This window comes from Triticum urartu, chromosome 2A (assembly GCF_056163025.1).
Source record: "Triticum urartu cultivar PI428250 chromosome 2A, HENAU_Tu73, whole genome shotgun sequence".
NCBI classification, from domain to species: domain Eukaryota; kingdom Viridiplantae; phylum Streptophyta; class Magnoliopsida; order Poales; family Poaceae; genus Triticum; species Triticum urartu.
This window is the reverse complement of record NC_141874.1, coordinates 52,648,620-52,720,708: the sequence shown is the minus strand read 5'-3', so window position 1 is coordinate 52,720,708 and position 72,089 is coordinate 52,648,620. Positions and strand designations below refer to the sequence as shown.

Below are 72,089 nucleotides of genomic sequence, written 5' to 3'. Positions count from 1 at the left end.
AAAGTGATATTGGCCATATCATGTCACTGTTTGATTGCATGTGATGTTTATCATGTTTATACATCTTATTTGCTTAGAACGACGGTAGTAAATAATATGATCCCTCATTAAAATTTCAAGAAAGTGTTCCCCCTAACTGTGCACCGTTGCGACAGTTTGTTGTTTCGAAGCACCACGTGATGATCGGCTGTGATAGATTCTAACGTTCACATACAACGGGTGTAAGACAGATTTACACACGCGAAACACTTAGGTTGACTTGACGAGCCTAGCATGTGTACAGACATGGCCTCGGAACACAGAAGACCGAAAGGTCGAGCATGAGTCGTATAGAAGATACAATCAACATGAAGATGTTCACCGACGTTGACTAGTCCGTCTCACGTGATGATCGGACACGGCCTAGTTGACTCGGATCATGTAATCACTTAGATGACTAGAGGGATATCTATCTAAGTGGGAGTTCATAAGATGACCTTAATTATCCTGAACATAGTCAAAAGGTCTTCGCAAATTATGTCGTAGCTCGCGCTTCAGTTCTATTGTTTAGATATGTTCCTAGAGAAAATTTAGTTGAAAGTTGATAGTAGCAATTATGCGGACTAGGTCTGTAAACTGAGGATTGTCCTCATTGCTTAATAGAAGGCTTATGTCCTTAATGCACCGCTCAGTGTGCTGAACCTCGAACGTCGTCTGTGGATGTTGCGAACATCTGACATACATATTTTGATAACTACGTGATAGTTCAGTTAAACGGTTTAGAGTTGAGGCACCAAAGATGTTTTCGAAACATCGCAGAACATATGAGATGTTCCAAGGACTGAAATTGGGATTTCAGGTTCGTGCCCACGTCAAGAGGTATAAGACCTCCGACGATTTTCTTAACCTACAAACTAAGGGAGAAAAGCTCAATTGTTGAGCTTGTGCTCAGATTGTCTGAGTACAACAATCATTTGAATCGAGTGGGAGTTGATCTTCCAGATGAGATAATGATGTTTCTCCAAAGTCATTACCACCAAGCTGCTAGAGCTTCGTGATGAACTATAATATATCGGGGACATATATGATGATCCTTGAGATATTCGCGATGTTTGACACCACAAAAGTAGAAATCAAGAAGGAGCATCAATTGTTGATGGTTGGTGAAACCACTAGTTTCAAGAAGGGCAAGGGCAAGAAGGGATACTTCATGAAAGAGCAAATCAGCTGCTGCTCTAGTGAAGAAACCCAAGGTTGAACCCAAACCCGAGACTAAGTGCTTCTGTAATAAAGGGAACAACCACTAGAGCAGAATTACCCTAGATACTTGGTAGATTAGAAGGCTGGCAAGGTCGATAGAAGTATATTGGATATACATTGTGTTGATGTGTACTTTACTAGTACTCCTAGTAGCACCAGGGTATTAGATACCGGTTCGGTTACTAAGTGTTAGTAACTCGAAATAAAAGCTACGGAATAAACGGAGACTAGCTAAAGGTGAGCTGATGATATGTGTTGGAAGTGTTTCCAATGTTGATATGATCAAGCATCGCACGCTCCCTCTACCATCGAGATTGGTGTTAGACCTGAATAATTGTTATTTGGTGTTTTCATAGACATGATTGGATTATGACTATCGCGATACGGTTATTCATTTAAGGAGAATAATGGTTACTCTGTTTATTTGAATAATACCTTCAATGGTCCTGCACCTAAAATGAATGGTTCATTGAATCTCGATCGTAGTGATACACATGTTCATGCCAAAAGATATAAGATAGTAATGATAGTACCACCTACTTGTGGCACTGCCACTTAAGTCATATCGGTATAAAATGCATGAAGAAGCTCCATGTTGATGGATCTTTTGGCTCACTCGTTTTTGAAAAGTTTGAGACATGCGAACCATGTCTATTGGTGTATATGCATGAAGAAACTCCATGCAAATGGACCGTTTGGACTCAATTGATTTTGAATCACTTGAGACATGCAAACCATACCACATGGGCAAGATGACTAGAAGCCTCGTTTTCAGTAAAATGGAACTAGAAAGCAACTTGTTGGAGGTAATACATTTTGATGTGTGCAGTCCAATGAGTGCTGAGGCATGTAGTGGATATCGTTATGCTCTTGCTTCACAGATGATTTGAGTAGATGTTGAGTATATTTACTTGATGAATCATGAGTGTGAATTATTGAAAGGTTCAAGTAATTTCAGGGTGAAGTTGAAAGATCGTCATGACAAGAGGATAAAATATCTATGATATGATCATAGAGATGAATATCTGAATTACGAGTTTGGCACAGAATTAAGACATTGTGCAAATTGTTTCACAACTGATACAGTCTAGAACACCATAGTGTGATGGTGTGTCCGAACATCATAACTGCACCCTATTGGATATGGTGCATACCATGATGTCTCTTATCGAATTACCACGATAGTTTATGGGTTAGGCATTAGAGACAACCACATTCACTTTAAATAGGGCACCATGTAATTCCGATGAGATGACACTATATGAACTATGGTTTAGAGAAACCTAAGCTGTCATTTCTTAAAAGTTTGGGGCTGCGACGCTTATGTGAAAAAGTTTCAGGCTGATAAGCTCGAACCCAAAGCGGATAAATGCATCTTCATAGGACACCCAAAACAGTTGGGTATACCTCTTGTCTCAGATCCGAAAGCAATAGGGATTGTTTCTAGAATTGGGTCCTTTCTCGAGGAAAGGTTTGTCTCGAGAATTGAGTGGGAGGATGGTGGAGACTTGATGAGGTTATTGAACCGTCACTACAACTGGTGTGTAGGAGGGCACAGGAAGTTGTTCCTGTGGCACCTACACCAATTGAAGTAGAAGCTTATGATAGTGATCATGAAACTTCGGATCAAGTCACTACCGACTTCGTAGGGTGACAAGGATGCGTACTGCTTCAGAGTGGTACAGTAATCCTGTCTTAGAAGTCATGTTGCTAGACAACAATGAACCTACGAGCTATGGAGAAGCGGTGGTGGGCCTGGATTCCGATAAATGGCTCGAGGCCATATAATCCGAGAGAGGATCCATATATGAAAACAAAGTGTAGACTTTGGAAGAACTACTTGATGGTCGTAAGGCTGTTGAGTACAGATGGATTTTAAAAGGAAGAAGGACAATGATGGTAAATGTCACCATTAAGAAAGCTCGACTTGTCGTTAAGAAGTTTCCCGACAAGTTCAAGGAGTTGACTATGGTGAGACTTTCTCATTCGTAGCGATGCTAAGAGTATGTTGGAATTATATTAGCTATTACTGCATTATTTATGAAATCTTGCAGATAGGATGTCAAAACATTGTTTCCTCGACGATTTTTCTTGAGGAAAGGTTGTATGTAATACAACTGGAAGGTTTTGTCAATCCTGAAAGATGCTAATAAGTATGCAAAGCTCCAGCAATCCTTCTAAGGACTGGAGTAAGCATCTCGGAGTTGGAATGTATGCTTTGATGAGATGATCAAAGATTTTTGGTGTATACAAAGTTTATGAGAAACTTGTACTTCCAAAGAAGTGAGTGGGAGCACTATAGAATTTCTGATGAATATATGTTGTTGACATATTGTTGATCAGAAATGACGTAAAATTTCTGGAAAGCATATAGGGTTATTTGGAAAGCGTTTTTTCAATGGAAAGCCTGGATTAAGCTATTTGAACATTGAGCATCAAGATCTATAAGGATAGATCAAAACGCTTAATGGTACTTTCAAATGAGCACATTCCTTTACATGATCTTGAAGGTGTTCAAGATGGATCAGTCAAAGAAGGAGTTCTTGCCTGAGTTGTAAGGTATGAAGTTAAGACTTAAAGCTCGACCACGGCAGAATAGAGAGAAAGGACGAAGGTCGTCCCCTATGCTTAAGACATAGGCTCTACAGTATGCTATGCTGTGTACCGCACCTGAAGTGTGCCTTGCCATGAGTCAGTCAAGGGGTACAAGAGTGATCCAAGAATGGATCACAGGACAGCGGTCAAAGTTATCCTTAGTAACTAGTGGACTAAGGAATTTTCTCGATTATGGAGGTGGTAAAAGAGTTCGTCGTAAAGGGTTACGCCGATGCAAACTTTGACACTAATCCAGATTATTCTGAGTAGTAAACTGGATTCGTATAGTAGAACAGTTATTTGGAATAGCTCCAAATAGAACGTGGTAGCTGCATCTAGGAGATGACATAGAGATTTGTAAAGCACACACGGATCTGAAAGGTTCAGACCCGTTGACTATAACCTCTCTCACAAGCATAACATGATCAAACCCAGAACTCTTTGGGTGTTAGTCACATGGGGATGTGACCTTAAGTGTTAATCACATATCGATGTGAACTGGATTATTGACTCTAGTGCAAGTGGGAGACTGTTGGAAATATGCCCTAGAGGCAATAATAAATTAGTTATTATTATATTTCCTTGTTCATGATAATCGTTTATTATCCATGCTAGAATTGTATTGATAGGAAACTCAGATACATGTGTGGATACATAGACAACACCATGTCCCTAGTAAGCCTCTAGTTGACTAGCTCGTTGATCAATAGATGGTTACGGTTTCCTGACCATGGACATTGGATGTCGTTGATAACGGGATCACATCATTAGGAGAATGATGTGATGGACAAGACCCAATCCTAAGCATAGCACTAGATCGTGTAGTTCGTATGCTAAAGCTTTTCTAATGTCAAGTATCATTTCCTTAGACCATGAGATTGTGCAACTCCTGGATACCGTAGGAGTGCTTTGGGTGTGCCAAACATCACAACGTAACTGGGTGACTATAAAGGTGCACTACGGGTATCTTCGAAAGTGTCTGTTGGGTTGGCACGAATCGAGACTCGGATTTGTCACTCCGTGTAAGCGGAGAGGTATCTCTGGGCCCACTCGGTAGGACATCATCATAATGTGCACAATGTGATCAAGGAGTTGATCACGGGATGATGTGTTACGGAACGAGTAAAGAGACTTGCCGGTAACGAGATTGAACAAGGTATCGGGATACCGACGGTCGAATATCGGGCAAGTACAATACCGCTAGACAAAGGGAATTGTATACGGGATTGATCGAATCCTCGACATCGTGGTTCATCCGATGAGATCATCGTGGAACATGTGGGAGCCAACATGGGTATCCAGATCCCACTGTTGGTTATTGACTGGAGAACGTCTCGGTCATGTCTGCATGCTTCCCGAACCCGTAGGGTCTACACACTTAAGGTTCGGTGATGCTAGGATTATAGAGATATTAGTATGTGGTAACCCGAATGTTGCTCGAAGTCCCGGATGAGATCCCGGACGTCACGAGGAGTTCCGGAATGGTCCGGAGGTAAAGAATTATATATAGGAAGTGCTATTTCGGCCATCGGGGCAAGTTTCGGGGTCACCGGTATTGTACCGGGACCACCGGAAGGGTCCCGGGGGTCCACCGGGTGGGGCCACCTGCCCCGGGGGGGCACATGGGCTGTAGGGGTGTGCGCCTCGGCCTATATGGGCCAAGGGCACCTGCCCCAAGAGGCCCATGCGCCAAGAGATAAGGAAAGGAAGAGTCCTAAAGGGGGAAGGCACCTCCTAGGTGCCTTGGGGAGGAGGGACTCCTCCCTAGCCGCACCCTTCCTTGGAGGAAGGGCCAAGGCTGCGCCCCTCCTCTCCCTTGGCCCTATATATAGTGGGGGGAAGGGAGGGCAGCCCCACCTAAGCCCTGGCGCCTCCCTCTCCCTCCCGTGACACATCTCCCTCCTCCCGCAGCGCTTGGCGAAGCCCTGTTGGAATCCCGCTACTTCCACCACCACGCCGTCGTGCTGCTGGATATCCATCAACCTCTCCTCCCCCCTTTCTGGATCAAGAAGGAGGAGACATCGCTGCTCCGTACGTGTGTTGAACGCGGAGCTGCCGTCCGTTCGGCACTAGGATCTCCGGTGATTTGGATCACGACGAGTACGACTCCTTCAACCCCGTTCTCTTGAACGCTTCCGCTTAGCGATCTACAAGGGTATGTAGATCCACTCCTCCCTCGTTGCTAGATGACTCCATAGATTGATCTTGGTGACACGTAGGAAAATTTTGAATTATTGCTACGTTCCCCAACAAGGATTACCAAGATCCATGGTGATAAGCATACCCTCATCAAAACCATACATCTTGCAAAATGCTTCCCAATTTTTGCAACCAAAATGGGTTACGCTCTCAGAATTATATAGATTTACTTCAAAGTCCACATCGTGATGAGTCCTTAGGTGAATTTTCTTTGTTTCAGAAATTTCATGGTCTTCAAAATCCATCCTCTCCAAGACATAGCGTCTTGCATGGCATGGGATAAGCTATACTCGAATTGTAAAAGATGAAAATTACACGCTGAAATAGTTGAAGTCATGCTTAATTATGAAAATAACACTTGTCGTCATTGTGTACCGTTTCAACTTCGAAGGTCTCCTCAAGCTTAATGCTGAAGCGCCGGTCATCGTCCAGGTGAGGCATGTCGCACAGACCTCGATCGTCGTGGCACCAGTCGCACTCCGCCGGGAGACTTTCGTCGTCCGATGATGATGACGACATATCCTACGTTCATAATTCAAAACTACATCATTTAGGGTTTGTCGACACCGAGGCATCCTAAAAGCTAAGCTTTTATCATTTAGGGTTTGTCGACGATGAGGCACCCTAAAAGCCTAAGCTTTCATCATTTAGGTTCTTATCGACACCGAGGCACCCTAAAAGCCAAGGTTTTATCATTTAGGGTTTGTCGACGTTGAGGCACCCTAAAAGCCTAAGCTTTCATCATTTAGGTTTTGTCGACGCCGAGGCACCCTAAAAGCCTAAGTGTACATCATTTAGGTTCTCATCGACACCGACGCACCCTATAGAAGCGAAGTTAAGTTTTCATCATTTAGGGTTTATCGATGCCGAGGCACCCTAGGTTGGGCCTAATCACTTGGCACTAATCACTTGGCTCTATTGCCACCTATGTTGGGTTTATCATCTAGGGTTTATCGATGCTAACGAGAATTCTAAGTTGGGCCTAATCACTTGGCTCTATTGCTACCTATGGTTTAATGCAGCAAGAATGGCGGGGCAGTTGATCCTACTTAACTAAGTACTAAGATACCCCGGCCAATGCATTAGTCGCAAGTACCACATATGTCCTATTTTTAGCAAAGTCATGCTAAAATTCACGGAAAATTTCAGCATGACCTTTGCTGAAAATAGGACATATGGAGTGCCCGAATTTGCCGGAAGGGAAGTTAATCGACATTCTGGCAAACTCAAGGGCCTCTCGGGGTACCTGCAAATACATCACGACACAATGGTCGGAGACAAAACCCAGCCACAGACCATATGGTCCTCTGCTTTCATATGGAAAAAAATCAGCTCAACTTATGTGAGCTTCCATTCCAGATATAATAGGTCACCAAACAAAAAATCATCCAGATATAATGGTACAGCAAAGAAACAGCTTAATCCATGCCTCAGCTTATGAACAGTCATTACTTCAAATACAGAAGAAGGAACAATTTATTTGTGACATAGTTACGAATGATGACAGAATAAAGCAACACCCTGCACTAGCCTAAAAACAAGTGAAGTTTCACCCATATAAGAACAACTTTATAAAATCAGAGAAGTTGCTAAATTTTTTGTATCCTTCATATACACTGGAGTACAATGCTTTATAATGTTCCATCATCATTACAGAAAATTGACAATTGTCCATAATAGTTAACTGAAATTTTTGCCTCATAGCTTGGGTGGTTTAAGTACTAGGAGACTTTGTAATGTGCAGTACAGGTGCAGTAACAGGCAATAAAACTGTTACTCCAACTTAACGAAAACAGAAAACAGAAAACTGGAGTACTCAACTTGGTACAGGCAACTTAATTTACTTGAATTCAGGGTACATGCAACTTAACGAAACCCCCAACTTGGTAGAACTAATATAGCCCCTTAAAAATTGATTATGATCAAGTTAGGTCTACTTAACGAAACCCTCAACTTGGTAGAACTAATATAGCGCAATATGCAACAATTGATTATGATTATTCAGGAGTATTTCACTCGAAGACAAGTGAAGCTGCAACATTGTACTCCAGTCAAATCAGGGTATAGTAAGCTTGAATTTCAGGATACAGTAAGTTTGAATTTCAAGATAAAACACAAATAAAGTTCAGTATAAATCATCACAGGAGTCTTGCTTCAAAATGCGCATGCAGGATTCTATGTTCGCCTCTGTTTTCAAGTTGCTCGACTAGTTGCGACTAGTCATTGAGTCGCACTGGCAGGGTCGACTCAGCCCGGCGACTATTGAGCGACTAGTCTCGACTAGTCACGACTAGTCGTGTTTTATGGGTTGAGCGACTCAAATTTTTAGGCCCCATCTGTCATATGTTTTTACTGTATCAAACCACCCCCTGGAAACCTAGATCGAACATGTTACCCTCCCCCCGACCCAACCCTCTCCTAGGCAGCCGCCGCCGCCCATGGTTGCTGGCTTGCTGCTCCTACCCCGGTTGCTGCTGTTGCTGGTCTGCTCCTCCCCTCCTCCCCTGGTTGCTGCTACTAGTCCGTTCCTCCCCTCATCCCATGGTTGCTGCTGCTGTTGGTCTTCTCCTCCTCTCCTCCCTTGGTTGCTGCCCTCGACCTCCCCTGGTTGCTACTGTACAAATTTCTTACTAATTTGTTCCCTGGATAATTCCAATTCCTTGAGAACATGAATAAAATCAAAATTATCCAGAGGTATATCAACACCCATCATTGATGCTCTAAACATAATCTCCTTAGCTACTTAATTCCCCAACCCTAGCTACTTAATTCTCCAACCCCTTTTCTTGTCCACAATTCTCCAACCCCTAACCCTAGAACACATCAGAAGGAAATCAAGAGGGGGAAGAGGGGGAAGCGGCTCGGGTGCTCACTGCGGTGGTCGAGGGAGACTCGGGGTAGCCGGAGCTAGTCGAGGCGGCGCGAGGGCGGGAGGACGTCGAGGGCGCAGGCGCGGGCAGAGGGGGGACGGCGAGGGAGGCGGCGCTCGGCTCGAGGAGGAGCGGGGGCGGCGACGGAGAGGGAGGCGCGGGGGCGGCGGCGGCGTGGGGGCGGCGATGGAGACGGAGTCGCGGGGGCGGCGGCGGCGTGGGTCGGGGCAGCGGGGGGAATTAGCTAGGGGGTGAGGGAAAGGGATGAAGGGGATCTGGCGAGAGGGAGGGAATAAGCTAGGGGGAATCTTACTAATGGCGCACCTGCGGTCGGTGCGCCATTAGTAATCTTGTTTTTACATAGCAATGGCGCACCAGGTAGAGGTGCGCCATTAGTAATCTTTTTTTACATAGCAATGGCGCACCAGGCAGAGGTGCGCCATTAGTAATCTTTTTTATATATAGCAATGGTGCACCAGCCAGAGGTGCGCCATAAGTAATTTTTTTGTTGCATGTAATAATTTTTTAGAAAATGAATATGAATATGAAACAGTAATATTTTTTTATAAAAATAGTAATAATTGTTTTTAACAACAATTGTAGTTTACACTTTTTTATTATTAATTTTTTAAAATGAAGAGGGGAGAGGAGGCGCGGGTGGGATCGAGATCGAGATGGAGGGGGAATCGAGATCGAGATGGAGGGGGAACGAGATCGAGTGTCCTCATGAATATTCAATATTTTATCATATTGAATATGAAAAAATATCATCAAATTTGAAAAAATATTCATGAATTCAAAAAGTTCCCATGAAATTTAAAAATATTCATGATATCAAAAAGTGCCCATGAAATTTAAAAATATTAATGATATCAAAATATATACTAATGGCGCACTTCTACAGGGTGCGCCATTAGTAGTTTAGATTAGTAATGGCGCACTGTGAGGCGGTGCGCCATTAGTAGTTTTGCAAAAAAAAAGAATAAAAAAAATTCAGTACTGGCGCACTCCCTGTCTGCTGTGCCATTACTAGTTAGAACTAGTAATGGCGCACTTCGGTAGGATGCGCCATTAGTATGTATGTAAAAATGAAAAAAAAATTATCACTAGTGGCGCACCTGTTTTCTGGTGCGCCATTAGTGTCTTCCACACTAATGGCGCATCACCAACTGGTGCGCCATTAGTATATAGTAGTGGCGCACTACTTCCCTGTTGCGCCATTAGTGTCAATCCTATCTATAGCCCTTTTCCTAGTAGTGAATAAGTCTAGGTTTAGCATCTTTCTTTTCCATAAGATATTTAATAGCAGCATGATTAGTGTCAATAGTTACTTTAGAATCAACAATATAAGGTTTGAACTTATGACAAGAAAATACAACTGCTAAAAATTCTTTTTCAGTAGTAGCATAATTTCCCTGGGCATTGTCTAGAGTTTTAGTAGTATATTGGATAACATTTAGTTTCTTATCAAATCTTTGTCCTAGAATAGCCCCTACAGCATAATCTCTAGCATCACACATAATTTCAAAGGGTAAATTCCAATCAGGTGGCTGAACAATAGGTGCAAAAATCAAAGCTTTCTTAAGTACTTCGAATTCTTCTACATAATCATCATCAAAGACAAAAGGAATATCTTTTTGTAATAGATTAGTCCGAGGCCTGGACATTTTTGAAAAGTCCTTAATGAACCTCCTATAAAAACCGGCATGACCCAGAAAACTTCTTATACCTTTGATGTCCTTGGGACACGGCATCTTTTCAATAGCATCAACATTAGCTTTATCAACTTCAATACCTCTTTTAGAAATTTTATGCCCCAAGACAATACCTTCATTAACCTAAAGTGGCACTTCTCCCAGTTCAAGACAAGATTAGTTTCTTCACATCTCTGCAAAACTCGATCAAGGTTGCTCAAGCAATCATCAAAAGAGGATCCATAAACAGAGAAATCGTCCATGAAAACCTCACAAATCTTTTCACAAAAGTCAGAGAATATAGCCATCATGCATCTTTTAAAGGTAGCCATTGGTATCTGGTATACTAATGGCGCACCATCCAGTGCGCCATTAGTATATAACACCATGCGCCATTAGTATGCCTCCCAGGGGCCATATTTAACCATGTGCTTTGGCACACTAATGGCGCACTGTGGATGGATGCGCCATTAGTATACTTGGCATACTAATGGCACACGCTGTAGTGATGCGCCATTAGTATGAATATTAGGTTTTATTTTTTTTACTTTTCTGATTTTTGCACATGTTACAAAATATATTATTTGACAGAATATAGACAGTAGCACATAGCAATAGCAGATTCATCGAATACAATAGAAGATTAGTCTCCAAATACAATTCATCATATTAGTCTCTGAATTCAAAAGACCGAACAAAGATAAAACATTACAAGTCTCGAGACCGCGAGTATCGAGTTTGTCAGAAGTAATACTAATCCTAACAAGTCCTACTAATCATCATCATACAACTTCTACTCGTTATTCATAACAAGTCATACGATCATCATCTTGATAGTCATCGAACCAACCCTACTTAATTGTTCTTAGCACATGATCATCAGTATTAGGCAGGGCCTAAATACCCTATTTAAGCTAAAATAGCATAAAACAATATAGACCCTGACTCTCCATTATGGAGAATGGAGAACATCCTGTCTCCAATTCTTGCGCTTCGCTTCCTTTTGCTTCCAAGAAGCTCCTTACGACTGTCCATACATTTTTTCCATCCTTTGATTTTCATGTCTCCACTTCTTTTAGAAATCTCGTATGGACAGTTGAGATTCGTAGGACGACCTGGCTATATGTTCAAAACACTAACACTACCTTTCTGATACATCATATGAGCCACACAATTCTCTGGGATTATCTGTTGAAAAACATAGTAATAACTTCATAGTTAGCAATGATGTACTAGTTTTAGAAGTATGCAAAAGATGCACTATGTCATAATAGTAAAAATCTTACCAGGGTATCTCCATGGTAGTTACCGTAGTTGAACACATGCACTAGTGGCACGTATTTACCATAATGTTGAGGAGTTTGATTGTGGATAATGTAATTCTCAATGTCAGTACAAAATCCGACCAGATGATTTTTCTCCTTGTAAGTTGTTAATTCAGAGCCATCGGTGTAGTGGGTTTTGTCTACCATCTCCCGCACATTCTTTGAACAATAAAAATAAGCTGTCAACTATTTTGAAATAAACAATATAAATTAGCTAATAACTATGTTTGAGAAACTCACATAGCGGTAGAACTGGAGGCGTATCAACAAGGACCCAAATGTCCATATTGTCTTGGTTGATGTCAGGATTACCAAGATCCATGGTGATAAGCATACCCTCATCAAAACCATACATCTTGCAAAATGCTTCCCAATTTTTGCAACCAAAATGGGTTACGCTCTCAGAATTATATAGATTTACTTCAAATTCCACATCGTGATGAGTCCTTAGGTGAATTTTCTTTGTTTCAGAAATTTCATGGTCTTCAAAATCCATCCTCTCCAAGACATAGCGTCTTGCATGGCATGGGATAAGCTATACTCAAATTGTAAAATATGAAAATTACACGTTGAAATAGTTGAAGTCATGCTTAATTATGAAAATAACACTTGTCATCGTTGTGTACCGTTTCAACTTCGAAGGTCTCCTCAAGCTTAATGCTGAAGCGCCGGTCATCGTCCAGGTGAGGCATGTCGCACAGACCTCGATCGTCGTGGCACCAGTCGCACTCCGCCGGGAGACTTTCGTCGTCCGATGATGATGAAGACATATCCTACGTTCATAATTCAAAACTACATCATTTAGGGTTTGTCGACACCGAGGCATCCTAAAAGCTAAGCTTTTATCATCTAGGGTTTGTCGACGATGAGGCACCCTAAAAGCCTAAGCTTTCATCATTTAGGTTCTTATCGACACCGAGGCACCCTAAAAGCCAAGGTTTTATCATTTAGGGTTTGTCGACGTCGAGGCACCCTAAAAGCCTAAGCTTTCATCATTTAGGTTTTGTCGACGCCGAGGCACCCTAAAAGCCTAAGCGTACATCATTTAGGTTCTCATCGACACCGACGCACCCTATAGAAGCGAAGTTAAGTTTTCATCATTTAGGGTTTATCGATGCCGAGGCACCCTAGGTTGGGCCTAGTCACTTGGCACTAATCACTTGGCTCAATTGCCACCTATGTTGGGTTTATCATCTAGGGTTTATCGATGCTAACGAGAATTCTAAGTTGGGCCTAATCACTTGGCTCTATTGCCACCTATGGTTTAATGCAGCAAGAATGGCGGGGCAGTTGATCCTACTTAACTAAGTACTAAGATACCCCGGCCAATGCATTAGTCGCAAGTACCACATATGACCTATTTTTAGCAAAGTCATGCTAAAATTCACGGAAAATTTCAGCATGACCTTTGCTGAAAATAAGACATATGGAGTGCCCGAATTTGCCGGAACGGAAGTTAATCGACATTCTGGCAAACTCAAGGGCCTCTCGGGGTACCTGCAAATTCATCACGACACAATGGTCGGAGACAAAACCCAGCCACAGACCATATGGTCCTCTGCTTTCATATGGAAAAAAATCAGCTCAACTTATGTGAGCTTCCGTTCCAGATATAATAGGTCACCAAACAAAAAATCATCCGGATATAATGGTACAGCAAAGAAACAGCTTAATCCATGCCTCAGCTTATGAACAGTCATTACTTCAAATACAGAAGAAGGAACAATTTATTTGTGACATAGTTACGAATGATGACAGAATAAAGCAACACCCTGCACTAGCCTAAAAACAAGTGAAGTTTCACCCATATAAGAACAACTTTATAAAATCAGAGAAGTTGCTAAATTTTTTGTATCCTTCATATACACTGGAGTACAATGCTTTATAATGTTCCATCATCATTACAGAAAATTGACAATTGTCCATAATAGTTAACTGAAATTTTTGCCTCATAGCTTGGGTGGTTTAAGTACTAGGAGACTTTGTAATGTGCAGTACAGGTGCAGTAACAGGCAATAAAACTGTTACTTCAACTTAACGAAAACAGAAAACAGAAAACTGGAGTACTCAACTTGGTACAGGCAACTTAATTTACTTGAATTCAGGGTACATGCAACTTAACGAAACCCCCAACTTGGTAGAACTAATATAGCCCCTTAAAAATTGATTATGATCAAGTTAGGTCTACTTAACGAAACCCTCAACTTGGTAGAACTAATATAGCGCAATATGCAACAATTGATTATGATTATTCAGGAGTATTTCACTCGAAGACAAGTGAAGCTACAACATTGTACTCCAGTCAAATCAGGGTATAGTAAGCTTGAATTTCAGGATACAGTAAGTTTGAATGTCAAGATAAAACACAAATAAAGTTCAGTATAAATCATCACAGGAGTCTTGCTTCAAAATGCGCATGCAGGATTCTATGTTCGCCTCTGTTTTCAAGTTGCTCGACTAGTTGCGACTAGTCGTTGAGTCGCACTGGCAGGGTCGACTCAGCCCGGCGACTATTGAGCGACTAGTCTCGACTAGTCACGACTAGTCGTGTTTTCTGGGTTGAGCGACTCAATTTTTTAGGCCCCATCTGTCATATATTTTTACTGTATCAAACCACCCCCTGGAAACCTAGATCGAACATGTTACCCTCCCCCCGACCCAACCCTCTCCTAGGCAGCCGCCGCCACCGCCCATGGTTGCTGGCTTGCTGCTCCTCCCCCGGTTGCTGCTGTTGCTGGTCTGCTCCTCCCCTCCTCCCCTGGTTGCTGCTACTAGTCCGCTCCTCCCCTCATCCCATGGTTGTTGCTGCTGTTGGTCTGCTCCTCCTCTCCTCCCTTGGTTGCTGCCCTCGACCTCCCCTGGTTGCTACTGTACAAATTTCTTACTAATTTGTTCCCTGGATAATTCCAATTCCTTGAGAACATGAATAAAATCAAAATTATCCAGAGGTATATCAACACCCATCATTGATGCTCTAAACATAATCTCCTTAGCTACTTAATTCCCCAACCCTAGCTACTTAATTCTCCAACCCCTTTTCTTGTCCAAAATTCTCCAACCCCTAACCCTAGAACACATCAGAAGGAAATCAAGAGGGGGAAGAGGGGGAAGCGGCTCGGGTGCTCACTGCGGAGGTCGAGGGTGACTCGGGGTAGCCGGAGCTAGTCGAGGCAGCGCGAGGGCGGGAGGACGTCGAGGGCGCGGGCAGAGGGGGAAGACGAGGGAGGCGGCGCTCGGCTCGAGGAGGCGCGGGGGCGGCGACGGATACGGAGGCGCGGGGGCGGCGGCGGCGTGGGGGCGGCGATGGAGACGGAGTCGCGGGGGCGGCGGCGGCGTGGGTCGGGGCAGCGGGGGGAATTAGCTAGGGGGCGAGGGAGAGCGATGAAGGGGATCTGGCGAGAGGGAGGGAATAAGCTAGGGGGAATCTTACTAATGGCGCACCAGGCAGAGGTGCGCCATTAGTAATCTTTTTTTTTACATAGCAATGGCGCACCAGGCAGAGGTGCGCCATTAGTAATCTTTTTTTTTACATAGCAATGGCGCACCAGGCAGAGGTGCGCCATTAGTAATCTTTTTTTACATAGCAATGGCGCACCAGGCAGAGGTGCGCCATTAGTAATCTTTTTTTTACATAGCAATGGCGCACCAGGCAGAGGTGCGCCATTAGTAATCTTTTTTTACATAGCAATGGCGCACCAGGCAGAGGGGCGCCATTAGTAATCTTTTTTTATATATAGCAATGGCGCACCAGCCAGAGGTGCGCCATAAGTAATTTCTTTGTTGCATGTAATAATTTTTTAGAAAATGAATATGAATATGAAACAGTAATATTTTTTTATAAAAACAGTAATAATTGTTGTTTAACAACAATTGTAGTTTACACTTTTTTATTATTAATTTTTTAAAATGAAGAGGGGAGAGGAGGCGCAGGTGGGATCGAGATCGAGATGGAGGGGGAATCGAGATCGAGATGGAGGGGGATCGAGATCGAGTGTCCTCATGAATATTCAATATTTTATCATATTGAATATGAAAAAATATCATCAAATTTGAAAAAATATTCATGAATTCAAAAAGTTCCCATGAAATTTAAAAATATTCATGATATCAAAAAGTGCCCATGAAATTTAAAAATATTCATGATATCAAAATATATACTAATGGCGCACTTCTACAGGGTGCGCCATTAGTAGTTTAAACTAGTAATGGCGCACTGTGAGGCGGTGTGCCATTAGTAGTTTTGCAAAAAATAGAATAAAAAAAATTCAGTACTGGCGCACTCCCTGTCTGGTGCGCCATTACTAGTTAGAACTAGTAATGGCGCACTTCGGTAGGATGCGCCATTAGTATGTATGTAAAAATGAAAAAAAATATCACTAGTGGCGCACCTGTTTTCTGGTGCGCCATTAGTGTCTTCCACACTAATGGCGCATCACCAACTGGTGCGCCATTAGTATATAGTAGTGGCGCACTACTTCCCTGGTGCGCCATTAGTGTCAATCCTATCTATAGCCCTTTTCCTAGTAGTGAATAAGTCTAGGTTTAGCATCTTTCTTTTCCATAAGATATTTAATAGCAGCATGATTAGTGTCAATAGTTACTTTAGAATCAACAATATAAGGTTTGAACTTATGACAAGCAAATACAACTGCTAAAAATTCTTTTTCAGTAGTAGCATAATTTCTCTGGGCATTGTCTAGAGTTTTAGTAGTATATTGGATAACATTTAGTTTCTTATCAACTCTTTGTCCTAGAATAGCCCCTACAGCATAATCTCTAGCATCACACATAATTTCAAAGGGTAAATTCCAATCAGCTGGCTGAACAATAGGTGCAAAAATCAAAGCTTTCTTAAGTACTTCGAATTCTTCTACACAATCATCATCAAAGACAAAAGGAATATCTTTTTGTAATAGATTAGTCTGAGGCCTGGACATTTTTGAAAAGTCCTTAATGAACCTCCTATAAAAACCGGCATGACCCAGAAAACTTCTTATACCTTTGATGTCCTTGGGACACGGCATCTTTTCAATAGCATCAACATTAGCTTTATCAACTTCAATACCTCTTTTAGAAACTTTATGCCCCAAGACAATACCTTCATTAACCTAAAGTGGCACTTCTCCCAGTTCAAGACAAGATTAGTTTCTTCACATCTCTGCAAAACTCGATCAAGGTTGCTCAAGCAATCATCAAAAGAGGATCCATAAACGGAGAAATCGTCCATGAAAACCTCACAAATCTTTTCATAAAAGTCAGAGAATATAGCCATCATGCATCTTTTAAAGGTAGCAGGTGCATTACATAAACCAAAAGGCATACGTCTATAAGCAAAAGTACCGAAACAGCAAGTAAAAGTGGTCTTTGCTTGATCATCAGCTGACACAGTTATTTGAGAAAAGCCAGAGTAACCATCTAGAAAGCAAAAGTGTGTATGTTTGGATAATCTTTCTAGCATTTTATCAATAAAAGGCAAAGGGTGATGATCTTTTTTAGTAGCTTTATTTAATTTGTGAAAATCAATTACCATCCTATAACCTGTAATAATTCTTTGTGGAATCGATTCATCTTTATCATTAGGAATGACAGTAATACCTCCCTTCTTAGGGACACAATGGACAGGACTTACCCACTGACTATCAGCAACGGGATAAATTATACCTGCCTCAAGGAGCTTTAATATTTCCTTTCTTAGCACTTCTTTCATCTTAGGATTCAGCCATCGTTGGTGATCAATAACTGGTTTGGCGTCTTTCTCCAAATTTATTTTGTGTTGACATAGAGTGGGACTAATGCCCTTAAGATCATCAAGAGTATATCCAATAGCAGCGCGGTGCTTCTTCGGAGTTTTCAATAATTTTTCTTCCTCCTTCTCTGAAAGGTTAGCTCAAACAGGCAAGTTGTGTTTTAGAATAGGTCCCTGTTTAAATAATACTTCATCTATTTCCCTTCTTTCATTCATAAACATATCATTTTCATGGTCTAGCAAATATTGTTCTTAAGGATCAGTAGGAGGCACGGCAATAGAAGCAAGACCAATAATTTCATATTTACTAGGAAATTCTTCATCACGAGGTTGACTACGAAATTTAGCAAAATTAAACTCATGAGACATATCCCCTAAACCAACGGAAACAATATCCTTATTGCAGTCTATCTTAACATTAACAGTATTCAAGAAGGGTCTACCAAATATAATGGGACAAAAGCTATCTTGTGGGGAATCAAGAACAAGAAAATCAGCAGGATATTTAACCTTCCCACACAAGACTTCAACATCTCTAACAATCCCAATTGGTGAAATAGTATCTCTATTGGCAAGCTTAATGGTAACATCGATATCTTCTATCTCAGCAGGTGCAATATCATGCATAATTTCTTTGTATAAGGAATGGGGTATTGCACTTGCACTAGCACCCATATCACATAAGACATGATAACAATGATCTCCTATTTTAACAGAAATAACAGGCATGCCTACAACAGGTCTATGTTTATTTTTAGTATCAGGTCTAGCAATTCTAGCAGTCTCATCACAAAAGTAAATAACATGCCCATAAATATTATCAGCCAAGAGATCTTTAACCATAGCAATATTAGGTTCAACTTTAACTTTCTTAGGGGGTTAGTGTGTTATAATATTACTTTTGTTGACTATTGTTGAAACTTTAGCATGATCTTTTATTCTAACAGGGAAAGGTGGTTTCTCAACATAACCAGTAGGAACAACAAGATCATTATAAGTGATAGTCTTTTCTTCAACTTTAATAGGTGCAACTACTTTTACTTCAATGGGAGGATTATATTTAAACCACTTCTCCTTAGGGAGATCAACATGAGTAGCAAAGGATTCACAAAAGGAAGCTACTATCTCAGAGTCAAGTCCATATTTAGTGCAAAATTCACGAAATGCATCGGTATCCATAAAAGATTTAACACAATCAAACTTAGGTGTTATACTTGACTCCTTACCTTCGTCGAGGTCCCAATCTTCAGAGTTGCGTTTAATTCTTTCCAACAAATCCCAATTCAATAGTCTTCATCATAAAAGATCCAGTACAAGAAGTATCGAGCATGGAGCGATTACTGAGAGAAAGTCGAGCATAAAATTTTTGAATAATCATTTCTCTTGAGAGCTCATGATTGGGGCATGAATATAACATTGAATTAATCCTCCTCCAAGCTTGAGCGATGCTTTCTCCTTCGCGAGGCCAAAAATTATATATATATAATTACGATCACGATGAACAAGATGCATAGGATAAAACTTTTGATGAAATTCCAATTTCAATCGCATGTAGTCCCATGATTCCATATCATCACATAGCCTATACCATGTCAATGCATCTCCCTTCAAAGATAAAGGGAAGACCTTCTTCTTGATAACATCCTCGGACATACCTACAAGCTTAAATAATCCACAAACTTCATCCACATAGATTAAGTGTAAATCGGGATGCAATGTTCCATCTCCTGCAAAAGGATTAGCTAGCAGTTTCTCTATCATACCCGAAGGAATTTCAAAGTAAACATTTTCAGTAGGTTCAGTAGGTTGAGGAGCAACAATTTTCTCTACTGGTCAGGGTGAAGATACCCCGAACAACCCCTCAAAGGATTATGTTCCATATTAACAAGTGACAGTAAATTTCAGCACACTATATAAATTTTTCCTTAACAAATTCCACCTAGCAAAGGCGCTTCACTCCCCGGCAACAGCGCCAGAAAAGAGTCTTGATGACCCACAAGTGTAGGGGATCTATCGTAGCTTTTCGATAAGTAAGAGTGTCGAACCCAACGAGGAGCAGAAGGAAATGATAAGCAGTTTTCAGTAAGGTATTCTCTGCAAGCATTGAAATTATCGATAACATATAGTTTTGTGATAAGGTAATTTGTAACGAGTAGCAAGTAAAAAAAGTAAATAAGGTTCATCAAGATGGCCCAATCCTTTTTGTATCAAAGGCAAGCCTGGACAAACTCTTATATGAAGGAAAGCGCTCCCGAGGACACATGGGAATTATCGTCAAGCTAGTTTACATCACGTTCATATGATTCGCGTTCGGTACTTTGATAATTTGATATGCGGGTGGACCGGTGCTTGGATACTGTCCTTACTTGGACAAGCATCCCACTTATGATTAACCCCTATTGCAAGCATCTGCAACTACAACAAAAGTATTAAGGTAAACCTAACCATAGCATGAAACATATGGATCCAAATCAGCCCCTTACGAAGCAACGCATAAACTAGGGTTTAAGCTCCTGTCACTATAGCAACTCATCATCTACGTATTACTTCCAAATGCCTCCCTCTAGGCCCAAACAATGGTGAAGTGTCATGTAGTCGACGTTCACATGACACCCTAGAGGGATGGCAACATACATCTCATCAAAATATCGAACGAATACCGAATTCACATGACTACTATTAGCAGGACTTCTCCCATGTCCCCAGGAACAAACGTAACTACTCACAAAGCATATTCATGTTCATAATCAGAGGGGTATTAATATGCATAATGGATCTGAACATATGATCTTCCACCAATTAAACCAACTAGCATCAACTACAAGGAGTAATCAACACTACTAGCAACCCACAGGTACCAATCTGAGGTTTGGATACAAAGATTGGATACAAGAGATGAACTAGGGTTTGAGATGAGATGGTGCTGGTGAAGATGTTGATGGAGATTGACCCCCTCCCTATGAGAGGGTCGTTGGTGATGACGATGGTGATGATTTCCCCCTCCAGGAGGGAAGTTTCCCCGGCAGAACAGCTCCGCTGGAGCAGTAGATTGGTTCCGCCTCGTGGCGGCGGAGTTTCGTCCCGTCAGCTTGCTTATTATTTTTCCTCGGACGAAATACCTTATATAGAAGAAGATGGGAATCGGAGGGCCACCAGGGAGCCCACGAGGTAGGGGGCGCGCCCCCACCCTCATGGCCAGGGTGTGGCCCCCTCTGGAACTTTCTTCGCTCAATATTTTTTATATATTCTGGAAATAACTTCCGTGAAGTTTCAGGACTTTTGGAGCTGTGTAGAATAGGTCTCTAATATTTGCTCCTTTTCCAGCCCAGAATCCCAGCTGCCGGCATTCTCCCTCTTCATGTAAACCTTGTAAAAAAGAGAGAATAGGCATAAGTATTGTGACATAATGTGTAATAACAGCCCATAATGCAATAAATATCGATATAAAAGCATGATGCAAAATGGACGTATCAAAGAGTGACAGAAGCTTCAGCCTAGCATAGAAATTGATGCATACAAGATTGAAGGGGGACCAATATATATTCATGCTATGGTTGGGTTTTACCTTAATGAACGTTAGTAGTTGAGGACGCTTGCTAATATTTCCAATCATAAGTGCATAGAATTCCAAGTCAGGGATGACATGCTAGCAGTGGCCCACTACCTCTTGAGCACTGCGTTGGTTTTCCCTGAAGAGGAAGGGATGATGCAGTAAAGTAGTGTAAGTATTTCCCTCAGTTTTTAAGAACCAAGGTATCAATCCAGTAGGAGGCTACGTGCGAGTCCCTCGCAACCAATGCAAATATGGGTTGTCAATCCCTATAGGGCCACTTACGAGAGTGAGATCTGATAGATATGATAAGATAATATTTTTGGTATTTTTATGATAAAGATGCAAAGTAAAATAAAGGCAAATTAAATAGCAAAGGAAATAACTAAGTAGTAGGAGATTAATATGATAAAGATAGACCCAGGGGCCATAGGTTTCACTAGTGGCTTCTCTCGAGAGCATAAGTATTCTACGGTGGGTGAACAAATTACTGTTGAGCAATTGACAGAATTGAGCATAGTTGTGAGAATATCTAGGTATGATCATGTATATAGGCATCACATCTGAGACAAGTAGACCAACTCCTGCCTGCATCTACTACTATTACTCCACTCATCGACCGCTATCCAGCATGCATCTAGAGTATTAAGTTAAAAACAGAGTAACGCTTTAAGAAAGATGACATGATGTAGAGGGATAGACTCATGCAATATGAATAAAACCCCATCTTGTTATCCTCGATGGCAACAATACAATACGTGCCTTGCTGCCCTTACTATCACCGGGAAAGGACACCGCAAGATTGAACCCAAAGCTAAGCACTTCTCCCATTGCAAGAAAGATCAATCTAGTAGGCCAAACCAAACTAATAATTCGAAGAGACTTGCAAAGATAACCAATCATACATAAAAGAATTCAGAGAGATTCAAATATTATTCATAGATAGACTTGATCATAAACCCACAATTCATCGGTCTCAACAAACACACCGCAAAAAGAAGATTACATCGAATAGATCTCCACAAGAGAGGGGGAGACCATTGTATTGAGATCCAAAAAGAGAGAAGAATCCATCTAGCTACTAACTATGGACCCGTAGGTCTGAGGTAAACTACTCACACTTCATCGGAGAGGCTATGGTGTTGATGTAGAAGCCCTCCGTGATCGATGCCCCCTCCGGTGGAGCTCCGAAACAGGCCCCAAGATGGGATCTCGTGGATACAGAAAGTTACGGCGGTGGAATTAGGGTTTTGGCTCCGTATTTGATCGTTTGGGGGTATGTAGGTATATATAGGAGGAAGGAGTACGTCGGTGGAGCAACAGGGGGCCCACGAGGGTGCAGGGCGCGCCTGGTGGGGGTGGGCGCGCCCCCCTACCTCGTGCCCTCCTGTTTTCTTTCTTGACGTAGGGTCCAAGTCTCCCGGATCATAATCTTCCTAAAAATCATGTTCCCGAAGGTTTCATTCCGTTTGGACTCCGTTTGATATTCCTTTTCTTCGAAACCCTAAAACAGGCAAAAACAGCAATTCTGGGTTGGGCCTCCGGTTAATAGGTTAGTCCCAAAAATAATATAAAAGTGGATAATAAAGCCCAATAATGTCCAAAACAGTAGATAATATAGCATGGAGCAATCAAAAATTATAGATACGTTGGAGACGTATCAAGCATCCCCAAGCTTAATTCCTGCTCGTCCTCGAGTAGGTAAATGATAAAAACAGAATTTTTGATGTGGAGTGCTACTTGGCATAATTTTAATGTAATTCTTCTTAATTGTGGTATGAATATTCAGATCCGAAAGATTCAAGACAAAAGTTCATATTGACATAAAAATAATAATACTTCAATCATACTAACAAAGTAATTATGTCTTCTCAAAATAGCATGGCTAAAGAAAGTTATCCCTACAAAATCATATAGTCTGGCTATGCTCTATCTTCACCACACAAAATATTTAAATCATGCACAACCCCAATGACAAGCCAAGCAATTGTTTCATACTTTTGACATTCTCAAAAAAATTTCAATTTTCACGCAATACATGAGCGTGAGCCATGGATATAGCACTATAGGTGGAATAGAATGGTGGTTGTGGAGAAGACAAAAAGGGAGAAGATAGTCTCACATCAACTAGGCGTATCAACGGGCTATGGAGATGCCCATCAATAGCTATCAATGTGAGTGAGTAGGGATTGCCATGCAACGGATGCAGTAGAGCTATAAGTATATGAAAGCTCAAAAAGAAACTAAGTGGGTGTGCATCCAACTTGCTTGCTCATGAAGACCTAGGGCAATTTGAGAAAGCCCATCATTGGAATATACAAGCCAAGTTCTATAATGAAAGATTCCCACTAGTATATGAAAGTGATAACTTGAGAGACTCTCTACTATGAAGATCATGGTGCTACTTTGAAGCACAAGTGTGGTAAAAGGATAGTAACATTGTCCCTTCTCTCTTTTTCTCTCATTTTTTTATTTGGGCCTTTTCTCTTTTTTTATGGCCTCTTTTCTTTCTTTCTTTTTTATTTGGGCTTCTTTGGCCTCTTTTATTTATTTTTCGTCCGGAGTCTCATCCCGACTTGTGGGGGAATCATAGTCTCCATCATCCTTTCCTCACTGGGACAATGCTCTAATAATGATGATCATCACACTTTTATTTTTCTTACAACTCAACAATTACAACTCGATACTTACAACAAAATATGACTATATGTGAATGCCTCCGATGGTGTACCGGGATATGCAGTGACTCATGAGTGACATGTATGAAAGAATTATGAATGGTGGCTTTGCCACAAATACGATGTCAACTACATGATCATGCTAAGCAATATAACAATGATGGAGTGTGTCATAATAAATGGAACGGTGGAAAGTTGCATGGCAATATATCTCGGAATGGCTATGGAAATGCCATAATACGTAGGTATGGTGGCTGTTTTGAGGAAGGTAAATGGTGGGTGTATGATACCGGCGAAAGGTGTGCGGTATTAGAGAGGCTAGCAAAGGTGGAAGGTTGAGAGTGCGTATAATCCATGGACTCAACATTAGTCATAAAGAACTCATATACTTATTGCAAAAATCTACAAGTTATCAAAGCAAAGTATTACGCACATGCTCCTAGGGGGATAGATTGGTAGGAAAAGACCATCGCTCGTCCCCGACCGCCACTCATAAGGAAGACAATCAATAAATAAATCATGCTCCGACTTCATCACATAACGGTTCACCATACGTGCATGCTACGGGAATCACAAACTTCAACACAAGCATTTCTCAAATTCACAACTACTCAACTAGCATGACTTTAATATCACCATCTCTATATCTCAAAACAATTATCTAGTATCAATCTTATCCTAGTATTCAACACACTCATAAGAAAGTTTTATTATTAATCTTGTATACCAAGCATATTAAGATTTTAAGCATATTACCATGCTATTAAGAATCTCAAAATAATCTAAGTGAAGCATGAGAGATCAATAGTTTCTATAAAACAAATCCACCGTTCTCTAAAAGATATAAGTGAAGTACTAGAGCAAAATTATATAACTCAAAAGATATAAGCGAAGCACATAGAGTATTCTAACAAATTCCAAATCATGTATGGCTCTCTAAAAAGGTGTGTACAGCAAGGATGATTGTGGTAAACTAACAAGCAAAGACTCAAATCATACAAGACACTCCAAGCAAAACACATATCATGTGGTAAATAAAAATATAGCTCCAAGTAAAGTCACCGATAGAAGTAGACAAAAGAGGGGATGCCTTCCGGGGCATCCCCAAGATTTGGCTTTTAGGTGTCCTTAGATTATCTTGGGGGTGCCATGGGCATCCCCAAGCTTAGGCTCTTGCCACTCCTTGTTCCATAATCCATCAAATCTTTACCGAAAACTTGAAAACGTCACAACACAAAACTTAAAGTAGAAAATCTCGTGAGCTCCGTTAGCAAAAGAAAATAAAAGATAACTTCAAGGTACTATAATGAACTCATTATTTATTTATATTGGTATTATACATACTGTATTCCAACTTCTCTATGCTTTATAAACTATTTTACTAGCCATAGATTCATCAAAATAAGCAAACAACACACGAAAAACAGAATGTGTCAAAAACAGAACAATCTGTAGTAATCTGTAGCTAGCGCAAGATCTGGAACCCCAAAAATTCTAAAATAAATTTATGGACGTTAGGAATTTATCTATTAATCATATTCAAAAATAATTAACTAAATAGCACTCTCCAAATAAAAATGACAGCAGTTCTCGTGAGTGCTAAAGTTTCTGTTTTTACAGCAAGTTCAACAAGACTTTCCCCAAGTCTTCCCAACGGTTCTACTTGGCACAAACATTAATTAAACACAAAAAACACAACCAAAAAAGAGGCTAGATAAATTATTTATTGAATAACAGCAAGGATAAATATTGGTTTGTCTCCCAACAAGCGCTTTTCTTTAAATCCTTAAAGCTAGGAATTGATAATTTTAATGATGCTCACATGAAAGACAAGAATTGAAGCACAAATAGAGCATCATAAAACACGTGACAAACATATCTAAGTCTAACATACTTCCTATGCATAGGCATCTTATAGGCAAATGAATTATCAAGGCAAGCAAAAACTAGCATATGCAAGGAAGCGGAAAGAAACAATAGCAATCTCAACATAACGAGAGGTAATTTAGTAACATGAAAATTTCTACCACCATATTTTCCTATCTCATAATAATTGCATGTGGGATCATAAGCAAATTCAACAAAATATCTATCACACAAAATATTTTCAACACGATCCATATGCATGCAAAGTTGACACTCTTCCAAAATAGTGGGATCTAAAGTTGACACTCTTCCAAACCCACTTTCAATAATATTAGGAACACTATTATCAATCTCATATTCATCATGGGGCTTAAATAAATTTTCAAGATCATAAGAAGAATCACCCCAATCATGATCATTGCAACAAGTAGAGGACATAGAAAAACTAGCATCCCCAATCTTAGGGTTTTGCATATTATTAGCACAATTGACATCAAGAGAGTTTATAGTAAAATCATTGCAATCATGCTTTTTATTCAAAGATCTATTGTGAATCACTCCATAAGGTACTTCATCACAATTTTCAGATTCACAAATTTCAAGCAAAACTTCATAAAGATAATCTAGTGCACAAAACTCACTAGCAATTGGTTCATCATAATTGGATCTCTTAAAAAGATTGGCAAGTGGATGAGGATCCATAGATCTTAGGTTCTCTGTTTAGTAATAAATAAACAACTAATCCAACCAAATGAGTAAACGAGACAAGTAAGACATCAAAGCAAACGAAAAGACGGACAGAAGAACGGCGAATAAAACGGCAAGGGTGAAGAGGGCGAGAGGAAAACGAGAGGCAAATGGCAAATAATGTAATGTGGGAGATAAGGGTATGTGATGGGTACTTGGTATGTTGACTTTTGCGTAGACCTCCCCGGCAACGGCGCCAGAAATCCTTCTTGCTACCTCTTGAGCACTGCGTTGGTTTTCCCCGAAGAGGAAGGGATGATGCAGCAAAGTAGCGTAAGTATTTCCCTTAGTTTTTGAGAACCAAGGTATCAATCCAGTAGGAGGCTACGCGCGAGTCCCTCGCACCTGCACAAAACAAATAAATCCTCGCAACCAATGCAAATAGGGGTTGTCAATCCCTATAGGGCCACTTACGAGAGTGAGATCTGATAGATATGATAAGATAATATTTTTTGTATTTTTATGATAAAGATGCAAAGTAAAATAAAGGCAAAGGAAATAGCAAAGGAAATAACTGAGTAGTAGGAGATTAATATGATAAAGATAGACCCGGGGGCCATAGGTTTCACTAGTGGCTTCTCTCGAGAGCATAAGTATTCTACGGTGGGTGAACATATTACTATTGAGCAATTGACAGAATTGAGCATAGTTATGAGAATATCTAGGTATGATCATGTATATAGGCATCACGTCCGAGACAAGTAGACCGACTCCTGCCTGCATCTACTACTATTACTCCACTCATCGACCGCTATCCAGCATGCATCTAGAGTATTAAGTTAAAAACAGAGTAACGCTTTAAGCAAGATGACATGATGTAGAGGGATAGACTCATGCAATATGAAGAAAACCCCATCTTGTTATCCTCGATGGCAACAATACAATACGTGCCTTGCTGCCCTTACTGTCACCGGGAAAGGACACCGCAAGATTGAACCCAAAGCTAAGCACTTCTCCCATTGCAAGAAAGATCAATCTAGTAGGCCAAACCAAACTGATAATTTGAAGAGACTTGCAAAGATAACCAATCATACATAAAAGAATTCAGAGAAGATTCAAATATTATTCATAGATAGACTTGATCATAAACCCATAATTCATCGGTCTCAACAAACACACCGCAAAAAGAAGATTACATCGAATAGATCTCCACAAGAGAGGGGGGGACATTGTATTGAGATCCAAAACGAGAGAAGACGCCATCTAGCTACTAACTATGGACCCATAGGTATGAGGTAAACTACTCACACTTCATCGGAGAGGCTATGGTGTTGATGTAGAAGCCCTCCGTGATCGATGCCCCCTCCGGCAGAGCTCCGGAACAGGCCCCAAGATGGGATCTCGTGGATACAGAAAGTTACGGTGGTGGAATTAGGGTTTTGGCTCCGTATCTGATCGTTTGGGGGTACGTAGGTATATATAGGAGGAAGGAGTACGTCGGTGGAGCAACATGGGACCCACGAGGGTGGAGGGCGCGCCTGGTGGGGTTGGGCGCTCCCCCTACCTCGTGCCCTCCTGTTTTCTTTCTTGATGTAGGGTCCAAGTCTACCGGATCATAATCTTCCTAAAAATCATGTTCCCGAAGGTTTCATTCCGTTTGGACTCCGTTTGATATTCCTTTTCTTCGAAACCCTAAAACGGGCAAAAAACTGCAATTCTGGGCTGGGCCTCCGGTTAATAGGTTAGTCCCAAAAATAATATAAAAGTGGATAATAAAGCCCAATAATGTCCAAAACAGTAGATAATATAGCATGGAGCAATCAAAAATTATAGATACGTTGGAGACGTATCATGGCCTCCCCCACATAAAACTCGCTATCAGTCTAGTAAAGTAGTCAATTTCTTAGGGACAATTTCGCAACTCCTACCACCACTTTTCCACACTCGCTATACTAACTTTATTGCTTCTTTATCTAAACAGCCCCTAGCTTTTATTTACGTGCTCTTTATTATCCTGCAAACCTATCCAAAAACATCTACAAAGTACTTCTAGTTTCATACTTGTTTTAGGTAAAGCGAACGTCAAGTATGCATAGAGTTGTATCGGTGGTCAATAGAACTTGAGGGAATATTCGTTCTACCTTTAGCTCCTCGTTGGGTTCGACACTCTTACTTATCGAAAGAGGCTACAATTGATCCCCTATACTTGTGGGTTATCAGGCACCTCCCTCTCTCGCATAGGAAGCCGCGCTCGGCGCCCTCCTCGGGCAGGGCTCGGGGGCTCCCTTGTGGAGGGCCTCAGAACTTGCCAACGTCACGAGGGAGGCGCTCGGGCACCGCTTGGAGGCGTGTTTCGCGACACTTCTCCCTCAGGAGGACACTGGGCAAGGAGCGCCTGGCGCTCAGGAGTTCATCACCAACATATCTCAGGAGCTTCAAGAAGCAAGAGAAATACGCGGCGACCGCCGCCCACCTGGCATTGCTCCCCACCCAGGCGAGGGTGGTGAGCTGCGCGTCTGCATCGACATACCAGGGCTCAACAGAGCCGCGTCTCAGGAGCCCTTCTGGCCTTCGCGCGTAGGACGCTACGAGGGCCCACCGCACAGCTATGTTCACATGCCTTTTGGCCTGCCGAGCATGGCGTATGCCTATCAATGCAACCTGCGGCACGCCCTGGCGACTCAGGAGGCCAGGCACCACGCCATCCTGGCAGAGATGGCGACGGTCCTCAAGGAACCGCCTGGACCCCCAGGGCCTCGGTGGCTCATGAGGGGAAACCCCTTCACCGCGTACCTTCAGCTGCCTCAACACCCCTTCATCAACGGAGCCAGGTGACATTTTCCAAGTTCATTTAGCTAGGAGCGCCCAGGGGCTGCATTATTCCCAGGCCACGTGGGTCCGTCCCTGTGGCATGTATCCCTTCTTTTTTATGTCTTTAGCTTACCTAGACTGGGGGCGCCCCTTGAGCTGCATCATCCCCAAGCCGCTCGGGCCAGACCCAGTGGCGCGTATCGTTCATGCATTTACCTGAGCTAGTTTGCTTTCCATGCTTAATCTATCTATGATTATCACCTGCTTGATTGTCGCCCACTGCGGGAGCCGCGCGCCGGTCGTCTTTATTTAGGACCCTTTGGGTGAGAGGGTTAGGCACGGCGTTTGTGCTCGGGTCCATCCCTGCAACGTCGATAAATTTAACGGCTGAGCTCTGTCTGGCGGGCCGGCCCCGTTCACGTCACCTCTTGGGGCCATTGGTGCTTGGCTTTTTCACGCGATAAGCTCAGGAGATTCATTCAGCGCAGGTTGCCTGACCACCTCGCAGGACCAACACAGCGAACAAGAATCAAGACCAGGTGCAACCTGCCCTGAGGTAGGGCCTCGTGAGTCTCACGCTGGCTCACGAGTGCCCAGACACACCTCGTCTAGCCCTGCCATGCAAGCCACGTGTCAGGGCGGGGCTGTACACGCCCCGGGGGCTCTCCGCAGTAGGGAGTCCCCTCCCACGTACCAGTGGAAGCACCATGCTCCGTGCTGGCAGTCGACACTGTCGAGGAGCGGCTATGCCCGTGCAAGTGCGGAAGCGCCATGGTCCGTCCTGGTGATAAACAACTGAGGGCGGCCTCATGGCCGTATCAACCTCGGGGAGCCTCCGGGCTTGGTGTCTGGCCTCAACACAACACCTCCCCTCGGGAGAGCCGCGTGAGGGGGCTGGGCACGGGAGTTGCACTCGGGTCACGCCCAAGCGTACGCCACCCCGCCAGGTCCCTCGGACCTGGTCGTCACGCGCCCTCCCAAGCGGAGCTAAGGTATGAAGGTCATTTGAACGTCAAGGGGGACTCCTGGGCATCGCGACTAAGGAGCCTAACTAATCAGGTAGCCCCTCACTCCTTGGCCCGTCCTGGTGATCCGGTCGGACCAATGGAGGTTGAGGTATGCGCGGGGTCGGGCCCTGCCGATGTAGAACACAAGACCTACCATTGCATCTCCTTTTCGCAAGCTATTTGCGCGTCAAGGGGGACTCCTGAGCATCGCAACTCAGGAGCCTAACTGACCACATAGCCCCTCAGTCCTTGGACCGTCCTGGTGATCCAGTCGGCCCAACGGCGGCTGAGGTATGTGCGAGGTCGGGCTCTGCCAACGTAGAACGTAAAGCAAATGGGAAGGAAATCGCAAAATCTCAAAGCAAATATTACAAGACATATTGTTCTCCGAATATCAAACACAAGTTTAAACGCCTCCACGAGGCACGCTACATGATGCAGGAGTTTCAACAGGAAAGGAGCCGCAAGCCAGTCATCCCTCGATACCGCCGGCACCTGCAAGAGGTGCCCCCTCCTGGGTGGCGTGGCCTACACCTACACCACCGGTCGAAGGCGCGGGGGCGAAGGCGTCGAACTTCTCCAGCAGGGCTTCCACCTGACCTTTCACGGCTGCGGTGGCGGCTGAGCAGTGTTCATCAGCCACGGGCTCCAGCAGCTCATCAAAGCGGGTGGCAGGATCGCGAAGATGGAGGTAGGTGAAGACGCGCGTCAGCGCTGCTAAAGAAAGGACGTGAGACTCTGCCTCTTCCATGGGGCCGATGCCGTGCACGACTTCCTCAAGCGCTTCGACCAAGTAGGGAAGCAACTGGGTGGGGCCGTCCTCATTGGTGGCCAACGGCTTCTCCAAACCCTTCTCATAGAGTGACTTCAGGGCCTCACGAGACCTCTTCTCCAGAAGCGCGAAGGCCGCACGGTCCTCGGCTAGAACCTTCGCCTTGGCATCGAGTTCGGCCTTTTCAGCCTGCACCTTTTGCTCCAGCTCCTCTAGCCGGCCGCACTCAGTGGCCTGCGCCTGCACCAGCTGCTCCAGTTCGGGGTCACGACCCTTGACGGCGTCCTCCCGGGCCTTCATCCTCTCTTCCTCCGCCTTACAGCCACGGGCAACTTCAGCACACTCATCATGCAGGATCTTCAGCTCGGCCTCCATCACCTGGCAGCGACCTTGGGCGGCCTCGGCGTCCTTCAGCGCCGCCTCACGAGCAGCTGCTACCTGAGCTGCGGCTCGCTTCTCCCCCTCAGAGGTCGCCGTGACCTGGCTCAGCGCCGCCCGAACGAACATGTCAGAATGGAGCCAACCGAAGACCAACTCTAGGCGACTAGCCGCCAGGAGGGGTTCGGCGCTATGGAGATCTTCTCGCAGCCGGGCCATCTCAGAAAGGGCCCGCTCCAGGACGTCAGGACAAGCGGAGGAACCTGGGGTCAACAACATGGCAGAAGGAGGAAGAGGCGTCGTCGTCACCATGGCCTCTGAGGCAGGAAGCTCCTGAGCCTCTCGGACCTCAGCACCCGAGCCGGGCACTGGCACCTCCTGAGTCAGCGGCGTTTCGGGGGCTGACTCCTCCCGAGGATGCTCCACCCAGCCTCGCGAGGATGATCGGGCTGGAGAAGCACGAGCACCATCCCCATCTTTGCTCATGGAGAGGGGTGTGGTCGCAGGAGGTGACCCGGACTCAAGCAGCACCACCTCGCTCTCCCTTCTCCTCTTCGCCGCAGGCGTCAGCCTGGTTACACAACAAGGAAAAAGAGTCGGAAACAAGCATCAACAACAAGAACAAGGCAAGACGGGGACACTTACTGATCCGCCGTGACATAGTCCCTCCACTTCGGGAGCTTGAAGTCGGAAAGCTTCGCAACCCGAGGCAGAGGCGCGCCAGCTCCGAAAGCAGAAGCAGGAGCGGCAGCTGGGCCGAAAGCAGCTCCAGGCGGCGTCAGAGCAGAAGCAGCGTCCCGGGGGATCAACGCCGATCGGTCCCTCGTCGGGATGACGGGCGGCTCTCCCTTCTCCGGGCGGGCGTTAGCCTCATCGTCGTCAAGAAGGGTGCGAAGGATGTCAGCTTTGCTCAAGGGGGAGGTCTCCCCCGTCCCTTCAGGGGTCTCCTCCGAGTCTTCCTCCTCCTCCTCTTCCTCCCCGCGGGACTCACCAGAAGACAGGTCCACCGGCGTCAGCGCCGAAGGGCCCCGGTGGGCGCCGGCGGCACCAGTCCGCGCCCATCAAAGGTCGGCCTAGAGGCCACGACCAGTGCCCCGTCCTTGCAGCAGAACAAGGGAGTGAAGACATTCGGCGGGTACTCCTGGTCGTCCCCGACCAGGATGCGGAGAGCCACAGCCAGCTCATCATCGGACAAGGCTTTCGGGCTTAGGTGAACCTTGTCCTCCTCGTTCCCAAGCTCCCATAGGGGGCGCATATGCACCTGGAGTGGGGCTACGCGCAGCATCAGGAATTCCCTCAGGAGCATGGCCCCTGTCACCTTCGCCACCTTCGCGTTGCCCGGCTTTAGGTCGGCGTTCATCTGCTCCAGCACCAACATCGCCCGCTTGTCAGTGAGCTTCGCACGAGACCACCCCTTGTCGGACTGGGGCATCTCCGTCGGCAGCGTCAAGCGTGGGTGGACGCACTTGGCGTCCATCATGGCCTACTTGCTCCAGAAGCCGTCTGCCTTCTTCCCGGTCTTCGAGATTGAGTTGGCCTTGCCGGCCGTGATGAAATTGGCACACCCAGAGGTATGGGCATCGTTGATGCGGAAGAAGAAGTGGCGCAGCAGAGCCACGGACGGCATCACGCCGAGGTACGCCTCGCAGTAGTAGGCGAAGATCGACAAGAGAAGGATAGAGTTGGGATGAAGATGCAGCGCCTGCAGTCCGTAGTGGTCCAGGACCTCGAAGAAGAAGTCAGAAAAGGGGGGAACCAGCCCCGCGATGATGTTGCTCATAAAGAAGGGGAATAAGGTGCTTCCCTCGGGCTCCGGCACGTCGGAGCCGGCCCGGAGCCCGGTCTTCCCCTTCTCGTTGCTTTCCCCCGCCGTCGGCAAGCGTGTGGCGGCGAGGTTCTTTTCCGAGACATTAGGCGCGTCGAGGGCTGGCTCATACCAAGCGACGACGAGGCGGGCTTGACCCTTCGGGGCGCCATTGGTCACTGATGCGGGAAAGGACGGGAGTAGATCTGGAGATTTCGGAAGCAGGGAGCAAGAAGGGGATCTGGGGCAAGGAAAAAGGAAGCAGTGAAGGCAAGCGCTGTCTACACCGGCCTTTTGATAGTCGAGCAGTTGCCGAGGCTGCATGGGGAAGCGGAGACGCCCACGTCCAATCAACCGCCACGCGTCGACCAAGGCCGCAGGCTATTGGGGCCCGCGGTGCTCCGCACTTGACCGTTGGCTTTGCCTCGAAGCCAAGCCCGAGTGCGCCTTGGGCCCGGGAGCTACTGTCGGTGTTCTAGGAACGGGGGTCCCAGACTTGCCTGCCTGCGGCCCACGGTGTGGTACTACAAGTGGGCCCGTACGACCCATCTTCACCAACAAGCACCCAAGACCCTCGCGAGGGGCCAAGCCTCGCGAGGCGGATGACACACAACCTCCTCGGGAGCGCCCTCACAAGGCTGGCTCGAGAGGGGCGGAGAGTTCAAGGCAAGGCAAACCTCACGAGGTTTCAATGACGTGAGCCATGACGATCAAGATCAGGAGGGCGCCAGCGCGCACAGTGTCCTTGTTTCCTCTTTGCTGCTAAGGAAGCAAGCGCAGGCGTGGAGTACCGAGGTGTCAAGCAAAGGTTTCCATATCAGTGCAATGAGACCAAGACCAGCAAGACGGCAAGACGGAGGTCACCATGGAGCCCAAGGCGGCATCACCGCCAGAGCCTTTTGCAGGCACAGACTGCTTTTGTCAGGATACGCTGTACTAGCTGTCCCCTTTCAAATTGGCCGTTGTTGGCTCCCTTCCCGCTCAATATTTGGGGAGAGGACCAGGGCCTCTATAAATAGGACTAGCCACCACCATAGCTAGGGGGAGATCCGAACAACCACAAGTTCACCAAGCACAAGAACACCTCGCCTCAGGAGGCTGTTCTTCCCCTTGTACTATTCATCCTTAGCCCAAGAGGCAATCCACCACCACCACACTGGAGTAGGGTATTACACCACAACAGTGGCCCGAACTGGTATAAATCTTGTATCCTTTGTGTTGTGAGTTCGTCGATTTTGCCCTCGAGATCTTAGCGAAGCTAGGACGTGGACCAATAGGGGGAGATCTTCGCGCGCACCCCAGTGTTCGAACCTTGAGGGTTTTGCTAGAACCTGAGATCTGACAGCATCCCCAAGCTTAGGCTTTTGGTTGTCCTTGAATTTTACCTTGGGGTGCCTTGGGAATCCCCAAGCTTAGGCTATTGCCACTCCTTATTCCAAAATCCATCAAATCTTTACCCAAAAACTTGAAAACTTCACAACACAAAACTTAACAGAAAATCTCATGAGCTTTGTTAGTATAAGAAAACAAATCACCACTTTAATGTACTGTAATTAACTCATTCTTTATTTATATTGGTGTTAAACCTACTGTACTCCAACTTCTCTGTGGTTCATACCCCCCGATACTACCCATAGATTCATCAAAATAAGCAAATAACACACGAAAAACAGATTCTGTAAAAACAAAATAGTGTGTAGCAATCTAGAGGTTTCGAATACTTCTCTAACTCCACAAATTCTGAAAATTTATGATGCATAAATAATTTGTATATTGATCTACTGCATTTAGAATTGGTATTTTATCGCTCTCTGGTAAAAAATGAAAATTATTTTCGTGAGCGCATACTTTCTGTTTTTATCAGCAAGATCAAACAACAATCACCCAAGAAGATCATAAAGGCTTTACTTGGCACAACCACTAATTAAAACATAAAAACACAATCATAACAGAGCTAGATAAATTATTTATTAATAAACAGGAACAAAAAGTAAAGAACAAAAATAAAATTGGATTGCCTCCCAACAAGCGACATGGTTTAACGCCCCTAGCTAGGCATCTATAATTTTAATGATGCTCACATGAAAAATAGCAATTGAACACGAATGGAGCATCATGAAGCATATGAAAATCACATCTAAGTCTAACATACTTCCTATGCATAGGCATTATATAAGCAAACAAATTATCAAGACAAGCAAAAACTAGCATATGCAAGGAAGGAGAAAGAAACAATAGCAATCTCAACATAACGAGAGGTAATTTAGTAACATGAAAATTTCTACAACCATATTTTCCTCACTCATAATAATTACATGTAGGATCATAAGAAAATTTAACAATATAGGTATCACAAAACATATTCTTAACACGATCCATATGTATGCAAAGTTGACACTCTTCCAAAATAGTGGGATTAACATTAACTAAAGTCATGACCTCTCCAAACCCACTTTTATCAAAAACTTCATAAGATTGAACATTCTCCAAATATGTGGGATCTAAAGTTGACACTCGTCCAAACCCACTTTCAATATTAATGCAAACATTATTATCAATCTCATATTCATCATGGGGCTTAAATAAATTTTCAAGATCATAAGAAGAATCACCCCAATCATGATCATTGCAGCAAATAGTAGTCATAGCAAAACTAGCATCCCGAAGCTTGAGGTTTTGCATATCATTAACACAATTGTCATTAAGAGAATTTATAATAACATCATTACAATCATGCTTTTAATCGAAGGAACTATCAAGCATGGGTGCAATAGCAACGATCTCATGTCTATAGCAAACTCATCTTCATAAATATTGGCATCCTGGCCACAAGAATAGCAAGCATCATGTTCATCAAGGGATATTTCAATCAAATCATCAGAATCATAATTATCTATAGATTCATGCATATCCTTATTTTCTTCCCAAGAAACTGTCATTCTTTCAATAAATTCTTTGACACAGACATTATGAGCATAGTTTTCGTAGCAATGTTTAAGTACGTCAAATTTTTTCAGATTCGTAGAGAGTAATGTAAAACTTTTTAATCAAAGAAGCAACTTCATAAGCACCCTTAAAAGCAAAAAAATTCTTCAGTTTGTTCGATATCGTAGTAACTATAAACACCCTTTGCATAAGAAGATAAGATTTCATTATCATTAATCTCACATAGGTTGGGGAGGTGTTTTTTAGGGTTCTTAGGGCAACAAGTAAAATCATAAATTTCACAAAATTCCAAGCATAACACAGTAATCTGTTTATTTGATCCCATAAGAGTCTCCCTTTTTCAAACAAACGGTGACGCACAAAATGAGCATGCTCATCTAAAGATTTCCCATCAACTAGGCTGGTTGGGGTTTCAGCACGAGCGCATAAGGATCGAAGATGATCCAAGTAGAACACTTTAAGTGGATCCATATAAAGAGATTTTTAGCAAGCAAAGATGCAAGCAAATAGAAGACACATGGAAACACAAACAAAGATGCATACGGGAAGAAGGCGAAGAAAAGGTAAAGGTGAAGTGGGGGAGAGGAAAATGAGAGGCAAATGGCAAATAATGTAATGCGAGGAAGAAGAGTTTATGATGGGTACTTGATATGTCTTGACTTGTTGTAGATCTCCCCGGCAACGGCGCCAGAAATCCTTCTTTCTACCTCTTGAGCATGCGTTGGTTTTCCCTTGAAGAGGAAAGGGTGATGCAGCAAAGTAGCATAAGTATTTCCCTTAGTTTTTGAGAACCAAGGTATCAATCCAGTAGGAGATAACACGCAAGTCACCTAGTACATGCACAAACAATCAAGAACCTTGCAACCAACGCGATAAAGGGGTTGTCAATCCCTTCATGGTCACTCGCAAAAGTGAGATCTGATAAAGATAGTAAGATAAATATTTTTGGTATGTTTGTTGTATAGATTGGAAAGTAAAGATTGCAAAATAGTAAACGAGATGCGATGTAAATAAAAAGAGATGCAATATAATAAGAAAGAGACCCGAGGGCCATAGGTTTCACTAGTGGCTTTTGTCATGATAGCATGTATTATGGTGGGTGAACAAATTACTGCCGAGCAATTGATAGAAGAGCGCATAGTTATGAGAATATCTAGGCAATGATTATGAATATGGGCATCACGTCCGTGTTAATTAGACCGAAACGATTTTGCATATACTACTATTACTCCACAGATCGACCGCTATCCAGCATGCATCTAGAGTATTAAGTTCATAAGAACAGAGTAATGCATTAAGCAAGATGACATGATATAGAGGGATAAACTGAAGCAATATGATATAAACCCCATCTTTTTATCCTCGATGGCAACAATACAATACGTGCCTTGCTGCCCCTACTGTCACTAGGAAAGGACACCGCAAGATTGAACCCAAAGCTAAGCACTTCTCCCATTGCAAGAAAGATCAATCTAGTAGGCCAAACTAAACCGATAATTCGAAGAGACTTGCAAATATATCAAATCATGCATATAAGGATTCAGAGAAGAACCAAATATTATTCATAAATAAACTTGATCATAAATCCATAATTCATTGGATCTCGGCAAACACACCGCAAAAAGTATTACATCGAATAGATCTCCAAGAACATTGAGGAGAACTTTGTATTGAGAACCTGATAGAGAGAATAAGCCATCTAGCTAATAACTATGGACCCGAAGGTCTGTGGTAAACTACTCACACATCATCGGAGAGGCTATGGTGTTGATGTAGAAACCCTCCGTGGTCGATTCCCCCTCCGGCAGATCGCTGGAAAAGGCCCCAGATGGGATCTCACAGGTACAGAAGGTTGCGGCGGTGGAAAAGTGGTTTCGTGGCTCCCCCTGATGTTTTAGGGTATAAGAGTATATATAGGCGAAAGAAGTACGTCGGTGGAGCTCCGTGGGGCCCATGAGGGTGGGGGCGTGCCTACCCCCTGGGCGCGCCCTCCTACCTCGTGCCCGCCTCGCGGACTTCCAGACTTCCACTCCAAGTCTCCTTGATTGCATTTGTTTTAAGAAAGATCCTCGTGAAGGTTTCGTTCCGTTTGGATTCCGTTTGATATTCCTTTTCTGCGAAACACTAAAATAGGCAAAAAAATAGAAACTGGCACTGGGCCTTCGGTTAATAGGTTAGTCCCAAAAATAATATCAAAGAGCATATTAAAGCCCATTAAACATCGAAAACAGATAATATAATAGCATGAAACAATCAAAAATTATAGATACGTTGGAGACGTATCAACCGGCTGCCGCGGCTGCTAGCACCGGCGACGCTTGACGAAAAAAGTTGCAACCAGCACGCACCAATGATGGAACCAGCCACCGCGGATACTGGAACCGGCTGCCGCGGCTGCTGGCACCGGCGACACTCAGCGTAAAAAGCTGCAACCAGCACGCACCAATGCTAGAACCGGCCACCGCGGGTGCTGGAACCGACATCAAATAATAAGAAAGAGACCCGGGGGCCATAGGTTTCACTAGTGGCTTTTGTCATGATAGCATGTATTATGGTGGGTGAACAAATTACTGCCGAGCAATTGATAGAAGAGTGCATAGTTATGAGAATATCTAGGCAATGATTATGAATATAGGCATCACGTTCGTGTTAAGTAGACCGAAACGATTTTGCATATACTACTATTACTCCACACATCGACCGCTATCCAGCATGCATCTAGAGTATTAAGTTCATAAGAACAGAGTAATGCATTAAGCAAGATGACATGATATAGAGGGATAAACTCAAGCAATATGATATAAACCCCATCTTTTTATCCTTGATGGCAACAATACAATATGTGCCTTCCTGCCCCTACTGTCACTGGGAAAGGACACTGCAAGATTGAACCCAAAGCTAAGCACTTCTCCCATAGCAAGAAAGATCAATCTAGTAGGCCAAACTAAACCGATAATTCCAAGAGACTTGCAAATATATCAAATCATGCATATAAGGATTCAGAGAAGAACCAAATATTACTCATAAATAAACTTGATCATAAATCCATAATTCATTGGATCTCGGCAAACATACCGCAAAAAGTATTACATCGAATAGATCTCCAAGAACATCGAGGAGAACTTTGTATTGAGAACCAAATAGAGAGAATAAGCCATCTAGCTAATAACTATGGACCCGAAGGTCTGTGGTAAACTACTCACACATCATCGGAGAGGCTATGGTGTTGATGTAGAAACCCTCCATGGTCGATTCCCCCTCCGGCAGATCGCCGGAAAAGGCCCCAGATGGGATCTCACAGGTACAGAAGGTTGCGGCGGTGGAAAAGTGGTTTCGTGGCTCCCCCTGATGTTTTAGGGTATAAGAGTATATATAGGCGAAAGAAGTACGTCGGTGGAGCTCCGTGGGGCCCATGAGGGTGGGGGCGCGCCCTCCTACCTCGTGCCCGCCTCGCGGACTTCCAGACTTCCACTCCAAGTCTCCTTGATTGCGTTTGTTTTAAGAAAGATCCTCGTGAAGGTTTCGTTCCGTTTGGATTCCATTTGATATTCCTTTTCTGCGAAACACTAAAATAGGCAAAAAAAGAAACTGGCACTGGGCCGAATAATATCAAAGAGCATATTAAAGCCCATTAAACATCCAAAACAGATAATATAATAGCATGAAACAATCAAAAATTATAGATACATTGGAAACGTATCAACCGGCTGCCGCGGCTGCTGGCACCGGCGACGCTTGACGAAAAAAGCTGCAACCAGCACGCACCAATGCTGGAACCAGCCACCGCGGGTACTGGAACCGGCTGCCGCGGCTGCTGGCACCGGCGACGCTCAGCGGAAAAAGCTGCAACCAGCACGCACCAATGTTGGAACCGGCCACCGCGGGTGCTGGAACCGACATCAAATTTCTATGACCGGCGAGCTTTTTGTTACCACGATCTTGTTCTTCATCGCACATGAGAAATTGTGGGTCTATTTTTCTGCTATCTTCCATCAATTTTTGCTACAATTGGCAATTTTTTTTGTTACCACCATCTTTTCCTTCATCGCTCGTGAGAACTGAGAAATTGGTGAGGTCGTTTTTTTTGCTGCAATTGTCATCAATTTTTGCTACGAGCGGTGAGTTCTTTTGCTACCACCATATTTTTTCTTCGTTGTTCATGAGAAATTGGGGAAAAAGCTGCAACTGTCCATGAGACGGGGCCTTCAACGTCACCGGTGAGGACGTGAGCGGAGACTACCCGAGCAGCCTAGCGGGGCGCTGCGGCGGCCTGGGGCGGACGGGGGAGGTGCTCTGCGTGTCGTTTTGATTTTTGAAAATAGAAGAAATAAACAGATGCAGGATCAATAGGTAGGGGGGCGAAAAGGGGATTAGATCCAACGAATGGACAGGGAGGGATCCGACGTGCGGGGCATGACCGGCCCAAATTTGGACCGGTGTGCCGGCGCCTAGCGTTGCCCCAACGGAAAGCGTTTGGATCTGTTGCAATATTGCGGTGGTTCAGAAATTAGCTTTTCCAACAATTAAAACAAAACATTTTTTTTAGACAATTAAAACAAAACAAGTGAGTCGTGTAAACACATCAGTTGATTCGGCGGATCACGTTTAGGACCATGATGTGTGGAGCAAGGGAACCACGACAATGGACTGCGTCCAGTTGATTACCACAGCATCAGCAACATCCGTTAGAAAGGGTACCAAATCGATGATCGCCCTCGTTGCGTGGCACATCTGGTTGGAGCGAAACACTTGTGTGCCCGGCGGGAAGCAGGCCAATGAGAGACATATCATCGAGGCATGCCTGCGAGACATGGAGCAATGGAGGATGGTCGGCGCCAAATGCATAGAGCAACCTTTCGGGGACGTGACGTGAGGTGTCGCATTTTTGTGACCTTTAGCCGGGAACAAAGTTTTCCCAAGGCTCGCTGTAATCTTTCTTGCATCCCATAGATCACTTGATCAACAACATTTTGTCACTCTCTCCTCTACTAAATCAATGAAACGCCAGCAATTTGCTGGGTCTTCCAAAAAAAAATCTATTGGCTTTACCATAGACATCATGGGAGCTCAATCATTGTATGCATTTGACATTGTCAAGTGGATTGATAAACCGAATTTGACATTGTCAAATGGATTGGTAGCATGTCAAATTCATCCTGAACGGCACATTAACACAGCAGCTGATTCGACGGATCACGTTTAGGACCAGGGCAACGCTCCTCCCCGAGCGCACCGCCTGTTCCACGTTCTCGTCCACGAGTTGGTCGTGGCTCGCGCTCACGGACACGGTCAGCAATCAACGGCAGCCACACACGGCATCTCCCATCACATGGCCCCCGAGCCGCGAGCCCCCTAGAAATTTCCCGTTCCGTCGGTGCGGCCCACGTCCCAACCCGAGACGGACGCGCAACTGTTATCTCCGCGTCGCGTGGCTTTGCCGACCTGCTCAGCTCCCTTTTGATTTCCGCGGCCCACCCATCCCCGCAGAGCAGAATTATGGCTTTCCTAACCCGCGGCCGGGCACGCCAGCGCGGCGAAGCCGTGTCCGCTAAGGAACCGGTTGGCGCCAGCGCCAGGCCGGCTCCCCCCTCCCGCACCGCCTACAAAAGGCGCCACAGGTGCGCCCCCTCCACCCCGCGCTCTGGTCTCCTCTCTTCTCCTTTGGAGCTTTCGTTCTGCCCGCGCCTCTGCTCTCGCCCGAGTCGCCTCCTCGCGTCCCCCTTGTCCATCAAAATCTCGATTCGTTTCGAATCGCGTTTGATTTCGCTCCTCGGCGCCTCTACCTCCTGTGCTCGCAGGCAGGGGATTCGGCCCGCCTCCTCCGCCTCCGTGCGAGCCCGAGAAGCGATCGATCGATCGATCGGGGGATTCATTCATTTGGTTTGCGAATCTATATCAGAGTCTGTTTCGCGTGCCCAATTCTGTTTGCAACTGTGGATCCTGTGTTCCTTGTATTCCTATTCGCATCCGCGTGCGTTGGTTGCAGGATCGTCGAGCCTGGTTTTCGGAATCGGAGCTCTGATTATGGAGCCGGAGGCCGAGGCAAGGTCAGTGTCCCGTGCGAGTTCAGATCGCTTCCTTGGTTCCATCACCTGCGTTCGTCCGTGATATATTCCAGCTTTCAAATCAAATGGATATGGCCCGCGTGATCTTCTGGTTCCCCTAGCGCTCTGGTTTATTCCGTCAATCATTCGTTACTGCGAGGTGGATCAATTCGAGGCCCTCGAGGATTTGGTGGAGGTTTGATTTCTATTCATGATTATTCTGATTGATTGGTTGGTTACGGTTCACCGGTTGTTGTTCTGATGATATGGTCAGATCTTCTGAGTGATGAAGCTTAGGGTCTCCTACCAACCTGGAACCTGCGATCTGCGTTTGGATAATAAATACTAAATCCCTCCCAATTTTAGTTTCTTGGTTCGCACACTAGTCAACGGCATGCAATTCTGATCTGAATTCTTTGCTTCTCCAGAAATTATAAATTGGATTACACGCCATAGCGAAAGCAACATCTGCGTTTGGATGATTATTACCCCCTCTATTTTATTCCTTCATCCATACAGTTCTTAGTCTGTTCTGAATTAGATTTGTTCATGGTTGTCCAGAAATTGGGATTATACAGCTTACCGGGAGCGACTTGTTATTCTTCCTCACCTGTGTTTGGATGATCTGTTCATTTTCTTTTCTCCACAGTTCAATTAGTCTCCACACAATTCTGATTTGGATTTGTTGCTCCTACTCCAGAAAATTGGAATTATACGGCATAGCGGGTGGCCCTGGCGGTTCCTTTTCTGTGGCTCATCAAATATAATTAAAACACACCAGACAAGTTTTCTCTGCCTTAGTTTGTCAATTGTCAGCTCTTACAGACATCGCCTTGGAAGGGATATAAATGGAATCGATGCTGTCTACCTGACCTTCCCAGACAAGACTTTCTTATAACTTTTACCTCCTCATTTGAAGCATGCTTTAGCTGAGCCTAGTTTCCCCCTAATTTACAGAGAAGTATCTTGCTCGTTGCAGTTGTGACAAACGCAAAGTCTAACCTGATGCTGAGTTGAATCTGTTTGCAGTTTTTCTAAATCTAATCAATTCATCATTAATTGGATGACCTTGAAGATCTCTCACTAGGCAGTATTTTAAATTCAGATTCATCTGCAAAGGTGCAAGAATGGAGCTTCAAACTAATGGCACATCCTACAACAAAAAGACTCTGCTCCATTATTAACTCTTGCCTCTTATTTTTATTTCACGTAGCTACTTGTTCATGCCTTTGATTTAGGTTTTTTTGCTTGTGCCCCCCTGTGATTGCAGATTTATTTTAGCCAGAGCGTGTTGGTACTTGGTAGTGAGTCAAAATCTGTTAAATCGGTTGGTTTGCAGTCTATCTCTATGTGGTTCGATTTGTTATCTGTACTCTTATCCTGTCGGACTGCAGGACATATTTACGAAGTTTGGGCTTATGGGCAAATCTCTGTACAGTGAGTCATGTCAGTGCTCTATCAACGGTTTGTTTGGTTTAGTTGTGTTCCTCCACACATTGGTTGCAGGATTGGATCTGTAATGTGGAGAGCCCTGTGGTGTTGTATGTTGAAGGGGCTTTGAGCAGGTCAGGTTTGAATGCTATCGCCTGTGTGGTCTTCTGGTTCTCATGACATGTTTCTTCATCATCAGCTAATATGAGGTGGATTAGAGAAGTCCTGGTAGATTCTTATTGTAGCAGCTGGTCGCGCTTTTAGTGTGTGTTTGTTTTCCTTTGCTTGCAGCAGATGCAGGAGTGTAGTAGTTCTGCACAGATGAATCATAGGGTGGAGAGTTGGTTTCTGTTCGTCATTTTGATTGATTGGATAATGAAGCGTTGGATCTCTTACCAACCTGGAACTTGTGATCTGCGTTTGGATAATATATATTCCGTCCCAATTCAATTTATTTGGTTTGCACAATACAATTTAGCCCTTGGTAGTTCTGATCTGTATTCGTTTGTGGTTTTCCAGAAATTGGGGTTAATTGGTGGAGTTTGATAAATCTTTTTGATTGATTGGATAATGAAGCTTTGGAACCTGGAACTTGCGATCAGCGTTTGGATAATAAATTCCGTCCCCATTCAATTTATTTGGTTTGCACAGTACAATTTAGTCCTGGCAGTTCTGATCTGTATTCATTTGTGGTTTTTCAGAAATTGGGCTTAGTAAGGTTTAGCAGGAGCAACCTATCTTCTTGCTGATTTGCATTTGGATGATTACGAACCCCTCTATTTAATTCCTTCTCCTCAATTCAATTTTAGTCTCCGACAATTCTGATTTGGATCTGTTGCTGGTTGTCCAGAAATTAGGATTATATGGCTTAGCGGGAGTGACCTATCTTCTTGCTGACCTGTGCTTGGATGATCATTACTCTCTCTGTTCAGTTTCTTCTCCATAGCTCAACTAGTTGCCGGACAATTCTGATTTAGTTTTTTTGCTGGTTCTCCAGAAATTGGAATTATATGGCTTAGCGGGTGGTCCTATTTTTCCTCGGCATGGCGGTTCTTTCTGTGGCCCAACATATCCGACCTTTTATCCTCCCTTGATAATTGAACTTTCGAAATGTTAGTTTCTTTGCCTTGGTTGGTAATTCTCAGCTTTTGCAGATGCTGACTTGGGAGCGAAATAATTGGAACCAGTGTTGTCTACCTGACTTTCCGGCCGAGACAGGCTTACTTACCCTTTACCTCAACACATTTGACGCATGCTTTAGCTGAGCCTAGTTTTCCTCTTATAACTTATAGAAAGGTATCTTCCTCGTTGCAGGTCGTAGTTGATGAACTCGTCCAGCCTGATGCTGACTTGAATCTGTTTGCAGTTCTTCTAAATATACTATTTTCTCAATTCATCAGAACTTAGACAGCCTTTAAAATTATCTTACCAGACAATATTTTGAATTCAGATTTATCCTCGAAGGTTCAAACATGAAGATTCAAACTAATGGAACGTCCTATTATGAAAAAGACTGCTCCAGTTTTAACTCGCCTCTTATTTTTGTTTCACGTAGCTACTTGTTCATGTGTTTGATTTAGGTTTCTCCTTCTGCCCTCCCTTTGGTTGCAGATTAAGCCCAAACCATGCTGGTAGTGAGTCGGAATCTGTTAAAATCGTTTGGTTTGCGATATCTCTCTCTCTCTCTCTCTCTCTCTCTCTCTCTCTCTCTCTCTGGATCGATTTGTTGTTTGTACTCTTGATCCCTGTGCTGGTCTTCTGCGGGTATCAGTTGCAGGATATATTTAGGAAGTCTGGGCCTATGTGCAGGATATATCTGGATATGTCGGTGGCTCTCCAGAAATTGGAATTATATGGCTTAGCAGGAGCGACGCATCTTGCTGCTCTGTGTTTGGATAATTATCACTCCCTCTGTTTTACTCTTTCGTCTCCACTGTTCTATTTTTGGTTTCCCACAGTTTTCTGATTTAAACTATCTGTTGGTGGTTCTCCAGAAATTGGAATAATATGGCTTAGAAGGCAGTCCTATTTTGCCTCGGCATGACGGTTCCTTCTGTGGCTAAAACTTTTTCAACCTTTTTTATTCTATAATTGAACTCTCTAGAGATTAGGTTTTCTTTGCCTTAGTAATTATCAGCTCTTGCAGATACTGACTTGGAAAGGATATAACTGCAGTTTGGAACCGGCGTTGTTGTCCTCCAGCATCCATACCTCCTTAGACAGGCTTTACTTGTTCCCACTCATCGTTTCGTCCATGGTTTGGCTATTTATAAGCAGCATTTCCCCTACAATTTTTTTATAGAAAAGGTCTCTTGCTCGCTGCAGGTTGTAGTTGACGAACTCCTGTACAGCCTGATGATGAATCCGTCTACTGATCTTCTAAATCTACTAGTATCGTTTCAATTCATTGTAACTTACATAACCTATAAATTATCTTACTAGATATTTTAAATACAGATTCATATGCAGCACGAATATGAGGATAATCCAGAGCTTTCAACTAATGGCACATCCTACAGCTGAAAAAGACTCTTGCCTTCCCATTTTCTTTATTTCATTTAGTTACTTGGCCATCTCTTAGGTTTTTGCCCCTGACCTTCCTATGGTTGCAGATTTTTCTTTAGCCCAGGCCATGTGGGCAATGACTAGTTCTCCATGGTTGTTATCTGTACTCTTGATCCCTGTGTTCTCTTGGTCTTCTGCTTGTGTGGGTTGGCAAGATATAATAGTTAGGAGTTTGGACCCAAACCTTTGTTCTGTACATGGAGTCAGGTCAGTGTCTCGTAGATGGTCTGTTTGTTTCGTTTGTTATCGCCTCCTCTACAATTTGGCTTGCAGGACTGAATCTTGATCTGGTCTGGAAATGATGCTCCATGTGGTGTGTGAACGTATGGTGAAGGGGACTTGAGGCAGGTCAGTTTCCCATGTTTGGTCACATTGGTTTACTGGATTCCTCATCTGTGCTTGGTGATGTCAGATTTGAGTGGTTATACCTTAAGTTCTTCGATTTATGTTTGTCTGATGGCTGTTTGGGAGCTTCGTTCTGGATGGGTCTTCTTCAACCACAAAAGCTAACACCTGGATTCCATGCTTGTTTCAACTGATTTCCCAGATTTCATTATGGTCTGACTTTCCTTGAAGAAACTTTAAGTATGGTGATTATATTCGGGTCGTTCATTGGTTTGCATTGTTGGAGGTTTTATTGCAAAATTGTAGAGTTGGATAATCAGTTAGCGCATGGCCTTGGTGAAGCAAATGGACTCCCTTGATGGTTTTGACTTCTGATTAGTGATCCTGAAGCATGATGGTTTTTGTGGTAGTTTTCAGTTTGAACTTGCATTCAGTGGCCTCATATCTTTGGTGCAGCTTGGAGCTGGTAGTGTGCACATCTGATTCTTTCAACTGTCCTGAATCATATTACTTCGTTTCTGTTGTGCCACCTTACTGGTTACGGTATCTTCTTCAACTTGCATGTGGTTTGGATGGAATATGATCTCATCTTTTGCTCATATCAAGAAAATGCTAGAAGTCTCAAACAAGGGTCCAGAATGGAAATATCAGTTCGTACTCGGTTTGTAATAGTAGATTATCAAAGTTTGATTTGGCTATTAATTACCTCGTTACCATACTGTTTCAGGAAGTTTGGTTTTGATATTTGGCTGCTTGTATCTTTCAACTTGCAAATTTATCACCTAATAGGAAGTAAAGATCGCATGTACATGAGCTCTGAATGCAGTAAAAATGTTAAAGCATATTATATGAATATATGAATTGGTCATACTTGGATTTGTCGGTCTACTATTCTACATACTCTTGTCCATGATTGCACTTGGTTTGTTTACATACGTTCTTTAGGTTCATCTTATGACACAAATCAAATTTTAGTGTGCACATAAATTTTAACTGAAAGATCCCACCCTCGCATTTGTGTTGATTTAACAGTAGTGGCCTCCTGTAGTTTGGTAATATTGATGACTTGATATTTGGCTATTAAATAAAGATGTTAGGAGTATAAAACAATGGAGAGTTGAAGGTTCTGAACTGGAAGCGTGAACAAATATTTTGCCCTGAACACTCCACTCATGTCCACTGAATATGATTCTGGTTTGTTTCGTATGGAGTTGATTTTCAGAAGTGATGTTATTCTCATTGGTGCTTCTCCTGTGAGATCTGGATTCTTCAATGCATCTTCTTGGTTTTCTGGGGAACTTCCAATGTTAAATTGACAAACTAGCAAAACAGTCTGGCTAATTTGATGATTTTTAAACACTCTGGCAAATTTGATGACGAATCCCGCTGATTACTTTCAACATACGGCAGTTTGTTTTCATACTTCATTCATCCTGGATTTAAAGACACAAAGCGCTCACACATCTCTACGGTCTTCCAGTGGCTCATTTGTTCTCTTTACAGCAAACTGCTAATTTGATTTGGATTATGGAATCTTCCATTACATATTCGTATTAAATATATAATTTAATTTAATAGCGTTTACACATCTGACAGTCCTCCAATGGCTAATTTGACCATCTTTTTGGCCGAACTGCTAATTTGATATGGATTATGGAATCTTCAATTACGTAAATCTATAATTTCATAGTGTTCACACATCTGACAGTCCTCTAATGGCTAATTGACCTTCTTTTCTGGCGAACTGCTAATTTGATCTGGATTCTAAATCTTGAACCACATATTCTCTTTAATTACATATATTCGTAGTTTTCTGGAAACTTCTTAGTTTTAATTTAGTTGGCAACTAGCAAAAGTACTAATTTGATTATTCCTGTCGATTTCTTAGACAAACCCATTCTGTTTCATACTACATAATAAATCCTATATATAGATTTTAAAGACACGGAAGTATCTGTTCACACATCTTACGGTCCTCTGACCCTGTATAAACTACAAAAGCTTTCTCTGTGCAAAGATTTGAATCTCGCTCATCCCACTAGATAAATTAGTTACGCCCATTCAGGTTCTGGAATTTATGGCATTCTTTGTTTGCGCCCCATGTCAGTCTTATGATGTTGTGAAAACTTTGCGTGAATATTTATTGCCAATCGCTTGTCGTGCCAATGCTGCCTTTGGTTGATTGTGTGGCTTGTATGCTTAGCTGAATATAATTGTTTGTAGTGTTTGCTGTTTTTTGTGTTTAAGTAGGAGTAGTTTAACACTGCCTTTGCCGGTCCCAAGCCCGGATGAGAAAATGTGGAGGAGACTGCAGTTAGCTCCTCTGTATCGTTTGCATTAGAACTGTCATTGTCTCCTAATATTTTACATTGAGTAGGAGTGAATGATGTGAGTAAGTTGCACAGACTGTCTAGTCGAATACTGAATCGTCACACAATGTGGTGGCAAGCTTTGGAATGCATCCTTTGCTATGAAGAATCTGGGCAAGTGTAATTTGTAGTCATGTACCACACAATTCTCTAGAAAAGATGTAGTTCAATTGTTGTGGGTAAACTGCTTCCCTAGAAAATGCTGTGGTATTGTAGTAGATGCAAGCAAGTGGGGATGGTTCACAGAGTTCCCTGATTGTTTCAGTTACAGTAAACTAGCAGGTACGTTTACATTACTAGTTGTACTTGAGTTAGAGTTGTGGTTGTCGTTTCACAATCTGATTACCGTCCATAAGAAAGTCTGAGATGCAGATATCCATGCTTCATTTTCAGAGTGGAAATTCAAGTCCGACGAAACTGAAGAAGCTTCAACCACCGAGGAGACAAAGCTGCGTCCTTCATCACCTCGTGTGTAGAGGTTTACATGCCCTTGTTTCTTTCAGTTAGACACACCGACAGTCAAGCTTTGCGCCCTAGTTGTTGCTGCAGTTTCGGCTGTATACAAATTCCAACAACAGAGTCTTGTCTCTGTCTCGTAATTTCATCGTGCAGATGTTTATTTTCTGCTAATATATGTTGTTGAATTATTGGCGAGTAGAATGCCTGCAATTGTTTGTCGAGTGGGTGCTGATGTCCTCAAACCTTGAATTGTTCGGCATAAGTGGCCCTAACCGTTGTGGGGTTCAAACTGTTTTTCCTTTCTAAAGCATAGGGCTTGTTCTTTTGAATAAAGCATAGGGTATTATATCGGAATAGTAAGATGAACGCACGGAACACCAAAATGCATTGATCCTGGAGTAACAATTATCGATAGGCTTCTTTGGATATTCATCCTGCTCACAAGCATCCTGGTGAATAGAATGCAGATTAAAACAAACTTTTGTAGACAAATTTTTTCGTGTTAAACCTGCAGGAAAAACTTAATGAAGAAATAACACTCGTGGTGCTTTGAAAAAAATGCTCAAAAGGCTAAATAGTTTTTTTGAGTATCAATTTTGTTTATTTTCTAGAGCACCGTGAATGTTATTTTTCACAAAATGTTGCACATAACTAGAACAGTCCAACATGTTTGTTGCACAACTTTAAGTCTTGTTTGAATTTTATATTGACATTATTTGAGCTCAGGAGCCAGGTTCATGTCTTGTCTTTCTTCCGCTATAGCCTCTTCCCTTCCTTATACCTATCCTATTCCACCGCTATATGAAATTAAGACTTCCCTTCTTTTAAAAGACTTTCCGCAACTTTAAAAGCTTCATCTCCGGGACTCCGTCATGACTTATAATTGTGCATCGAGCGTCTAACCTTAGCGTGAATAATTACTCAGAAAATACAATTTGTAACGATGGACATATATGGATTGTGGTACCTCTTTATTGACATCAAATAATTATGCAAACTAGTAAGATCTTAACAAATAAGTTATTTCAACAAATAAAATCGTTAGACATACTTGTTTAGGTAAGTCAGGGGTAGAATTTGATAAAAATGCTAAAACGAAGTATTATTATTTTTGAGTTGGAACTGTTGCATTTATTCAACGATCTTTGGGTAAATCCGAGTTCAAAGCATCCAAATATAATCCGGAGGGATATGGAACCATGTTTTGCATAGTTCATTCCTGCAACCTTCCTTAGACAATAAGTAACCGACACCATTGGCTGATCATCTCACCCATAAATACTAAAATCAATTAATATAGACAGATAAATCATGGACTATGTCGTAGAATATTTATATCTGTTGCAACCCAACGCATGGACAATAGTATAAACTGAAATATAATCTTGGCTGCTAAGCTATCTCGAACCAAGATCAACATTCGTGCAATCTTGACCCAAAAGAAAAGGACCCCAATATCTGGGAACGTCGGATTTCTAGGCTATTCTGAACGGGCGAATCGTTCCTAGGGAAATGACCGCCTAGCGAACGAGAACGTTCGATCTTGGGTAGGGGACACAATGAAGGATTCGTTTGACCCAACCCCTAAGCGGACCACTCCCACTCCACGAGAAAACTGGAAACCCCTGTGACGACTCTAAACAAGATTTAGAAAACTGATGTTGTGGACCTCATTTTGAACAGCTAAACAAAAAACAAACAAAATTGCCATTACGTAACAAAAGGGGGGAATTTTTCATGTGTTGAGCTATAAAAATGCCAACGTACGAATAGAAGTTCAAAAGCATACCGGAAGATGGATTTTTGGCCACCTGACTAAATTATACACATTACTAATAAATTGCCATGATTTTTTTACAACAAATGAAATTTTCCAAAAAAATTGCCACTCAAGTAGAACAAATTTTTTACAATTTAGCACGATGTTATTCTTTCACAATGACAATTTTGCAACATTTTGAACTCTAAAATAAAAGCATGCCAAAAATTCTATAATGACCACATGGCATTTTTTCAAAAAATTGCCATGGTGAAAATTGATGTTAGGAAAATGCCACGGGAAAATTAACAATAAAAAATTATGAACAAAAATTGTCATGGCAAGATGCATGTTAAATTTTTTGCCATTGTATTTTAGTTAAAATTGCCATGTTTTACACTAGCAAAATTGTCATGTACGTGAAATGACACAAATTATAAACAAAAAATATGACGTGATAGATACATATAAATTTTTCGCATGGTATTTAAATTAAAATTGCCACTTTTCATGTAAGAAAATTGCCATGCATGTGAAATAACAAAAAAAAGGCCGGAAATTTCCATGGCAAATGCATATCCACTTTTATCAAAATTTCCATGCTTTGTATAAGTAATTTGCATTGTATGTAAAATAATTTTGTTGAACTCAGACGGCAAAAAAAAATAATTTTCTACTGGTGGTGTGATTGGCAAAAATTGCCATGGCAAATGCATATTAAACTCCTATACATGACACAGATCTAGCAGGCCCAAATAAAAAAAGGTCAGGCACAGCCCAATGGTCTAGTGTTACACAAAAAAATTGCTCAAAACCAAGAAAACAATAAGAAAAAAAACTTCAATTGTTTTGTTCACACAAACTTTGCGTGTTCAGAAAAAATAAATTTGTCGTATAACCAAAAATAATTTTCCGAATTTGCTGTTGTAAAAAAATAATTTTTCAATAGTTTAAAATTTTGTCATATGTGTAGATCAAAAAATTCATAGAGTTGCCTAGTAACGTAAAAAAACAAATTCTACAACTTGCCATATGTTGATAGAATAGTGCTGACATGTGACCGTAAGAAAAAAAATTAGAAGTTGCCATGTGTGTGGCACAAAAATCCTATGTTTCCATGAGAGCAGTATTTAAAAAAACAATTTGCCATGTTTTGGGAAAAGGAGTTTTGAAAGACCTAAATTTGCCATTTTTATTAGAAACATTTTTTTTATGAATTCGTCATGTGAGTATGCGAAAAATAAATCATGGTGAAATTGATTTTACAAAAAACAGAACGTGCAGGTTTGCATGGAAACACGATTTAACTTTTTTGCCATGGCAAAATATGTGGTGGTGGAATGGCAAAAGTTGTAATGGTGACATGGCAAAAGCTATGTTGGTGACATGGCCAAAGTTGTAAACACGTTTGCCATGGCAAAATGATTTTGACATTTTGATTTTACTTATTAACAATTTCCTAAGAAAATTGCGATGTGGTTTAGGCAAAATTTGCCATGCCTTTTTACAAAAAAAATTCATGTTACTAATTTGCCATGTGACCATGAGAGGGGAAATCATGGCAAAAAATGATTTTAAAAAAGGAGTGTTGGTTACATGGCAAAAGTGTTAAACTTTTTGCCATGGCGAAGAGTTTAACGAGTTTGTCATGGTAAAAAATATGTTTATGGCATGCTGAATTGATGAAATGGAAATAGCCAAAGGCGTAGCCAGGTTGGAGACACGCCCCGGGCCAGTAGCCTAGCTACAGTGCTAAACAGTGCTGAATAGTGTTTCTCAAGCTACAGTCAAAGAAGGGACAAGCCGCCACGCTCCAGGCCATGGCCCTGGTTGCCTGGGGCCTGGCTACGCCACTGAAAATAGCTATGTTCCTGGGGCTGGCTACGCCACTGAAAATAGCTATGTTTGAGACATGGCAAAAGCTATAAATACTTTTGTCATGGCAACACACACACACACCATTTGAAAGGAGGATTAAATTTGTTTAGTAATAGAGACAAAAAAGAAGTAAAATTGACATCACATAGAACACAAAAACAATTGCGGCATGTATATACAAGTAAAATTGACATCATACAACATAAGTTTTCCCGCTATGAAACATTTTTTAGTTGTATGATTCATGATAACTTCTGTTTTGTACCCATTTTCCGCAATGAATGCACCTCCTCTGCGTGCGCCCGCGGCGTCTGCGGCACCGCTGGCACTGAGATTCTATTTGGATCCAAATGCCAGTCATGTAGCAGGGTCACGTTGAGGTACAGGTTCTCCCAGTGCCACCTCACCTGGTGCACTGGGATGCTTATCCGCTGCCTCGTCGGGCGGGTAGACGCCGGCGGAGGTGGGGAGATCGTGAGCGCGCGAAGAGGATGAGGCGGGGGCCTTGCCCTTGTTCTTGCCGGCAAAGAAGTCCATGGTGGCGTGCGCTAGGCTAGGGTTGTCGCCGACGGGGGAGAAACATGGTGGCGTGCGCTAGGCTAGGGTTGTCGCCGACGGGGGAGCAACATGGTGGCTAGAAGGGGACGTGAGGCTGGAAGAGGATGAGGTAGGCCCCCCACGCACGCTTGGATTAAAAAAGGACGCCCGCTGCTGCTAACGCATGGGCCCGCAGTCTGTAGTCGTCGTTAATAAAGACGTGGGAGGTAGTTGCCCGGCCGCCATGTAGAGACACGACGGACACCGAGCGCACGCCCAGCGTGTCCGCTTCGCAGCCCGAATTTAAAATGGGTTCGCGTGGACACGAAGCAGCCTGTTTTGAAAATGAGTTGGCACGTTTGGCCACTATTTTTTTTCACGACGACCCAAGCAAATATCAGTGGACGAAATGGGTCACCACTTTGGCATTGCCCTAAGATACCAAAAGGGAGACGAGGAGTGTTCGAGACCACGGTATGATTTTCCTGCGCTGACGTGGCTGATCCCTCTTGCTTCATGATTCGTACCACGATTCAACGGTCCTTACAACGTTCGGGCGGAAACTCTAAAAATCCGACGTTTGTTTTTTATTGTAGAAGACTATAGGATGCAACTCAATTGTATTCCATTGGAGTTGGTTACAATATATATAGGTGGTGTCTTGCGTGACAAGCCAACTAACCCTACAATATCTCTAGAGATCAACCTATACAAGGGTAGAGATAATAGGAGAATCAGTCGGAAATCAATACAAAGATATCACGTTTTAACACCCCCCCCCCCCCCCCGCAGTCGAAGCGTCAGAGTCGGTGATGCAAAGACTGGAACGAAACTCCTGGAATGCAGCGGTAGGCAATCCCTGAAGGAAATATGCCCTAGAGGCAATAATAAAGTTATTATTTATCTCCTTATATCATGATAAATGTTTATTATTCATGCTAGAATTGTATTAACCGGAAACATGATACATGTGTGAATACATAGACAAACAGAGTGTCACTAGTATGCCTCTACTTGACTAGCTCATTGATCAAAGATGGTTATGTTTCCTAGCCATAGACAAAGAGTTGTCATTTTATTAACAGGATCACGTCATTAGGAGAATGATGTGATTGACTTGACCCATTCCGTTAGCTTAGCACTTGATCGTTTAGTTTGTTGCTATTGCTTTCTTCATGACTTATACATGTTCCTATGACTATGAGATTATGCAACTCCCATTTACCGGAGGAACACTTTGTGTGCTACCAAACGTCACAACGTAACTGGGTGGTTATAAAGGTGCTCTACAGGTGTCTCCGAAGGTATTTGTTGGGTTGGCGTATTTCGAGATTAGGATTTGTCACTCCGATTGCCGGAGAGGTATCTCTAGGCCCACTCGGTAATACACATCACTTAAGCCTTGCAAGCATTGCAACTAATGAGTTAGTTGTGGGATGATGTGTTACGGAACGAGTAAAGAGACTTGCCGGTAACGAGATTGAACTAGGTATTGAGATACTGACGATCGAATCTCGGGCAAGTAACATGCCGATGACGAAGGGAACAACATATGTTGTTATGCGGTTTGACCGATAAAGATCTTTGTAGATTATGTAGGAGCCAATATGAGCATCCAGGTTCCGCTATTGGTTATTGACCGGAGACGTGTCTCGGTCATGTCTACATAGTTCTCGAACCCGTAGGGTCCGCACGCTTAAAGTTCGATGACGGTTATATTATGAGTTTATGGTTTTTGATGTACCGAAGTTAGTTCGGAGTCCCGGATGTGATCACGGACATGACGAGGAGTCTCAAAATGTTCGAGACATAAAGATTGATATATTGAACGACTATATTTGGATACCGGAATGGTTCCAGGTGAGATCGGGATAATACTGGAGCACCGGGAGGTTATCAGAACCCCCCGGGAGGTATATGGGCCTTAATGGGATTTAGTGGAAAGGAGGGGAAAGGAGCAAGGGAAGGAGCCCCCCACAAGCCCAATCCGAATTGGGAGGGGGGCCGGCCCCGCTTTCCTTTCTCCCTCCTTCCTCTTCATTCCCTCTCCCTCTCCAAATAGGAAAAGGAGGAGTCCTACTCCCGGTGGGAGTAGAACTCCCCCCTTGGGTGTGCCTCCTCCCCTTGGCCGGCCCTCTCCTCCCCTCCTTTATATACGGAGGAGAGGGGCACCCCATAGACACAACAATTGATCTCTTGGATCTTCTAGCTGTGTGCGGTGCCCCTCTCCACCATAGTCCACCTCAATAATATCGTAGCGGTGCTTAGGTGAAACCCTGCGACTGTAGAACATCAACATCGTCACCACGCTGTCGTGCTGACGGAACTCTCCCTCAAAGCTCAGCTTGATCGGAGTTCGAGGGATCATCGAGTTGAACGTGTGCAGAACTCGGAGGTGCCATGCGTTCGGTACTTGATCGGTCGGATCATGAAGACGTACGACTACATCAACCACGTTGTTCTAACGCTTCCGCTTTCGACGAGGGTACGTGGACACACTCTCCCCTCTCGTTGCTATGCATCACCATGATCTTGCGTGTGCGTAGGAATTTTTTTGAAATTACTACGTTCCCCAACAGTGGCATCCGAGCCTGGTTTTATGCATTGATGTTATATGCACGAGTAGAACACAAGTAAGTTGTGGGCGATACAAGTCATACTGCTTACCAACATGTCTTTGGTTCGGTGGTATTGTTGGATGAAGTGCCCCGGACCGACATTACGCGTACGCTTACGCGAGACTGCTTCTACCGACGTGCTTTGCACACAGGTGGCTGGAGGGTGTCAGTTTCTCCAACTTTAGTTGAACCGAGTGTGGCTACGCCCAGTCCTTGAGAAGGTTAAAACAACACGAACTTGATGAACTATCGTTGTGGTTTTGATGTGGAGGTAAGAACGGTTCTTGCTCAGCCCGTAGCAGCCACGTAAAACTTGCAACAACAAAGTAGAGGATGTCTAACTTGTTTTTACAAGGCATGTTGTGATGTGATATGGTCAAAACATGATGCTATATTTTATTGTATGAGATGATCATGTTTTGTAACCGAGTTATCGGCAACTAGCAGGAGCCATATGGTTGTCGCTTTATTGTATGCAATGCAATCGCCCTGTAATTGCTTTACTTTATCACTAAGCGGTAGCGATAGTCGTAGAAGCAATAGTTGGCGAGACGACAACGATGCTACGATGGAGATCAAGGTGTCGCATCGGTGACGATGGTGATCATGACGGTGCTTCGAAGATTGAGATCACAAGCACAAGATGATGATGGCCATATCATATCACTTATATTGATTACATGTGATGTTTATCTTTTATGCATCTTATTTTGCTTTGATTGACGGTAGCATTATAAGATGATCTCTCACTAAATTTCAAGATAAAAGTGTTCTCCCTGAGTATGCACCGTTGCCAAAGTTCGTCGTGCCCAGACACCACGTGATGATCGGGTGTGATAAGCTGTACGTCCATCTACAACGGGTGCAAGCCAGTTTTGCACACGCGGAATACTCAGGTTAAACTTGACGAGCCTAGCATATGCAGATATGGCCTCGGAACACTGAGACCGAAAGGTTGAGGATGAATCATATAGTAGATATGATCAACATAGTGATGTTCACCATTGAAAACTACTCCATTTCACGTGATGATCGGTTATGGTTTAGTTGATTTGGATCACGTGATCACTTAGATGATTAAAGGGATGTCTATCTAAGTGGGAGTTCTTAAGTAATATGATTAATTGAACTTAAATTTATCATGAACTGAGTACCTGATAGTATTTTGCATGTCTATGTTTGTTGTAGATAGATGGCTCGTGTTGTTGTTCCGTTGAATTTTAATGCGTTCCTTGAGAAAGCAAAGTTGAAAGATGATGGTAGTAGTTACACGGACTGGGTCCGTAACTTGAGGATTATCCTCATTGCTGCACAGAAGAATTACGTCCTGGAAGCACCGCTAAGTGCCAAACCTGCTGCAGGAGCAACACCAGATGTTATGAACATCTGGCAGAGCAAAGTTGATGACTACTCGATAGTTCAGTGTGCCATGCTTTATGGCTTAGAACCGGGACTTCAATGACGTTTTGAACGTCATGGAGTATATGAGATGTTCCAGGAGTTGAAATTAATATTTCAAGCAAATGCCCGGATAGAGAGATATGAAGTCTCTCTGCAAGATGGAGGAGAATAGTTCTGTGAGTGAGCATATACTCAAAATGTCTGGTTATCATAATCACTTGACTCAACTGGAAGTTAATCTTCCTGTTGATATTTTCATTGACAGAGTTCTTCAATCACTTTCACCAAGCTACAAAAGCTTCGTGATGAACTATAATATGCAAGGGATGAATAAGACAATTCCCGAGCTCTTCACAATGCTAAAGGCTGTGGAGGTAGAAATCAAAAAGGAGCATCAAGTGTTGATGGTCAATAAGACCGCCAGTTTCAAGAAAAAGGGAAAAGGGAAGAAGAAGGGAAACTTCAAGAAGAACAGCAAACAAGTTGCTGCTCAGGAGAAGAAACCCAAGTCTGGACCTAAGCCTGAGACTGAGTGCTTCTACTGCAAACAGACTGGTCACTGGAAGTGGAACTGCCCCAAGTATTTGGCGGATAAGAAGGATGGTAAGGTGAACAAAGGTATATGTGATATACATGTTATTGATGTGTACCTTACCAGAGCTCGCAGTAGCACCTGGGTATTTGATACTGGTTCTGTTGCTAATATTTGCAACTCGAAACAGGGACTACGGATTAAGCGAACAATGGCTAAGGACGAGGTGACGATGCGCGTGGGAAATAGTTCCAAAGTTGATGTGATCGTCGTCGACACGCTATCTCTACATCTACCTTCGGGGTTAGTTTTAGACCTAAATAATTGTTATTTGGTGCTAGCGTTGAGCATGAACATTATATCTGGATCTTGTTTAATGCGCGACGGTTATTCATTTAAATCTGAGAATAATGGTTGTTCTATTTATATGAGTAATATCTTTTATGGTCATGCACCCTTGAAGAGTAGTCTATTTTTGATGAATCTCGATAGTAGTGATACACATATTCATAATGTTGAAGCCAAAAGATGCAGATTTGATAATGATAGTGCAACTTATTTGTGGCACTGCCGTTTGGGTCATATTGGTATAAAACGCATGAAGAAACTCCATACAGATGGACTTTTGGAATCACTTGATTATGAATCACTTGGTACTTGCGAACCATGCCTCATGGGCAAGATGACTAAAACGTCGTTCTCCGAAACTATGGAGCGAGCAACTGATTTGTTGGAGATCATACATACTGATGTATGTGGTCCAATGAATGTTGAGGCTCGCGGCGGGTATCGTTATTTTCTCACCTTCACAGATGATTTAAGAAGATATGGGTATATCTACTTAATGAAACATAAATCTGAAACATTTGAGAAGTTCAAAGAATTTCAGAGTGAAGTTGAAAATCATCGTAACAAGAAAATAAAGTTTCTACGATCTGATTGTGGAGGAGAATATTTGAGTTACGAGTTTAGTCTACATTTGAAACAATGCGGAATAGTTTCACAACTCACGCCACCTGGAACACCACAGCTTAATGGTGTGTCCAAACGTCGTAATCGTACTTTACTAGATATGGTGTGATCTATATTGTCTCTTACTGATTTACCGCTATCATTTTGGGGTTATGCTTTAGAGACGGCCGCATTCACGTTAAATAGGGCACCATCAAAATCCGTTGAGACGACACCTTATGAACTATGGTTTGGCAAGAAAGCAAAGTTGCCATTTCTTAAAGTTTGGGGCTGCGATGCTTATGTGAAAAAGCTTCAACCTGATAAGCTCGAACCCAAATCGGAGAAATGTGTCTTCATAGGATACCCAAAGGAAACTATTGGGTACACCTTCTATCACAGATCCAAGGGCAAGACATTCGTTGCTAAGAATGGATCCTTTCTAGAGAAGGAGTTTCTCTCGAAAGAAGTGAGTGGGAGGAAAGTAGAACTTGATGAGGTAACAGTACCTGCTCCCTTATTGGAAAGTAGTTCATCACAGAAACTGGTTCCTGTGACATCTACACCAATTAGTGAGGAAGTTAATGATGATGATCATGAAACTTCAGATCAAGTTGTTACCGAACCTCGTAGGTCAACCAGAGTAAGATCCGCACCAGAGTGGTACGGCAATCCTGTTCTGGAGGTTATGTTGCTAGACCATGACGAACCTACGAACTATGAAGAAGCGATGGTGAGCCCAGATTCCACAAAATGGCTTGAAGCCATGAAATCTGAGATGGGATCCATGTATGAGAACAAGTGTGGACTTTGGTTGACTTGCCGATGATTGGCAAGCCATCGAGAATAAATGGATCTTCAAGAAGAAGATTGACGCTGATGGTAATGTTACCGTCTATAAAGCTCGACTTGTTTCAAAAGGTTTTTGACTAGTTCAAGGGATTGACTACGATGAGACCTTCTCACCCGTAGCGATGCTTAAGTCTGCCCGAATCATGTTAGCAATTGCCGCATTTTATGATTATGAAATTTGGCAAATGGATGTCAAAACTACATTCCTGAATGGATTTCTGGAAGAAGAGTTGTATATGATGCAGCCGGAAGGTTTTGTCGATCCAAAGGGAGCTAACAAAGTGAGCAAACTCCAACGATCCATTTATGGACTAGTGCAAGCCTCTCGGAGTTGGAATAAACGTTTTGATAGTGTGATCAAAGCATATGGTTTTATACATACTTTTGGAGCCTGTATTTACAAGAAAATGAGTCGGAGCTCTGTAGCATTTCTGATATTATATGTGGATGGCATATTGTTGATTGGAAATGATATAGAATTTCTGGATAGCATAAAAGGATATTTGAATAAGAGTTTTTCAATGAAAGACCTCGGTGAAGCTGCTTATATATTGGGCATCAAGATCTATAGAGATAGATCGAGACGCTTAATTGGACTTTCACAAAGCACATACCTTGACAAAGTTCTAAAGAAGTTCAAAATGGATCAAGCAAAGAAAGGGTTCTTGCCTGTGTTACAAGGTGTGAAGTTGAGTAAGACTCAATGCCCGACCACTGCAGAAGATAGAGAGAAAATGAAAGATGTTCCCTATGCTTCAGCCATATGCTCTATCATGTATGCAATGTTGTGTACCAGACCTGATGTGTGCCTTGCTATTAGTTTAGCAGGGAGGTACCAAAGTAATCCAGGAGTGGATCACTGGACAGCGGTCAAGAACATCCTGAAATACTTGAAAAGGACTAAGGATGTGTTTCTCGTTTATGGAGGTGACAAAGAGCTCATCGTAAACGGTTACGTCGATGCAAGCTTTGACACTAATCCGGATGACTCTAAGTCACAAACTGAATACATATTTTTATTGAATGGTGAAGCTGTCAGTTGGTGCAGTTCCAAGCAGAGCGTCGTGGTGGGATCTACGTGTGAAGCGGAGTACATAGCTGCTTCAGAAGCAACAAATGAAGGAGTCTGGACGAAGGAGTTCATATCTGATCTAGGTGTCATACCTAGTGCATCGGGTCCAATGAAAATCTTTTGTGACAATACTGGTGCAATTGCTTTGGCAAAGGAATACAGATTTCACAAGAGAACCAAGCACATCAAGAGACGCTTCAACTCCATCCGGGATCAAGTCTAGGTGGGAGACATAGAGATTTGCAAGATACATACGGATCTGAATGTTGCAGACCCGTTGACTAAGCCTCTTCCACGAGAAAAACATGATCAGCACCAAGGCTCCATGGGTGTTAGAATCATTACTCTGTAATCTAGATTACTGACTCTGGTGCAAGTGGGAGACTAAAGGAAATATGCCCTCGAGGCAATAATAAAGTTATTATTTATTTCCTTATATCATGATAAATGTTTATTATTCATGCTAGAATTGTATTAACCGGAAACATGATACATGTGTGAATACATAGACAAATAGAGTGTCACTAGTATGCCTCTACTTGACTAGCTCATTGATCAAAGATGCTTATGTTTCCTAGCCATAGACAAAGAGTTGTCATTTGATTAATGGGATCACATCATTAGGAGAATGATGTGACTGACTTGACCCATTCCGTTAGCTTAGCACTTGATCATTTAGTTTGTTGCTATTGCTTTCTTCATGACTTATACATGTTCCTATGACTATGAGATTATGCAACTCCCGTTTACCGGAGGAACACTTTGTGTGCTACCAAACGTCACAACATAACTGGGTGATTATAAAGATGCTCTACAGGTGTCTCTGAAGGTATTTTTTGGGTTGGCGTATTTCGAGATTAGGATTTGTCACTCCGATTGTCGGAGAGGTATCTCTGGGCCCACTCGGTAATACACATCACTTAAGCCTTGCAAGCATTGCAACATATGAGTTAGTTGCGGGATGATGTGTTACGGAACGAGTAAAGAGACTTGCCAGTAACGAGATTGAACTAGGTATTGAGATACCGACGATCGAATCTCGGGCAAGTAACATACCGATGACAAAGGGAACAACGAATGTTGTTATGCGGTTTGACCGATAAAGATCTTCATAGAATATGTAGGAGCCAATATGAGCATCCAGGTTCCGCTATTGGTTATTCACCGGAGACGTGTCTCGGTCATGTCTACATAGTTCTCGAACCCGTAGGGTCCGCACGCTTAAAGTTCGATGACGGTTATATTATGAGTTTATGGTTTTTGATGTACCGAAGGTAGTTCGGTGTCCCGGATGTGGTCACGGACATGACAAGAAGTCTCAAAATGTTCGAGACGTAAAGATCGATATATTGGACGACTATATTTGGATACCGGAATGGTTCCGGGTGAGATCAGGATAATACTGGAGCACCTGGAGGTTATCGGAACCCCGCCGGAGGTATATGGGCCTTAATGGGCTTTAGTGGAAAGGAGGGGAAAGGAGCAAGGGAAGGGGAACCCCCCCAAGCCCAATCTGAGTTGGGAGGGGGGCCGACCCCCCCTTTCCTTTCTCCCTCCTTCCTCTTCCTTCCCTCTCCCTCCCCAAATAGGAAAAGGAGGAGTCCTACTCCCGGTGGGAGTAGGACTCCCCCGTTGGGCGCGCCTCCTCCCCTTGGCCGGCCCTCTCCTCCCCTCCTTTATATACGGAGGAGAGGTGTGACGCCCCGAGACTGTTGCGCCAGGTGTCTTCCAGTTATTCGCTGTCTTTGCCATGTCATTTGCTTGCGTGTTGCATCTTGCCATGTCATCATGTGCATTGCATCATCATGTTTTCAAAACTTGCATTTGTCCGGGTTCTCCCCGTTCCTTCCGTTGTCCATTCTGAGACCAGACACACTTGCACGCGCCCCTGGCACGTCCGAAATAGTATTTTATAAGTGACCGGAAAATGTTCTCGGATTGGGATGAAAGTTGGCATGCGGTCTTATTTTAGTGTAGGAAGACTGCCTGTCAAATTTCATCGCGTTCGGAGTTCGTTTGATAGCCTGGCCGTTAAACTATAGCGGCAGTATAGCCGGTCTTTTCGTCGGACGTTTTCGGTCTCCGGAAACCGTTGTCGGGCTGCCTTCTCTTCTCTTCTCTCGGCCCAAGGCTTTCTGCACAGCCCTTTATCTAGCCTACCTACCTACCCCTCCGCTCCGGGCCGTCCGATGGTGATCGAACGGATCCGAAACGGAGCTAATCCCCCTAACCCTAAACCTGCCTATTTAAACCACCTCCCCCTTCCAAATCTGGTTATCCCTCTCCTCCCTCATTTCCCGTGCCATCCTAACCAGTCATGGCCGCCATCCTCCTTGTTTTCCGGCGCCCTCCACCTCGTCCCTGCCACTTGGCACGTAGCCATTGGCTACGCGCCACCCAACGCCGCCCATGGCCAGTACCAAGCCGCCGCGTCACCCCGGTCCTTTCCTCCATCGTGCCAGGCCCATCCGCGGCCCGCCCGAGCCCATCTGGGCCCGGACAAACTCCTCCCGTGCCCGCAGGCTCCCCGCATGCCCGAGCCGCTCTCTCCTTTACCCCGCTGGATCAAGGGAACAGAGGGTCCTGCCCCGCCTCGCCGGAGCTGCCTCCCCGCCGGCGAGCACCTCCACCAGGCCGCCTCGGTCACCGTCCTCATCGCTGCTTGCTCCGTTTCCCCTCTTCTTCCCTGGCCTCACGAGCTCCCATCTCCTTTTGTCTCCAGGAGCTCGCCGCCGTCGCTGCAGGAGTCCTCGTCTCCGCCGACCTCGCTTTGCTATGCCGCCGGCCGGATCTGAGATCCCCCTCGCCGGATCCGGTTCTTCTCAGCGCCCACGACGAGATCCGGCCAGTCTCCCTGCGAATCCCTGCCTCGTCCGCCTCCTGCTCGTCGACGAGACGACGAACGCCGATGCGACGTGCGCGTTGACCGTGCCTCTCCTCGTCGTGGTCTCATTGAGCGCATGGGCCAGCAGCTTGCAAGCCCAGCTACAACCTCCACCGAACCAAGCCGGCCCATCTTCTCCTCTCCTTCGACCCGGCGCTCTCGCAGCCTGCAGCCAGCTCCAGCGACTGGGCCTTGGCCCATGGGTGAGCTCCCCGCAGCTCCTCCTCTGTTGGCCCAGTCCAGCAGATTCGGCCCGTTGATGTTTTTTTCCTGCCTGCATATTTATCTTTTATCCACAGAAGACCTGTTTTGCAGAAAACCCCATAAGCACCATGCATTTAATAACTTCTCAACCGTGCATCGGTTTAAAATAATTTATATATGTAAAATGCTTAGAATTTTGTGTAGATTAATAATATCCAACTTTCAACTATGTTTAAAATGTTTAAATTGCTGTTTGATTAAATTTGCTTAAATAACTTGTTAAAATGTTTTATTTCATAACTAATTAACCGTAGCTTCAAACTTAACAAACTTTATATGTAAATGGGGTGGAATAAAGCCTAGTTTAACATGGAGGGATCACTTTGCATGTTTAATAACTCTAAAATATGGTTTAGGGTAGAACAGTACCAAATCCATATATTGCACATGAGGAGTTTCCGGACTTGTTGTTTGTTGTTCCGGCCTCATTTAAAATTGCCTAGATAGGTAGTTTTCATATGCTTCACCTCTTGCCATGCTAACCAACATTTAATTTTATTGAGCACATAAACGGGAGAGAACTAAATAATTGTTGTGGTGTTTCGTCAATATGCAACTCGTTGCATATTGAGCTCCATTTAACTTGTAGTTTTGTTTGTGCACTTTGCCATGCCATGTTTCATTAAACCGGACATGCATCATACTTGGTTGTGCATCATGCCATGTTGATGTGATGGTTATTTACTATGTTGTTTGCTTCTTTCCGGTGTTGCTTCTTCGGGTTAGTTCCGATAAAGTCATGTTTGTGAGGATCCGTTCGACTACGTCCGTTTGTCTTCTTCATGAACTCGTTCTTCTTCCTTGCGGGATCTCAGGCAAGATGACCATACCCTCGAAATCACTTCTATCTTTGCTTGCTAGTTGCTCGCTCTTTTGCTATGTTGCGATACCTACCACTTGCTATATCATGCCTCCCATGTTGCCATGCCAAGCCTCTAACCCACCTGTCTTAGCAAACCGTTGTTTGGCTATGTTACTGCTTTGCTCAGCCCCTCTTATAGCGTTGCTAGTTGCAGGTGAAGCTGAAGTTTGTTCCATGTTGTAACATGGATATGTTGGGATATCACAATATCTTTTATGTTATTTGATGCATCTATATACTTGGTGAAGGGTGGAAGGCTCGGCCTTATGCCTGGTGTTTTGTTCCACTCTTGCCGCCCTAGTTTCCGTCATACCGTTGTTATGTTCCTTGATTTTGCGTTCCTTACACGGTTGGGTGTTATGGGGACCCCTTGACAGTTCGCTTTGAATAAAACTCCTCCAGCAAGGCCCAACCTTGGTTTTACCATTTGCCTCACCACCACCTACTTTTCCCTTGGGAGTCACGCTCCCGAGGGTCATCTTTATTTTAAACCCCCCCCCGGGCCAGTGCTTGTCTAAGTGTTGGTCCGAACTAGAGTCCTTTGCAGCGCCACCTCGGGGAAACTTGAGGGCTGGTTTTAGTTGTACGGAGCGCTCATCCGGTGTTGCCTTGAGAACGAGATATGTGCAGCTCCTATCGGGATGTCTGCGCATCGGGCGGTCTTGCTGGTCTTGTTTTACCATTGTCGAAATGTCTTGTAACCGGGATTCCGAGTCTGGTCGGGTCTTCCTGGGAGAAGGAATATCCTTCGTTGACCGTGAGAGCTTGTGATGGGCTAAGTTGGGATACCCCTGCAGGGTTTGAACTTTTGAAAGCCGTGCCCGTGGTTATGGGCAGATGGCTAATATCCGATTGTAGAAAACTTGACACTTAACTTAATTAAAATGCATCAACCGCGTGTGTAGCCGTGATGGTCTCTTCTCGACGGAGTCCGGGAAGTGAACACGGTTCTTGTGTTATGCTTGAACGTAAGTAGTTTCAGGATCACTTCTTTATCACTTCTAGTTCACGACCGTGCATTGCTTCTCTTCTCGCTCTTATTTGCGTATGTTAGCTACCATATATGCTAGTGCTTGCTGCAGCTCCACCTCACTACCTTTCCTACCAATAAGCTTAAATAGTCTTGATCTCGTGGGTGTGAGATTGCTGAGTCCTCGTGACTCACAAATACTTCCAAACAGTTGCAGGTGCCGATGATACCAGTGCAGGTGACGCAATCTAGCTCAAGTGGGAGCTCGATGAAGATCTTGTTTCGTTGTGTTGTTTCGTTTCCTATTGATCAGTAGTGGAGCCCAGTTGGGACGATCGGGGATCTAGCATTTGGGGTTTTCTTCTTTTATTTTGGTTCCATAGTCGGACCTTGATTGTATTCTCGATGATGTATGTTTAACTTGTATTTGTGTGAAGTGGCGATTGTAAGCCAACTCTTTATCCCTTTCTTATTCAGTACATGGGATGTGTGTAGATTACCCCTCTTGCGACAAGCCTACCATGCGGCTATGCCTCTAAGTCGTGCCCCGACACGTGGGAGATATAGCCACATCGTGGGTGTTACAAGTCGGTATCAGAGCCTTCCCTGACTTAGGATTCCCCTGCTTGATCGAATCGCTGGTGTTGTTGAGTCTAGAAAAAATGTTTTGAGTCTTATAGGATTATATATATCGGAGAGTAGGATTCTTTTTACTCCTCAGTCCCTTCATCGCTCTGGTGAGGCCTCCTGACGTAGAGTTTTGACTCTTCTCTCCTCAAATTTCATGAAAAAAAATTAGGATCACGCGGGTATCTTGGAATCGTTCTGATGGTTTTGTGACGAGAACATTGTTCTTGGTGCCTCCTGACATTTAGGGGTTGTGGCAGTGTCCTGGGGAGTTGAGCTCCGAGGTGTTGTCGTCACAATTTTATCGTTGTAGTTCTGGAATACCTGAGTTTGCCGACATCGAGAATCTCCTTTATGCAGTTGTTGGTGAGATAACCTCGACGGCACCTAGTACTGGGGCGGGAGTTCGGGAGTATTGCCATAACTCGTATAACGGATGCTTTTCGAAGGTTGAGGTAAACGATTTCCGAAGGTTTCTTGGTTATGTGTTGAAGGATGGATACAACTGGACGTAGGATTTGCTAGTTTTGGGTGAGATATTATGCTTCCCCTATATCCCCAACACCTGATTGCATAACCAGAAAGTTTCGGGAGTTTATAAGTGGGAATTCAAGTAGCTCCTAGGATATCTTTCCGACAGATGCATGATACAAGATTGGGGTTCGACGTCTAGTGGTCCGCGTATCCACGGTTCGTTTAAAGTGGTCTCGTTGTGTCTTAAAGAGTCCTTGGCTCTGCTGACTCGGGGACGCTTCGTATGTCATGTGCACCGCCTTGTACATGATGGTGTTGTACGATCGAGCTCGTGTGGGCCCCACCACGAAAACTTCGTACGAAATCTCTATCATATGTTTGTTCCGGCTTATTTCCTAAGCCAATCCTTTGTTTTTGTTTTGAGTTTGTGGTATTCGAGTTGCTTCAATGTCAAGTGTTGATTCCATACCTTTCCTAAGCGGTGTTCTCATAACTCTATGTGGATACCAATCCTTCTTGATCATCGAGGTTGTCATGTTAATTCTTTTCCAACCGGCGTGTTTCTCTTCAAGTAGATCCGATCATTTTCAACATCCGCAAGATCAACTCAAAGTCTTCTCAACGTTATTTGTTTCATCCGTCCCAAGTTGCCTTTGTTTTCCCGCCCACCCACCCCTTTTTCTTCAAGGACTCAGATTTCTGAATCAAGTATCCCTTTTATTTATGGGAAGTCTCTCCATTCTTTTCCATCAATGTTCTTATCCGGTGATTCTCAGGAAGATACTAATGAAGCTTCAAGTTCATCATTCTTCGTTTCTTTTATCTTCTCCGGTGGATTCAAATCAAGCTTTTGGTGTTGATCATATCCCTTTTCCTCGTTTCAAATGCTTTCCCATGCCGGTGCACCTCTTAATCATCCACCTCTTGCTATTCATGTTATCTGGAGTGCTGAAGATATCCCAGAAGATTCATGTTTTCCATTCTCAATCCGTTCAAGTTATTTCGAAGGGGATATCTTGTTCAAGACAATTAAATCAACCTGTGCAATCTCCTTCTCAAGTAAATCATTCGACGTTGTTTCTTTTGAGTGGGCCCTAACCCACAGGTTTTTTCCCAGGATCTTACCTGACTCCTCTATTTTCCCGGAGCTATCCTCAAATTCTTTTCGAAGTTTGTCGTAAGAATGAATTATCATCAGTCATATGTATTTCTCCATGATCTTTCAAATTCTTTTCATCGTTGGCTCAACCTTTCCAATTTTCATTTCGGAGTGCCTCAAAAATTCTCAGTGGCGGTTCTCGTCATCTTTCTCAACATTTGAAGACCGAAGAAGAGTTTCTCTGCAATCATATCCGTTCTCTTGAAGATTCTTGGTGCTAGCTTTATGCCATCCTCTCAAAATTGTTTTTCGACTGTGAGAATTCTTTTCACCCATCCGGAGCATTTCATGAGTTGTTTCCATTTCTTTTCCCCCGAAGGCCATCTTTTCAAATATTATTCATTCCAGCTTCCAGCTCTCGTTCTCGAAATCTTACCGGTGCATCATTCAAATATTCTCTAATCAGCTCATGATCTATTCGTTCTCATGTATCTAAATTCTCTCAAGTATCTTCTTTCGTTTTCCAATTCTTCCTGATGATTTGTGCCTTTGCTACGTTCATTTTCAATTCTTACGGTGATTCGTTCAAGAGTTCTCTTCCTTGGTTATCATATCAATTTATTCGTTGTTTCAATCCTTCCGGTGGTTCGTCGAAGACCTTCTCAAGTTCACGCTATATCTATCTGAATTCTTTCTACGAGAATAAGTAGAATGCCAAATCCATTGTTTGTCATCAATTTAAATTGGTGAAGGATACACATAATGTAATTCTTATTCTTGTTTCATCCAAGTGATTAATTCCTTATTCCGGAGGTTCATCAAAATTCTTGATTTCATTTGTTCATCATTCTTTCTGAGTTCCAAGTTTTTCTTGGTTATATCATCGCGAAGCTCCATTTAATCAATGCAAGGATTCATCTTATTCTTTTCAAGTTTCTTTTTCTTGCGACCTTCTTTTATCTATCCGGAGTTCTTCGAGAGTTTCTTCATGGTGGTTCATCAAGGATTCCTTTCATTCTTCAATAATCCTCAAGATTGTCCTCTCGAAGTTAAGATCTGCCAAGCTTTATTCTCAAAATTAAACATGGTGCAAAATACATGTTTTGTTTTGAGGAGATCAAGTATTCCTCTTCTTGCATTCCAAAGTGCAATTCTTTCTACCGTATCATTTGAGGTGGTGTTATGTCATTCTTGACAATTTCCCTTCGTGTTTCATGATTCACAAGTTGTCAGGAATGAGATATTTAAACCCATCATTTTCTTCCTTGGAGTTTTCTTGGTATAAATTTCACCTGAAGCCTTCCATTGGGAATGTTGCCATTATGGTGCTTATCTATGATCCAATTTCTGCTTCTCATCTCGATGAAGGAGTTTTCATCTCCTTGTTGATCTCAATCCAATTGATTGATTTAATTAGTGGCTGGTCTTCACCTCATAATTTGGGGATGTTTTCCTTAAGACCATTGGAAAATCATATCTTTTGTTGTTGATTTCCAACAACTCCGTTCAACCCTTCATAAGAGTGCTCTCTCAAGTTCAGTTGTGAGAGATGTTGGTTCTCTCATCTCTGTTTCTTTCCATTCCATTCTCTCATTTCTTCCGGAGGCATTGTGATGTTGCTCTCTTCAAACCATCATCTTGTTTTGTCAAGATCATGTTCAATTCATTACATTTCCAGTAGGAGTGCTGTCCAAATTATATCATTCTTATTCCTTCTCTATCTTGTTTTAACCGGAGTGTCCTGTGTATCATTTCTCTTCTAACCGGACTCTCATCCAAGTGCTTTCATTTTGCCAAATTCATATTCTATGCCTTCCATTTCCAACCGGAGTGTTGTCATATTTGATCTTTATCGTTCCTTATACATCTCGTTTCTACTGGAGTACTTGCATGTACTTCTTATCCATTGTAACCCTTTTCTTATGTCTTTCTACCTACAAGGATCTAGTAATGTTCCTTGTTCCTCTTTTCTAATGGAGTGTTTTCAACATTGTTCATCTTCATTATATTCTTTCTTTCAATTTGTTCAACCTCTCAAGGTTCCTTTGGTTTCACTCATTTGTCAAAGAAGCAACTTAGTTTTACCTCTTCCCCTTCCTCTTCCGTTTCCCTCCGGTGCCATCCTAGATCTCGGGACGAGATCCTCTTGTAGTGGTGGAGTGTTGTGACGCCCCGAGACCGTTGCGCCAGGTGTCTTCCAGTTATTCGATGTCTTTGCCATGTCATTTGCTTGCGTGTTGTATCTTGCCATGTCATCATGTGCATTGCATCATCATGTTTTCAAAAATTTCATTCGTCCGGGTTCTCCCCGTTCCTTCTGTTGTCCGTTCTGAGCCCAGACACACTTGCACGCGCCCGTGGCACGTCCGAAATAGTATTTTATAAGTGGCCGGGAAATGTTCTTGGATTGGAATGAAAGTTGGCGTGCGGTCTTATTTTAGTGTAGGAAGACCGCCTGTCAAATTTCATCGCGTCCGGAATCCGTTTGATAGCCCAACCGTTAAACTATAGCGGCAGTATAGCCAGTCTTTTCGTCGAACGTTTTCGGTCTCCGGAAACCGTTGTCGGGCTGCCATCTCTTCTCTTCTCTCAGCCCAAGGTTTTCTGCACAGCCCGTTATCTAGCCTACCTACCTACCCCTCCGCTCCGGACCGTCCGATGGTGATCGAATGGATCCGAAACAGAGCTAATTCCCATAACCCTAAACCTGCCTATTTAAACCACCTCCCCCTTCCAAATCTGGTCATCCCTCTCCTCCCTCGTTTCTCGTGCCATCCTAACCAGCCGCCGCCGCCATCCTCCTTGTTTTCCGGCGCCACCTCGTCCCTGCCACTTGGCGCATAGCCATTGGCTGCGCTGCCACCCAGCGCTGCCCGTGGCCAGTACCAAGCCGCCACATCGCCCCGGTCCTTTCCTCCACCGCGCCAGGCCCATCCGCGGCCCGCCTGAGCCCATCTGGGCCCGGACGAACTCCTCCCGTGCCCCCAGGCTCCCCGCATGCCCGAGCCGCTCTCTCCTCTACCCCGCTGGATCGAGGGAACGGAGGGTCCTGCCCCGCCTCGCCGGAGCTGCCTCCCCGCCGGCGAGCACCTTCACCAGGCCGCCTCTGTCGCCAGGTCGCCGTCGTCATCGCTGCTTGCCCCATTTCCCCTCTTCTTCCCTGGCCTCACGAGCTCCCGTCTCCTTTTGTCTCCAGGAGCTCGCCGCGGGAGTCCTCGTCGCCGCCGACATCGTTTTGCTACGTCGTCGGCCGGATCTGAGATCCCCCTCGCCGGATCTGGTTCTTCTCAGCGCCCACGACGAGATCCGGCCAGTCTCCCTGCAAATCCCTGCCTCGTCCGCCTCCGGCTCGTCGACGAGACGACGAACGCCCGCACGACGTGCGCGTTGACCGCGCTTCTCCTCGTCGTGGTCTCATTGAGCGCATGGGCTAGGAGCTTGCAAGCCCAGCTGCAACTTCCACCGAACCAAGCCGGCCTATCTTCTCCTCTCCTTCGACCCGGCGCTCTCGCAGCCTGCAGCCAGCTCCAGCGACTGGGCCTTGGCCCATGGGTGAGCTCCCCGCAGCTCCTCCTATATTGGCCCAGTCCAACAGATTCGGCCCGTTGATGTTTTTTTTCCTGCCCGCATATTTATCTTTTATCCACAGAAGACCTGTTTTGCAGAAAACCCCCTAAGCTCCATGCATTTAATAACTTCTCAACCGTGCATCGGTTTAAAATAATTTATATATGTAAAATGCTTAGAATTTTGTGTAGATTAATAATATCCAACTTTCAAACATGTTTAAAATGTTTAAACTACTGTTTGATTAAATTTGCTTAAATAACTTGTTAAAATGTTTTATTTCATAACTAATTAACTGTAGCTCCAAACTTAACAAACTTTATATGTAAATGGGGTGGAATAAAGCCTAGTTTAATATGGTG

At 43.6% G+C, this 72,089-nt stretch overlaps 1 long non-coding RNA gene across 1 annotated transcript; it reads left to right on the top strand.

Moving 5' to 3' along the window:
- Window positions 1-41,555: 41,555 nt before the first annotated feature.
- On the top strand, window positions 41,556-49,769 carry LOC147983640 (uncharacterized). Its single transcript, XR_015615704.1, has 2 exons — window positions 41,556-42,067; window positions 42,154-49,769. It is a non-coding gene; the product is annotated as an uncharacterized LOC147983640 (long non-coding RNA).
- Window positions 49,770-72,089: the final 22,320 nt, after the last annotated feature.